This window comes from Castanea sativa, chromosome 11 (genome assembly GCF_040712315.1).
Source record: "Castanea sativa cultivar Marrone di Chiusa Pesio chromosome 11, ASM4071231v1".
Lineage (NCBI taxonomy): Eukaryota > Viridiplantae > Streptophyta > Magnoliopsida > Fagales > Fagaceae > Castanea > Castanea sativa.
In genome coordinates, this window is record NC_134023.1 from 41768708 (window position 1) to 41829655 (window position 60948).

Sequence of the window (60948 nt, forward strand, 5' to 3'; positions counted from 1 at the left end):
TAATCCTGGATGTCTCTGTTGGAAATACCAAAAGATGTCAGTTGAGTTACAAGGCTCTTGGCCTATTGCCAAAGTTTCAAAAAAAAATTTAAAAAATACTAAAAAATAATATTCAACTACCAATTGCTTTTAAAAATCTAATATAAGTTTCAAAATTTATATTATTTTAATAATTTGCTTTAATTTTTTGTTTTAATAATAAAATTTGGGTTGTACACTTGTGCTTGCATTATGTGACTCATTATAAGTATATTAAAATTATTAACATAGTTTGCTTTAAGTGAAACTCTATTATCAATTTTTTAAAACTAAAAAAATAAAAAAGCAAAGAAAAAAAACTACTTTGATTAAAAATAAATTATCAAAAAGTTTCAATATGTCATGTAACTTAAAACCATTTTTTTATATTTGATTTTAATTATATTATAGAAATATTTTCTTTAGTTTGCATATGATTCTTGATTAAGCTGTGCATCATGAGATTGGTTAGAAATATTTACTTAATTAGATAGCCCCATCCCCTCCCCACCCCAGGAGCACTTGAACCTGGGTCTTCAAACCCCCCCAAGCCTTATGGCTTAGGGAAGTAGCAACTCACCCAACATGCTAGTGCATCATGTGTGCTAACAGTAGTGTTACATATAAAAAATAACTAGACATAATTACGATTCATAAAAATCAATCACTTGCATAACATATTTTGGTAATTCAACAAAATCCCCTCTAGCAAAATATTATAATAGAAAAATGAATGTAATCTATAGAGGAAATGATATTGCATACAACATTCTGTAAATGCTCCAAACAAAAGATATGTTTGAGACAAACCGATGTATCATCAAGAAGATTTTGTCATACAAGAATCAAATTAACGATTTGGATGTTTAGAAATTATCCAAGTGAAAATCTGAAAAGAAAAAAAGGTATCGTTTATCAAACAACAACTAAATGACTCAATATTTTTTAAGTATTTCAAAGTAAACCAGTACCTTCTGGGACCAACCACCACAGATTACCAAAGTTTGATTTGCCATCAAACCCACCAATTAATAGATGACGTGAACCAATGGATGTCATAGTCTAATAGAGTGGTATGCCCAAGCAGCAGGGGGCTCGTTGCCAGTCAGTAGGCGCTTCCATTGTGCAGACACTTATTTGCCAAAAATAAACACAAATTTTTCAATAAACAACTATATATGAAACAGTAATTTCCATAGCTTGTTTCACCCCTGCTAGCAAAATTTCACTGATGAAATGCTGAAATTGGTTTTACAGGTGTTGTTGTTATTGTTATTATTACCATTTCTTTATAGAAAAAAAAGAAGTAAAAATCATCATGTGAAAGTTGCAAGCATATCATATATCCGATATTATCCATCATTGTATCCACTTTTCAGTTCCACTGGTAACAAAAGGACCATAAAAAATAGTCATACACGTTGTGTGTTGCTTATTTCTAAAACAAGTTTTGAGATATCTATGTTACAACATAGGGGCTTCTCCATGAAACCAAACAATGCATGCATTATTGTCAGATAATCAACCATTTTTGGCTACAACATGTTTGAACAGCACCCACTAGGTATCTTGTGAGACGCATGTCCATGGAGACAACAAGTAGAAAAAAGGAAAAATGTTGTCACTGATGTCCTTTAATCTATGGTTCTGAAAACAACCTCTCTCACACCACTATTTTTTATTTTTGAATTTAAAGGGTAAAATGTAATTTCACATGTAAATGTCACACTTCAAAGAAAAATGTTTAAAAAATAAAACAAACAACTTTATACAGGTAATAGTCAGAATATCTATAGCATGAACAATATAGAATGTTCATTAACATCATGATGACACATCCAGCACATATCTGCTAGGAATCCAACCAGCAAAGTTGTTAAGCACTCACCCTGATCTAAAACAATGCAGTCATTGTAATAAATGTCATAACGACTCAACCAACCACTAGTCCCATGCCCTCCAAATAACAGAAGCTGCAAAGAAAAAAAATTTAGCAGTAACGTTTAAGGAACTGTAAGGAAAAAAGTTTCAGCACTGACACAACAACACATGAACAGAAATCAACAAGGAGAATATAAAGGCTGCTGAAGATGTCATTACATAGTGCCCTCCAGAGGTCACAGTATGACCACAGCGAGAAGAAGGAGCTTGACCTGGAAGCTTCAACCGGGTCAATCCAGGTGTTTCATTCTCTTCCTTCCACAACAAAGAAATGACATAAATTCAACTTAGTTTACAAAAGAACTTCTAATAGAACTATTTTTATTATTCTCTAACACTCAAGAACTGATTGAGAAATATCACTTCAAAAAAAGCATATGCAGGCAAGGATTTCTTATAAGTACTTATTAGAAGACAGAAATACACCTCATTGTCAAATAATCATGGACTTCTCCACAAATTAAATTCAGAGAATAGTTTCTTAATAGTATTTATCATAAACAAATTTACATGATACATCCATTAATCTATAGAAGAGATTCATTCATTTTACGCATGTTTTGGCAGATGGCTTTGTACACTGAGATTCAACCACTGCTTTAAACATATATTTTTTTTTTGATAGGTATGAAAATTTTGTATTATTCATTTCAGGTTGTAAGAAATTATTACCCAATTTCTCCCTCTCTTCTTAACTTACCCTCCACCCCATTTTCCTTAATCTATTTGGCTTGTGAGAAAATGGGTAAAAAATGAGAGAAAATATCAGATTCCTTACAACCTGAGATTCAACTGATAACCAACCATCCTATTAACACTTGTTCACAGGTGGTTACACTCATCTTGTCAGTCAAACAACAGGTGGAGGCATCCTTCACATGAATGGATTCAGTAGACCGGTGATTTGACAACCCCCCCCCCCCCCCTCTACCTCCCTCTCAACCCAAGCCCAAACAACCTGCGATCTCCCTTAACTCACATACACACCAAATAGAAAAAGGACAATCTTAACATTTTTCTGGCTTGGGTAATCCATTTAGGAGCATCATATGAGAGATTTTTTTTATTGGTATGCACCCGGTGGGTCTTGAACCCACAATCTTATCCTCCACCTAGCTCTTTCAAGGGGAGGAGGTGCCAATTGAGCTAAAGCTGCCTACTTACCCCCCACCCAAAAGTTTCCAAAGCAGTAATATTAGAAATACCCAGAAAGCTAAATCCAAAGAATTTGAAAGAATGATAAGGAAAACACAGATTAAGAACAAAGCCAAGATCAGAAAAAGAAAAGAAAAAAAAGTACCAACATCGTAGACCACGATATCACTGAGAAACTTCTTGTCAACAAGTCCACCAAACACGACCACCTTCGATTTGCCGATGTTGACCGCGGTGTGACCACTGAGAATATCCCAAAAAAGTCATTCAAGAAGCAATCTTGGAAAATAATACAAAAATGTCAAAAACAGTGACCTGACTCATATGTCATATACTAGGAATATCATGTAGACCACGATATCCCAATATTGATCATATGCCAAACCGGATTTAATAACCATGTTACCAATATCATGTAGACCACGATAGCGCTAAACCGGCAGTTTCTAAAACTATCGGAATAACCCCGCACAAGCTATCCTAGCGGTTTGAAATAGCAGCTATAGGTCTTCTTTTTTTTCTTTTTTTCTTTTTTTTTGAATATAGGCTTTAGCGGCAAAGTGCCACCGAAATAAGAAGAAGAAGCTTGAACCCAATAATGCATTTTTGTCCTCTCTCTCTCTCTCTAGCTTTTTGGTGTCACACTGTCGCTTACTGGGAGGGAATTTGCAAATTAACAGTGTGAGAGGGTTCTATATAGTAAGGTAACCCACGTATGTAAGGATTAAGTAAAATAGTATCTCGAGATTTAGAAACTCGACATCTATATAAAACTCGAGTTTTAGAAACTCGTTTTGCACTTGCTGACTTGGATTAAAATGCCACATAGATCTCGAGTTTTAAGGACTCGATTTCTACAAATAAAAAACCGAGTCTTTAAGACTCGATTTGCTACGGGAAAAACATTTTTATACTCATAGATATCAAGTATTAGAAACTCAATATCTAATTAAAATTTGCATAGAACTCAAGTCCTATAGACTCGAGTTTTGCTAGGAAAATTTTTATAAACATAGATACATGCATCAGTCTACAAAATTTAATAAACACAGATAAAAGAGAACTCGGCCCTCACTCTCTCAACCATACACTCAGCCTCACTAACTCACTGCCTCACTCACCCATAACTCTCACACCACATTGCCTCTCACTCTAACTCACCGCATTGCCTCTCTCACTACTCTTCCCTCTCAACAAATTCATATCTCAAGTAAGGGTTTTTTATTTGATTGTCATTGTAGTTGGGTATTAATTGTTGTTGGGTATGGGTTAAAGAGTTTGACTATTTATTTTGTAGATAGTTAACATAACTTAGTTAAGATACCAATATTGTGAATTATAGAACTTTGTTTTGTTAGTGTTAATTTTTTAAGTATTTATTTGCATGGTTTTTGTGATCAAAATTTTATTCATCATTTCTAGGCTCTTATTTTTATCATAATCTTACAAGTTTTTTGACTTTTATTTTTTATAGGTGTTTTTGACTTTATTCATCATTTTTTTGGGTACAAAATGGGTAGTGAATGAATTGTAATGAATGGGTATGTAATCATGCCCTTTGAATGGGTATGAAATGGGTATGTAATGAAATGAGTGACTTACTCATGCCCTTCGAATGAATTGTAATGAAATGTGTATGTAATTTATGCCATTTGAATGTGTAATGAAATGGCTTTTTTTGTATTGGGTATGAAATGGGTAAGTAAATATGATTAGATAATTTTGTCTTTTTTTGTTGTTGTATTGGGTATAAAATGGGTAGTCTTAGCATGACGGAAAAATGATTTGGCTATAAAATGTGTAACGAATGTGTAATGAAATTCATGCCCTTTGAATGAATTAGAATTTGTACTTTGTGTAGTTTGACTAGATAAAATGTTTTTTAACTAAAATAGTAACTTGACTCGAACAGATTCATAATAACTGTAATTGATATAATCCTATACCACGGTGGTCGGCTTAAGAATGCCAATGCGGACAAGGGATTGCCATTTGAAGGGCCTATAAACATGGAGTTCACCCAAATTGATTGTAGGTTGAAGACCCTTGATGAATTGAAGATGACAGTTATGGAAGAATTGTGTGTGAATCATGTTGCGCACAACATACAAATTACTTATCATATGCCACATGAAGTCTTAAAGAACAAGATTAATTACAAGTATATGTCGATAAAAGCAGACAAACATGTAAAGATGATGTTTGACAAGTTGGAGAGAATACTCGAAGTAAATGATATTGAGTTGTATAGGCATGGATATCTGCCTCACATGCTTTCTTCTCTTGTGAGAAGCATAATAACATAAATTACATAATTTCATATACATAAAAATATGTGAAATTAAGTTTCTGTAATGGTTCTTACAAAGAATTATATGGTTGTCCTAACTTCATATGATCCATACAGAAAGGGAAGAAAATTTATGAAGTAAAACATAAATATAAAGAGTAGAATGTATAGAATATTAAGATCATTCTAACCTGAGTTCCCCAGTAGGTGTTTGCTGTCCTAACAAAAACCTCTGCATGTTTACAAGTAATATTTGAGAAGAAAACTCATCGGAAATCCGATGCTCCACTATCCCAGCTATAATCTACATTACAATTTATCCTGACATTATTATTAAACTAAAACAAATAAAGAATTAAGATGCAAATATTTATATATTTTTAAGTGTCAGTTGTGTAAAGAGAGAGAGCTGTCTGCGAGTAAGTACTTTTTGATAACTTGGGAGCTTCATATTTGTTTCACAAACAGGCTAATGTGAAGCTGATACCAATAAAATACGTTGAAGCATAAAAAATGACATCACTCAAATGTCACCTGAAATACCACTGAACAAACTAATAGTTTAAAGATGCATATATAATATATGTAAGCCAGGTGTGTAAATTGTTGTTTACACAATTAACTAACTCAGTTGTTCAGATTGTCATTCTTTTTTTCGTTTCATATTCTCATATTGGCATACATGCTATGCTTCTCTTCAAGTTTCATGATAGCTAATTATTCATTTCATATTAAAAATAAATACTACCTTGTGCATCCATGTATCTCAACAAGGTGACACCACTAAACAAGATAATTGTGGGAGGCTATTAGATCCTATTACCATGCCATAAACAAGATAGTTAACAAACCTCTTTTTCAAGGTTCAACAATTTTGCGTTTTTTAACCCTCGTGTAATGTTTGGGCGCGCAGGGGGGGGGGGAGGAGGCTAAGGGGCGTCATCCTTAGGCTCATCATCCTGCTGAAAAGACATTAGATGCATACAAGCAATATTCGATGTAATGATAAGAATAAAGTGAACTACAAAATATATCATTACATTGTAAGCAATGTTATTATACCATAGAGCTGCCTTTGTGTCCTATTTTCTATCCACGAGTCCCACAAGTGGGTGCTCTTCTAGCACGCTGCAATCTACCTCATGGGGGTGAGGGCTGATGAGGGGGATGCTTGTCCGGTACATCAGAATCTAGTTGTAGAGTATGAATCCCAACCGGAGGTCCTAGAGGGTCGAATGAGGATGAGGTAGGTAGGTAATGATGCTCTGTATAGCCAGGAGTGGGGATTATTGTCATGGGCAAAGTGAGCGCACTGGAGCTGGTGGGTGGGTATGAGGGTGTCTCGGGGTGCGTAGGAGGTGTCATATGAAAATCAATACCAAGATCAAAACTAGGCTGCGATGGTGGGGTGGGTGAAGGGACCTCGAGCTGAGGAGATGCATCTACCATGGGTGGAGGGACCTTAGGCTGAGGAGATGCATGCAGGATGGGTGTAGGTACCTTAGGACTAGTTACAACCCGAGGGGTTGTTGCACGTTGACCACGGCCCCTAGCTGCACTTGTGCTTGGGCTTGCAGTAGCAAGCCGACCACGACTCAATGTACTTAGGGGTGCTACACTTGTGCTTGGGGTTGTAGCAGCTACTGATTCAATCTCATGCCCATTGTTTGCCTCCCCATTTGCTGTAGGACCACCACCAAGCCCAGCCACAGCATTTAGGACGCGCCGGACGTGGTCATGTCTTGGGCTGCCTACAGGAAGCATCTTCAACAGCTTCAAATGGCTTTCAATCTGAAACAGAGAAAGAACCAGTATAATCAGATTTGAGACATTTAGGTATCAATTACAAAATGGATAATATAGTAATTATTAATTGCTAATATTGTCTACCTTTACTATGCTAGTCCTTAAATATACTAAACAACTTCTATAAAGAATGAACTTTAGTTACTGAGAGTTGCGGAACAAGGACAAAACACCACTTAAAAATACATGCACAAAAAAAGGAGAACCCATATCTTCAAAAGTAACATGCAACATATTTTTTAATCCACTTGCATAGGCATGGTAAAATTTTGTTGAGTACATTACATTTTAAAGCCTATACTTATAATAAGGATGATTTAATATTGTTATAAATTAAATCTTATATTATCATTACTTTTAAATCAAATTATGAACTTTTAAAAGTGTATCAATTGATACTTATGTTAGTTTGAAGTTGACTCTGGACTTCTAGAGTCACATCATCTACTGAGAGTATCCTAAACTTGTCACAGTTAACAATTGTTGGTTGCGGTAATTTTGTAACTGTAATAAATCTATGAAAATAGCTTTACTGATTTAAGAAAATGAATAAAAATAAAAGAATAAACAGGGTATACTACAGAAAAATTCCATATTCAAATACTCAACCGAAGATTAGAAGTTTGAGATTAATATCTACTCAAATACTCAACTAAGAACTAAAAGTTTTATTAGAATACTATATGAAACATAAACTCTTTTTAATTGGATGTCAATCAGATCAAACCAGATTTGCTGAAGAAAGAAATCAATTGATTCTACATTCATACATGTATTGAAGAAAAAACAGAGCAGGCGATAAAATCTAATTAGAACACGTTACCATTATATCTAATTTAGCGTTGTTGCGGTCGACATACTTTCGAGTAACCGGACGGTACTAGCGGTAATAGGCATGATTGCAGGGCATCTCATCAATTTGAGAAGGTGCATGGAAAAGTCGTTGTTGTCTCATACCCTATGTAAGGATATACAGTGCATGCTTCTCCCTCCAATTTATTTCCACCTTCCCACGCAAGTCTATTTTATGCAGTCTATCATTGTACATAACATGGTCGGGCTGCTCCTGGGCCAACCCAAACTGTTGAAGGACACGGTCTGGGTGGTGTGTCTCTACTATGCAAAAACACAAAAATGGCACCCTTGTCGTCCACATGTCCCTCCCTGCAACGCAGAAGGCAGGAAGGTGGCCTAAGTCTGCCTCATATGGCTGCCACATAATCTACAATAGAAACAAAAAATAATTATTATAACACCTTAAAATGTGAAACAAGGGAGAATACATAGAAAAAGGGAGAACTAAAAATTAAAATAGAAGATATGTTAAAGCAATGATTTTAACATATTCTTAAGGAAAATTATACATACGGATCAAATATTTAGGCAAGAAAAAAACAAAGAAATGAAACATTAGTGAAGTCAATTAAATAAATATAATGAAACAAAGATACCGCAAAACTTTGGGACTAAGGTTTGGTTGTTGTTGCATGATGCAACAAAGATACGGCTTGGTTACCACTTGAAATGGCAGTGTTAAAGCAACAAGATATATGCTGATAATGGTGTGATAGTGGTCATAGCACAACTCCACTACCATCAAACCCTTTTGGCTTCATTTTCTCTATTGCTGCTACCAACAAAAAACTTCAAAAACTATCATCACCATGATCAATATTCCAACCTCTTTTTTAAGACTTCCAAAACCTCAAAAACCCTTCCACACTTGCCTCCCCTATGACCCAATTTTTTAAATGTCCAACATCTCAAATGCTACTCATCATTTAACCCATTAATGTACCTCAGTGCATCAGGTTACTTTTGTACCTCAATGCAACCAAAGTTGCTTATCTTCTAGTCAATGAACAAAGAAGCAACTTCATTAAGTTGATTGCTATTCAAACTACACTCATTGGATCTAATTCCCAAGTTAAGCGTGCATACAGTTCAAGGAACATTTATTAGTGTTAATTCCACTAGCTAATGGGCAAATAATCATTCCAAAAAGGCCAGATTTTAGAACAACAATATTTCGCATTAACTTTACATCAAACATATTTGAAATAACTATCCATAAAAATAGGTTCAAAGCAACAACATGAGTGAGCAACGAAAGTCTTGCACACAATAATGGAAAGAACTACTATCTTGTACAAAGAATAAAATTTACTCAAAGCAAATGCATGTCTCATACATATTAACTTCTAATGGGTAAACCTATGAAAGTTGTCCTTGATCTTGACAAACTATAAAGCCTTCAAACAAACTCTAGAAGAAATTCTTGAATTTTCTTATCTACTTGATTTGATAATATACTTGGTCTGGCTGTATTCTAACTAAGCTCGCGATAGCGGACCAACGCCATGCCAGACGGCCTACTCTTCAAGCTTGGCACCAGCACTAACCTACAGTTGTGAGCAAATAACATAAGATTGGGTAATACCACTTAGTTACTAAGAAGAGTACACTACATAACACATTGTATATCATGAAATACTTACTTAAATGCATGTATAGCTTTTGGCCATGGGCCATAATCACATCCAGGTGGGGGCTCTATCTTTGGGCACAAGAATGGAAACCTCGCCCATGCCTAATATTGGACTAATTGCAACGGCCCACCAATCTACGATGTCTCTTTATGGCTTGCCTGGCACAGCTCTCTGTACAACCATGCCAGGCAACCACTACCCCAACTATATTGTGGTGGATCATGAAGGTTCCGCAGGAACTCCAAGTGCATCAGATGCACCCTATCTCCCAACTTGTCTATGAAAATCTTATCCCCTAGTAGAGCTAAAATATAGCACCGGGCATACTGATATATCTGAATCTCCATTGCATCATGAGGCAATGGCTTTGCAATGTGCTCAACAAGGCGGCTAATGAGAATTCGTTGCCTGACCAAAGTTTTTTTTGTCATTCGCCGGAACTCCAAAACCAAGCAACTCCACGCACAGTTGGTTCCAATCTCCCACAACAATTGGCCTAACCAAGACCTCACCATCTACAGGAAGTCCCAAATGACCTCCACATCTTGTAGGGTGATTGTTATCTTACCATGTGGAAGATGGAACATATGAGTCTCCTATTGCCATCGCTCAACTAGGGTCAATATTAGGCCATGATCTATCTCTCTGGAAGGGGCTGTAAACAATCCTTCTAGCCCCAACAACTTGATAATGTCTATCACCTGATTATCTTACATTGTTATGTTTACCATCTCCTTAAAGTGACCACGGCACAGAAGTGGGCCCGGGTCCTACAAAATCGATACAATTATAGCAATTGTTAGAACTAGATATACAACTTTGAAAGAACTTGCTAAAAGTCAAAGAGAATGTAAAAATTAAAATGGTTCTTAGAACTAGATATTTCACCTCATCATTCCAAATGTGCTCTGATCAATGATTTTATTGTTGCGTCAGCAATGAAGTAATTTCTGGACCAGGGCGCACAACCTCTAGCTCCTCATTGATCTGAGGCTCCATATTACAAAGAGTACCTACGAAATGCAGGCTTCTAAGTTCTAGCAAGAGGAAAAATAATAATAACAACAACAACAATAAATTCCAAAATAGAGGAAATTTAGGGATCAAGACAAGTCAAATTCATTACATACAAGGAAAAAAAAAAGGAGGATAGTATATAAGGTATCAAAATTTCCATAGAACAAAATAAGGTATCAAAACTCAAAAGCCTCAATTTTTTAAATTTTTTTTGTAATTATAACCCAAGAACAAAAATAAGAGCACAAACAAAATAAAAACACAAATTTCTCTAATTTTGAGCCCAATGAAGAAATTTGCATCATTTCTACGCAAACAATAAGTAAAGACACATTACACTGCTCCAAAGAGTTCTGCAACATTTGCAACCACCTCATAACAAAGATTTTACTAACATAATTCCCAACAAGTAAACACATATCAAGCATTATTACCCACAAACCAACAAAAAACAGAGACAAAAATAGAACATGCCAGCAACCCAAATATACAGCAAGTAACAAAACAAATCCGTCTAACTTAAATCTTACACTAACAAGAAAAACTAAAGCACTAACAACGGAAATTATCAAACACAAACATTTGGGCTAAACCCCGATGGAATAATTATTTAAAAAGCTCAAATTTTTATAAGAAAAACATACCTTCAAACTTAAAAAAATCTGAACTTCCGTCGGTAGGGACAAAAGGGATTTTGAAGGTATGGGTCAGGGGATCGTCTAAAGCTGATTGTGAGAAAAGAGGAGAGCGTTTGAGGGTGAGGGTGATTTTTGTTGCACGCCGAGGGGTTAAGGGTGACTGATTTGGGTGTTTGAGTGAGTATTTGAACTTTGAGAAAGTGTTTGAGAGAGTGTTTGACAGAGTGCTTGAGAGAGTGCTCGAGAGACTGAGAGTGTTTGAGAGTGAGGCGTTTGAAAGTGGATGAGATTGTATAGTGTGCAGATTTCGGGTCTAATAAACTTGATTTCTACATGGCTAAATTTTCTCCAAGTGGAAAATTTGTCCATGTAAGGGAATTGACAAACACCACAACTCGAGTTTTAAAAGCTCAAGTTCTAAAAGGATCTCGAGTTTTAAAAGCTCGAGATGTTAGTTTCCAAAATTCTTTTAAACAGTGACAACTAATGAAAACGTTAGATATTTAAGGGTAAATGGAAACAAATTCCACTTATTGGTCTAAGGTTTCAATGAAGAAGCAACTATGAATCTAATTTTTTCACAAATTTCGCAATTTGCTGTGATTAAACTTCAGTGGTGGTCATCACCCCTCTATTGCACCAATTCAAATTTAACAGTTGAGCTGTGAAAATAAATAAAGACATAAATAAATAAAATGTACTAATATACATCCTCAATTATGCTTTATGAGTACATGCATTTAGTCCAAAGAATTAGTAATTATTATATCCATTGGAAGGACCACTAAAAGTGGTCCTCCCAACTTTGGGCGCAACAGGTTTCGAGGGAGTACACCTTTGCCTAGATTAGGCCTAAAAACCATAAATACAGCACCCTTCATGGAAGGACTGATCTACTACCAGAGCACGTGTCTTGAGTTTAGGTATGAGGATAGGAAGGTGTTAAGCAGCCATCCCCACCCGACTCGTGGGTTAGCTTCCATTCATTATGTCTTGTGTCTTAATCTCATTAAAGGCACATTAAATATTCATCATTCTAGACACACACACACACACACACACACACACACACACACACACACACACACACATACTAGTATACATCTAATCATACAACATAGTATTTTCACCCCAAAATCCTAACATACATCTATCATGCATCTCATCACATCTCAAACCCTAGCATACATGTATTACACATGGCATCATATCATATTCAAGGCAGAAACATAGACATGGCAGCAATCAAACATGTTATAGGCATCTAAACATCAAGAACACATCATTCAACCAAGCATGTTCATTCTCATCAACAAAAGGAAATGCATGTTCATATGAATGCATGACTTGACTCACTGCATCACAACACCTATGTGTCAATGTATGGTCATATCATATGCATGTTCATGGCAAAACAACAAAATTGGAAGATAAAACTCTAATCTAGCATGTGAAGAACAATAAAAGCAAACAAAATGGAAGCAGAAACTCAAAAGCATAAAATAAGACAAGGTAGGGGCATATTATATAAGCGAAACAAATAAGCAAAATCAAAAAGGTTTGGATTAGGGTTTCTGGGCATGACTATGCATATGGATACATAAGGTCTACGTGCGCAGCCCAGTTATATGCGTACGCATATTTTGAGTATGCGTGCGCATGCAGAAAGCATGCATACACATACACGCCCTAAAACCCTAACCCATAAATATAATGTAGATATCGTATTTTTTCGCCCTTGATTTGCGTGTCAAACCCCAAAAATTCTAAATATATTAACTTTCTTCCATGGGGCCATAAAAACATCTAAATTAACATGGCGTAACCCACTCGGGCATCGAAGCACTCAAAATGCCATTTCAAGTCAAATTTACCAAAATGCCCCTAGTCAACCCTAAGTTGACCAAAAGTCAAAGTCGGCCAAAATCATCCCAAAACAACATTTTTCATGTTTCTACATCAAACCTGAGCTACTCGGTGATTTTCATTTACTTTGACCAAGTTTGACCCGAGATTGACTCTTGAGGGCTCCAAAAACCCTAATTTTGATCTAACCATTAGAACGGGTTAAGACTAGTGTCATTGTAAAAATTATAAAATTCCTTTTCCAATAGGTCGAAATTAGAGTTAAAATGGTTGAGATATCCCGAAAACCGTACAAATTGCGTCAGCTCACTGCCTAAGGCCATAACTTTTGATCCGATTATCAGAATTTCAATTTCTTTAGTGTTTTGGAAACTAGACATCCAAATCTTTCCAGAGACACCAAGATAAGCTTAATTAGAGTTTGAGAAGATCTTCAAATATTCATTTGAAACCAAACTAGGGAAGGAATCGGGATTACTAATGTCAGCATTAGACCGGGCGACCACTAAAGGGCCGCTAGTGGGCGCTAGAAGCTGAATAGTCACAAAACGTTTATAAATACCCCTAGACCCCTAAATTTCAACAACAAAAAAACAGTGATTTTGGGCATTTTGGAGCACTTTTCTGGGTAGATTCTTTCTCTTTTTCTTTTAAATTCTCTCCCAAACACATCAAAAAACCTTTGATTCCTCTATTTTCTCAACAATCAAGAGGTAGTGTTCTTACTCTCTTTTTCCTCTCTTTGGTCTTAGGACCTTGGATTTGAGATTCTAAGCGTGTAGATGTAGCTTTTTAGTTACAATTGTCCCATTTCAGATCACAATCCAATTCTTTTGGAGGTGGGGGGAATGGCGAGAGGGAAGAGTCCTTTTAGGTTTGAAAACATATGGTTGAAGATAGATGGGTTTGTGGATAGAGTTCAATCCTGGTGGAATTGGCATTCATTTGTAGGTACACCTAGTTTTGTGCTTGCCAAGAAACTAAAGGCATTGAAGGAGGACATTATTCAATGGAATCGTTGAGAGTTTGGTAATGTAGATCGTCAAAAGAAACAATTGTTGGAGGAGTTGAAGATTTTAGATGCTAAGGAAGAGGACCTTGGACTCACTAATGAGGAGAAATGTTATGGGTAGATTTGAGCTCCAAGGTGGAGCATCTTCTTTCTTTGGAAGAAATTTCTTGGAGACAAAAATCTAGGATGTTATGTATTAAGGAAGGGGATAACAACACCAAGTTCTTATACAAGATGACAAACTCCCATAGAAGGCATAATAATTTGAGGATTTAGGAGGTGGATGGGGTGGTTTTTGAGGAGGAATTCGAGGAAACTGCTCAGGTAGTACAGTTTTATAAAAACCTGTATAAGGAGTTTGAGGGGTGGAGGCCTTTTGTGGAAGGCTTGGAGTTTGATTGTATTAGTGATATGGAGAAGGTTTGGCTTGAAAGAAAGTTTGAGAGAGAGGAGATTTTTCAAGTTGTAAGAGACTTGGAAGGGGACAAAGCTCCAGGTCCGGATGGGTTTAATATGACTTTTTATCATCATTGTTGGAGAGTAGTGGAAAAAGATGTCTTAGCGGTCTTTGATGAGTTTTTTTTAAATATTGTAAGTTTGAAAAATCTCTTAATGCTACTTTCATTTATTTAATTCCAAAAAAGAATGATGCCTCTAATATTAGAGATTTCTGGCCTATTAGCTTGGTGGGGAGTGTGTATACAATTTTGGCTAAGGTTTTGGCAAATCGTATAAGAATGGTTTTAGATTAGTTGATCTTTGAAACTCATAATAGCTTTATGGGTAGAGACAAATCCTTGATTCGGTTCTTATTGCAAATAAATGTGTTAATAGCCGAGTGAAGAGTCAGGTTCTTGCGGTCATATGTAAACTTGATGTTGAGAAAGCCAACGATCATGTGAATTGGGAGGCTCTTTTAGATTTTTTGAATAGGATGGGCTTTAGGGGGAAGTGGTGCAAGTGGATTCGTATTTGTAAATCCATAGTTCGGTTCTTTGTCTTGATTAATGTGTCTCTAGCTGATTTTTTTGGTAGCTCAAGAGGCTTAAGATAAGGGGATCCGCTATCTCCTATGTTGTTTTTGATTATGATGGAGGTTTTCAATAGGATGTTGAGAAGAGTGGAGGGAGTTGGCTTAATCCGTGGTTTTAAAGCTGAGGGTAAGAGGGGTGGTAGGGAATGTGTTTCACATCTATTGTTTGCAGATGATACTATTCTTTTTTGTAATGCAGATGTGGAGCAAATTTTTCGCATTTGGCTGTTGTTACTTTGTTTTCAGGCTGTGATAGGTTTGAAGGTTAATGTACAGAAGAGTGAAATGGTTCCAATAGGGGAGGTAGATGATGTGCACACCTTAGCTGAAATTTTGGGTTGTTTAGTTGGAACTTTACACATGTCTTATCTTGGCATGCCATTGGGGGCTTCACATAACTCTCCTTCAATTTGGAATCCTATCTTGGAAAAAATTGAGTGCAAGTTGGCCGGGTGGAAGAAGTTGTATTTGTTTAAGGGGCATAGATTGACGTTACTTAAGAGTAAGTTATCTAGTCTTCCTACCTATTTTTTATTACTATTCACCATTCCTACTAATGTGGTTAATAGAATTGAAAAATTGCAAAGGGATTTTCTATGGAGTGATAGCAAGACTCATATGGTAGGATGTGATAAAGTTTGTGCGCCCATAGCCAACGGTGGTTTAGGTATAAGGAAACTTACTACTTTCAATAAGGTATTATTGGGGAAATGGTTGTGGCGGTTTAGGAAGGAGGAGAATTGGCTGTGGAGAAAGGTGGTAGCTTTGAAGTTTGGGGAAGAGTGGGGGGGGATGGACATCTAAGTTAGGTAGGGGAGTTTATGGGTGTGGTTTGTAGAGAGGTATTCGTATGGGCTGGGAGGATTTTAACAAAAATGCTCAGTTTGTTGTTAGGTTGGATTGGGTTAGGGAATAGAGTGAGATTTTGGCAGGATGGGTGGTATGGAGATCAACCTTTCCAAGTGGCTTTCCTTAGGCTGTATGGTATTGCTATTGACAGGGAGGCCTCTGTAAAAGCTTCTTTATCATGGCAAGGGGTGGAGGATAGAAGAATTTTGGATGTTTGTTTTATTCGGGAATTTAATGATTAGGAGATGGATGAATGGCTGAATTTTCTTCATATCTTCAGAGCCAATATTCTTTCAATGGATGTTGGAGACCCATTGAGATGGAAGTTGAAGCCTAATGGGGATTTTGACATCCGGTCATATTATAACAATTTGCGGGATTCTCCCTCAGTTGTCTTTCCTTGGAAAGGTATATGGAGAGTTATGGTCCCTAGACGTGTTTCTTTCTTTGTTTGGTGTGTACCTTGGAATAAGATCCTAATTGGTGATAACCTAAGATTGAGAGGCTTGGATTTTGTGGACTAGTGCATTATGTGTTGATATTGTGGGGAGACGGTGGGCCACTTACTTCTTCATTGCGAGATAGCTTATCAGTAATGGTGCTTTGTTTTTATAACTTTTGGAGTGTCGTGGGTCATACCTAGATCGATTCCAAATTTGCTTTTTGGCTAGTGGAATTGGTTGGGGAAGCAATCATCTCAGATATGGAATTTAGTTTTGTTGTGCATACTGTGGTGTCTTTGGAAGGAATGGAATCAAAGAACTTTTGAGAATTTGGATAGTTCCGGTAATCAGATGCTTGCTTCTTTTAGTAGAACTCTTTTTAATTGGTCTCGGGCTTGAGGACTCACAACTAGTGATTCTCTCCCTTCTTTTCTTAGCTCTCTTTCTCTTTTGTAATTAATCTGTTGTTTGGTTTTCTTTTATATATTTTCTCTATTTTCTTTTTTCCTTCTTGTAATTTTTTGGTTTGCTCTGTGCTTTTCTTGCATAGAGTAGCCTTTCATATATATATCATTCTTACTTATCAAAAAAAAAAAAATGTACAAGAAGAAATTGAATCTAAAAAAAGCAGAATGGATTTTGAAGAAGTAAATCTCCACGCACGAGACCAATCAAACCAAAAACATGGTTGCAAACAAAGCTAAGAGCTTATCCTTAAAAAGCACCGAATCTTCAAATATGTGATTATTTCTCTCCCTCCAAATAATCCACATCACACAATGTGGTACCAAATTCCAAACATGTGAAGAATGCTTCCCCAAACAATTTGTCCAATTGGCTAGTAAGTCGATAACCCTCACAGGTAGAAACCAAGAAACACCAAAAGATCTAAGGGCAAAGCTCCATAATCGAGATACCTCACCACAATGTAGGAGTTGATGATCCACTTTCTCCCAATTACATCTACAAAGGCAACACCAATCCATAATAGTAAAGCATCTTTTCCTCAAGTGGTCCATTGTGAGAACCTTCCCCCAGGCAACTTTCCAAACAAAAAAAGACACATGATATGGAGCCTTCGCACCCCAAATACTCTTCCAAGGAAAATTAATAGAGCTAGATCCACTCAATGCACCATAAAAGGATTTTATATCAAAATCCCCATTCAACCCCAAACACCACCTCATCTTATATTCACCCTCAGTAGGAGGACTCAGTGATGGATTGGAATGGGGATCCAAGAACCACCTTCGATCTAATGTACACATGCCCAAGGTATTTAATTAATGGACTCATTGTTTAACATGTGGCATTGTTTATTTTCTATGATATTCTTAAGCACATAATAATTTTTGGAAATCTATGGAGAGTAGGTAGTTTGAATGATACACTAGAGTAGTATTTTACTATTATTAGATGGGATACCACTAATTGGCAGAAGTTAATTTGGTCAATCATGTTTCTCTAGAAACTGTTATAATTAACAATGCACATTTTTCAGCCATTCAAAGGAGTTCATGATACTCAACGCTTGGTAACACATGCCTTCATGTCTCACAAGGTTGGGCGAAGATCACAGCACTTGGGTCTTCACAAAGCAATATGTGTTTTGTTAGGATGGAATACTATTGTCCCACATGACCCAATAACATGGTCTCTTGAGGTCTTGCCAAATGCAGAAGCCTTGGCTCAGCAAGAGGATTTGGTACTCTGGCCTCCTCTCATTGTCATCCACAACATTTCTATGTCAGACAGTAATCCGCAAAAATGGAAGATTGTTAAAGTTGAAGAGGTTAAGGCTTTTCTAAGAGGTAAGTCACTTTGAATGACCTGTTCTGTATAACACAATTGGTTGAAAATTAAATTTGAGTAGGCATAAAGCTATACTTGTTAGGAGTTTCTTCTAATCTTGATCACCACAACATAATAAGGACAAAGTTTATTTTGTATTAATTGCTTATGTTCATGATATGCAGTATTTGAATTAGTCATAATATTCAGCTTGCCTGTTGTGAGAGACCGCCAAAATTGGGTGCCTCTCAAAAAAGAGAAATTTTTGAGTGCTTTTTAGGGCACCTCTCTTTTTGGGTAAGTAATGTGGAGTCACCACTTATTTTTTATACAAAAAAAAAAAAAAATAAAAACTTTACATGGCTGAATCGTTTCATCTCATTGATTGACAAAAAAAATACATAATTGAAAATTTGAAAATTACATGACTTTGGGTTCTAGTTATAATCTACCAATATAATTACATGGCTTTTTGTCCTAGTTATATTCTACCCAAAATAAAAATAAAAATAAAGACAAGGCTTAGATCTACTTATGCAATTATCTTTGAAACCTAAAAACCCTAACCTCAACAGAAAATATCAGAGAGGAGATCAGAAATATCAGCAATTTGAGAGTGAGAGTAATGCCTCCTAAGAGCATAAAAGAATGTGCTGAATTATGAGATAGAGTCTCTATTTATAGAGGCTAGAAAACTCTAAAAAATAGCTCAAACAATTAGAATACGAATCGGGACGCGTCCTTTTGCGAAAAGATCGAAAAGGATGTGCCTTATCGTCACCCCAAGGGAGTTGGGCCTTAGCCCTTAAGGGTGCCATTCGGTACTTTTGGGCACCAAATGTACTTCGGTGCTTAGGTGCTTTTTGGACTCCCTTTTTGGGTACATGGATGATCATTCTAGCAATCTTCCTTAATTAAATTATGGGTGCAAAATCGAGTGTCTACAAAATGCCCCTCATTGACAAAGCTTGGAAAGCGAATTTCAATGTAAAACAAAGACACTGATTTTGTCAACCATGATTTAATTGATGTTGAATTTTCAAAGATTACCTAGCCCTCGAACCTAAAACTTAGTAGCATAGAACTAGTGCCTTTCCTTTTGACAAAAATGAGAATACTTGACCCAGCTGATAACTGATGAACTTTGAAATGATTCTTGATAATTAAGGTGACTAAGAGACTTTTTCATTGTGATCTTTGATAATGGAGTTGTCTGTGACCAAGGACTTGATCTTGACAAAGGTAGTGTTTACAACCAAAGGACTTGATCTTGACGAAAGTAGTGTCTGCGACCATGATCTTGATCTTGTATACGTAGGTCCCTGTGACCAAAGAATCTGATCTTGACTGAGGTGATGTTTGTGACCACGATATTGATCTTGGATACGTAGGTTCCTGCGACCAATAAATCTAATCTTGACTGAAGTGATGTTTGCGACCACGATCTTGATCTTTGATACGTAGGTTCCTGTAACCAATGAATCTGATCTTGACTGAGGTATAAATCTGATCTTGACTAAAGTGATGTCTGCGACCACGATATTGATCTTGGATACGTAGGTTCTTGCGACCAATAAATCTGATCTTGACTAAAGTGATGTTTGCGACCACGATCTTGATCTTGGATATGTAGGTTCTTGCAACCAATGAATCTGATCTTGATTGAGGTATAAATTTGATCTTGACTAAAGTGATGTCTATGACCACGATATTGATCTTGGATACGTAGGTTCCTGCAACCAATAAATCTGATCTTGACTGAAGTGATGTCTATGACCACTATATTGATCTTGGATACGTAGGTTCCTGTGACTAATAAATCTGATCTTGATTGAAGTGATGTTTGCTCTACGACCAATGAATCTAATCTTGACTGAGGTAATGTCTGCGACCACGATATTGATCTTGGATACGTAGGTTCCTACGACCAATGAATCTGATCTTGACTGAGGTAATGTCTACAACCATGATATTGATCTTGGATACGTAGGTTCCTACGACCAATGAATCTAATCTTGATTGAGGTGATGTCTGCAACCACAATCTTGATCTTGGATATGTAGGTTCTTGCGACCAATGAATCTGATCTTGATTGAGGTAATCAAAGGCTTTTCACCCTCGAAACCAAGTTGTTGCCTGTAAAAGTAAAAATTTGGAATCAGTCTCTAATTGATGAGTGTTTTGTTGTCCTTTGCTTTTTGAGATGTGTGATCTTCATTCACCCCCTTCTTGATTTGAACATTATCAAGAAAAGTTTAATTGACAAAAGATTTTATTTTTGAGAAACATTTGATTTTTGAAGCTTGGAAGTTTTGAAATTGAAATTTAAAATTTTGAAACTTGAAACTCTGAGATTTGAAAAATTGAACTTGAGATTTTGAAACTTAAGGCTTGGGCTTTGAAACTTGAGATTTTGAAAGATTTGAAACTTGAAATTTTGAAAAATTGAAACTTGGGATTTTGAAAATTAAAGCTTGAAATTTTAATCATGAAATCTGAGGTTTGAATTTTTTTTTCTTGAAAATTTTAAAACTGAAGGTTTGGATTTAAAAATTGGGCATTGAGAATGTGGAGTTTTTTAACTTGGGAATGCAAATTCTAAATTGAAAATTTGGGGTTTGAAAGAAACTTGAAACTTGAAAATTTGAATTTGAATTTGAAGTTTCTTCTTTAATCCATTTCAAAATTTTTCATCCATTCTTTTATTTTTTGAAAATTTGATTTTTGATTTTTCTCTTCTTCTTTTTTTTTTTTTATGTAAATTGTTTTTTTTTTTTTTGAGTGAGGAAATGAAATAAAAAGGAAAGAGAAAGAAAACTTTTTTTTTTGGAGTTGACTCAGCAACTCAGTTGAATTTAAGTGTGGGGGCCGAATTTTTGGTCCCCCCCACCTTTCCTTGTCTCACTCTTTTTCTTCCTCCCCCATCTTTTCTTCCACCATTAACTTTATTCACCTTCTTCTTCCACTTGATTTTTCTTTTCCATCTCGCCATTTCTTCTATAAAAAAAAAAAAAACACTTTTCTAAGCTTCTCAACCTTCCCTCATCCATCTCTCTCAATATTTCTTTAGATCCTTGTGTTCTTGAACATTTTCACTGCACACCCATTTTTGGTGAAACCCTTCTTTTAAACCAATTTTAATTTGCATCAACATGGCTTCTTCTTCCAATGGATCCTCTTTTCATGGTAAGAAATATGATCCAACATTTGATTGGCATGATGAGGAAGGGCTTCTTCAAGACCTTAGGACTCATTCTCCATATTGTCATGTAGACACCAAGGTAGGTTTTTCTTTAATTTCTTTGCTTGGAAAAATGTTATTGCATGTGATAGGGTACTGATTTTGCCTATCTCCAAGTCGTCCATACAGGTCGTCTGTAGGCTGGAATTGTAAACACCCTCAGAAACCTACCTGCAGCTACCTTGTCCAAGGAAGAAGAGCTCTGGACGAGATAAGCACCACCAGAGAATGAGGCGCTTGTCCAGAGTGCTGACAACCTCGTCTTGAAGGAATTTGTCTGTTGGACGAGACAGCCCCTGCGCATGTGCCAAAGTACACTCAACTAAGGAATTCCAGGACGAGGGTATCATACTTAGGAAAATCTCCGAATATAATGTGATAATTCCTTATCCCACGCATAACTGCCAGGTATCCGTTGTGAAATAGAAGCCTAACTCCTAAACTGTTATGGAAGTTACGTTTAATCCCTGCGCCTCTTTGAATCCAGGGGAGGTTCCAATTTTGATAACCGTCTATGAGAACACTATATAAAGACTGATTCAGACAAGGCAAAGGTACGTTGATTTGACTCCCAAAAAGTTGGAACTCCAAAAATATAGAGAGAAAAACTAATTTTGCCATTGGAGGGTTTTTGGCCGGCAGCCCCCGTCACCTTTGATTTGCTTTTCTTTTTTCTTCAGACCGTAGAGAGAGCAAGTGGTCCTTTCAAGTCCGAAGCATCCAGCCTACTGATCTTCTTTGCATCATCAGTTGGCGCCATCTGTGGGAAGCATAAGACTAACAAGAGCAGAGCATACAAACACTAACCACTGTCCTTTTTGGTTCAATCGTGTTTTTGTTGTCGAAGGTTACTCTATCCCAGACAAAAGGCTGAATGGTTCAAACAAGATCAAGGGCTACCAGCCCAGGCCACCAGGAGAGTAGGGATGCATCTAGTAATCCCCTTCGCGATCGCAGATCAGCACCTGTAATGCAACCGCCTTCTATTCAACACATACAATCCATGGCTGCCGCTATGGCAGAACTGACACGTCAGAACCAGGAGTTGAATAGGGATATTAACCTCAAGAGGCAGCGCCAAGAAGGGCACATGGAGGGACGGGTCCCGAGTCAGGAAGAAGGAGGGGAAAATGTCGAGTCCGAGAATCAGACAAGGGGTATCACTTCAAGAAGGATGCCGCACTTGGAGAGAGAGATGGACCAGATGAGGAAGGCCATGGATGAGATGAGGGAGAATATGAGGAAGGCAAACTCAGTAGACGATATGGTCCACCGAACGGACTCCCCTTTCACAGCTTCCATCAACAGTCATCCTCTACCCCCGAAATTCAAAATGCCTTCTTTAGACTCGTACAATGGAAATCGCGACCCTTGCGATCACATTGCAACTTTCAAGACGACCATGCACCTGCAGGGGGTCCCGAACGAGATCATGTGTAGAGCTTTTCCCACCACACTCAAGGGACCAGCGCAAGTGTGGTTTAGTAAGATTCTCCCAAACTCGGTGGGATCATTTGAAGAGTTGAGTAAGCTGTTTGTCAACAATTTCATTGGAGGATAGCATCACAAACGTTCCTCCTCTAGTCTACTGACTATAGAGCAAAGGGAAAATGAGAGTTTGCGATCTTTTATCACCCGGTTTAACAGAGAAGCCTTGACGGTGGACGAGATGGATGACAAGTTATTACTGGCCGCTTTCCACAATGGGGTCAATTCTAACTTGTTCATTCATAAGCTCTACGAGCAGGAACCACAGACTATGGCCGAGCTCGTCCATTCGGCCCAGAATTTTATGAATGCTGAAGACGCTATCATAGCCAAGAAAAGAAAAAGGGCAGAACGCTCGGAAGTGGGTCACCATCGTTATCCGGATCAGGGACCTCGCCCAAAGAAAGTTCGGGTAGACGAGAGGAAAGATAAGGATATTAAAAGGCGAGTTCCTCCACGAGGAATCAGCAGTACACCCCCCTGACTATGCCATTAGAGCAGGTTCTTATGCAGATCAAGGACGATCTGTCCTTGAAGTGGCCGGATAAAATGAAAGGAGACCCCAACAAGCGTAATAGGAGTAAGGACTGTCGCTTTCACAGAGACCACGGGCATGACACGGACGAGTGCTTTGACTTGAAGCAGCAGATAGAAAATCTCATTAGACTAGGAAAACTGAGGAACTTCCTTGGACGAGACCAAAGAGATGAGAAAATGAAAGCTAAGGTGGAAGAATCATCACGTCCCCCACTAGGAGAAATAAGGCTAATTATAGGAAGAAACTCGACGGCGCAGTCATCCAAGTCAAGGAAGACATATCTGAAGGTGGTGCAGAACATCCAGCTGTTTGGACAACCTTCTAGGACGAGGGAAGTAGACCAGTAGGCCGTTACGTTCACGAATGAGGAAGCAGGACGACTTCATCACCCACATGATGACGCGATAGTCATCACCCTACTCATCTCTGACTACATGACCAGAAGGGTGTTGATAGACAATGTCAGCTCTGCGGACATCCTCTACTACCCCGCATTCCAACAAATGAGGCTAGGACGAGATCAGCTTCGACCAGTGAACTCACCGTTGGTAGGATTCGGAGGAATGAAGGTGCAACCGGTGGGCACCATCACATTACCGGTGGTCGTTGGAACATATCCACAGCAGATAACCAAGGAGGTAAATTTTCTTGTTGTCGATTGTGCGTCGTCATATAATGCAATTATTGGGAGACCAACTTTGAATAGCTAGAAGGCGGTAACCTCTACTTACCACCTGTCCATCAAATTTCCAACTGAGCACGGGGTAGGCCACGTACAAGGAGATCAGTTGGCTGCCAGAGAATGCTATTTAGCTATGCTGGCAATGGACGAGCACATGCAGGCAATGAGTATAGACGGGCGAAGAATCGCGGCGGAACCCACTGAAGTACTAGAGGACATCCCTTTGGACGATAACCAGCCTGAGAAGTGTACTAGAGTTGGGGCGAGCATGGAAGAGGGGGTAAAGCGCGCTTTGGTCCAGTTTTTGAAGAAAAACCTCGATGTCTTTGCATGGAGTCATGGGGACATGCCTGGCATTGATCCGAGTGTCATTACCCATAGCCTGAGCATATGTCCCTATTTGAAACCAGTGCGTCAGAAGAAAAGAGTTTTCGCTCCCGAGCGAGACAATGCCATTAAGGAAGAGGTGCAGAAGTTGGTCGCCGTGAAGTTCATCCGAGAAGTTCATTACCCAGATTGGTTGGCGAACGTGGTCATGGTCAAGAAAGCTAGTGGCAAGTGGCGAATGTACGTGGACTTCACTGATCTAAACAAAGCTTGCCCCAAGGATAGCTACCCATTGCCACGCATTGACCAGTTAGTGGACTCAACGATAGGTCACAAGATACTTAGCTTCATGGACGCTTTCTCAGGTTATAACCAGATACAGATGGATGAAGCGGATCAGGAGAAGACCTCATTCAGCACGAGCCAAGGGTTGTATTGCTACAAGGTAATGCCCTTCGGTTTGAAGAACGCAGGGGCGACTACCAAAGACTGGTTAACCATATGTTCCGTCCTCAAATCGGGCGAAATGTGGAGGTTTATGTAGACGACATACTGGTGAAGAGCCAGGACGAGGGTAGACATCTGGACGACCTTCAAGAGACTTTTGATACGTTGCGGCGGTACAACATGAAATTAAATCCAAGCAAGTGTGCTTTTGGAGTTTCATCGGGGAAATTCTTAGGGTTTATGGTGTCGCACAGGGGAATTGAGGCGAATCCAGATAAGATCCAGGTAATACTGAACATGGAGCCACCGAAAAATATCAAGGAAATCCAGTCTCTTATTAGACGGGTCGCCGCCCTCAACAGGTTTGTCTCTAAAGCTACTGATAAGTGTTTGCCTTTCTTTAAAGTTCTGAGGAAGGCATTTGAATGGACGAACGAGTGTCAAAAGGCCTTCCAAGATTTGAAGACGTATCTCATGATAGCACCACTGTTGAGTCCATCTGTGCCTGGAGAAGAGTTGTATTTGTATTTGGCAGTGTCCCCGCACGCAGTAAGCTCAGTGTTGGTCAGAGAAGATGGGAGAGTCCAGAAACCTGTCTATTACACAAGCCACGCGATGAAGGGGCAGAAGGACGATACCCGATGATGGAGAAACTAGCCTTCGCATTAATCACGGCTTCCAGGAAGCTGAGACATTATTTCCAGGCACACGTCATCAACGTCCTAACAGACCATCCCATAAAAAAGGCAATGACCAAGTTGGAAGCCGCTGGACGGCTAGTACAGTGGGCCGTTGAGCTCAGTGAATTCGATGTCAGATACCTCCCAAGGAGTATGATAAAGGTGCAGGCGTTGGTAGATTTCACGCAGAATTCACCCCCAGCCAGAACGACCTGGACAAGGACGAAGGAAGTGAAATATGGGTGATTAATGTAGACGGATCATCCACACTGTATGCAGGAGGAATCAGAATTGTACTGAAGTCCCCTGAGGGTGACAGGCTAGAGTATGCGGCCCGTCTGTAGTATCAAACTACCAACAACGAGGCCGAGTACGAAGCTCTACTCAAGGGATTGGAATTAGCCAAGTCCTTAGGGGCAGAATCATTAACAATCAAAGGAGATTCTCAACTGGTCATTAGCCAAGCAAATGGGATGTGCGATACTAAGGAAGATCGAATGAAGAAATACCTCAACAAAGTGAAACGCCTTGCACGAAAATTTTCAGCCGTAAGTTTTGTTCAACTTCGTAGGGAGGAAAATGCGGAAGCAGATGCCTTGGCAAAAGCCGCTTCGGCAGGGGTCACAGACGAGTGCGACAACATCCAATATATGCCGAGCATAGATATCCCTAACATACAGCACATAAGAGGAGGAGAAAATTGGATGAGTCCGATCATGATTTATCTCAGAGATGGAAGGCTTCCAGAAGACAAGGATGAAGCGAGAAAGTTAAGGGTCAGGTCAGCCAAGTACATCCTCATAAATGAAGTGTTGTACAAGCGAGGTTTTTCCAAACCTTACTTAAGGTGCTTGGCTCCTGATGAGTTAAACTATGTTCTAAGGGAAGTTCATGAAGGATCGTATGGAAATCATTCAGGAGCAAGGTCGCTAGTCCATAAGATCGTCTGTGCCGGCTACTATTGGCCTACAATGCAGGCAGATGCTAAAGCCTATGTCAAGGTATGTGACCAATGCCAACGTTATAGCAATGTGCCTAGACAGCCGTCAGAGTACCAGACCCCAATGATGGCCTCATGGCCCTTCGCACAATGGGGACTGGATATCCTAGGCCCTTTCCCCATGGGAATCCGGCAGATGAAGTTTTTGGTGATAGGAATCGATTACTTTACCAAGTGGGTAGAAGCCGAGCCTCTTGCAGCAATCACTCAGCAGAACGTGAAACATTTTGTATGGAAGAATATACTATGTAGGTTCGGAGTACCCAGGGTATTAGTATCTGACAACGGACGTCAATTTGACAATGCACCCTTCAGGGACTTTTGCAATCATTTTGGGATCAAGAATCACTATTCTTCACCCTCCCATCCACAGGAAAATGGACAAGCAGAAGTAGCGAACCGATCCCTGCTGAAAATCATCAAGACTTGGCTCGAGAGGGCAAAAGGGATATGGCCAGACGAGCTACCAAGTGTTCTTTGGGCCTATAGGACGACCGCACGAACTCCGACAGGAGATATCCCTTTTAAACTAGCCTATGGGAGTGAAGCTGTCATACCAGCGGAGGTTCATATGGCAAGTCACTGAGTGATGGAGTACCAGGAGAAAGACAATGGGGAACAACTTCGCCTTAACCTCGATCTTATTGACGAGGTAAGAATGGATGTGGAGCAAAGGACGGTAAGGTACAAAAATCTTATGGCCAAACAGCATGATGCCATGGTAAAACCCAGGCGGTTCGGTGTGGGGGACCTTGTCCTCAAAAGGGTCTCCTTGGTGACCAGGAACCCAGCTCATGGAAAACTGGGACCAATTGGGAAGGACCCTACAGGGTAATCAACTGCAAGAGGCAGGGGTCCTACTACCTGGAAGCCCTGGACAGGCGGAAGTTAGAGCATCCCTGGAACGTGGAACATCTGAGGAGGTACTATCAGTGATGAGCAGGGACGAGGGAAGTCAGTGGCAAAATTACAGCTATGATTTGCGTGTTTGCTTATATTTACTGTTGCTTTTACTACTATTATGGTGTGTTATGAATAAAAGTGCATTAGTTCTTAAACTTTTGCACTACTTACAGACCAGATTATGAAAGACAAGGCTATGTACTTAAGTATCTTAATAAGGCACTAGCTTATAAGCATGTGCCGCGTTTGTGAACAATGTTCATGTAATAATATGGTTTGAACTTCTTATGTATTTGAATCATAAATCCAGTTTCCATAATAATGCCCACGGACGAGGCAAAAGCCTAAGACGAATAAAATCTTTGGACGAAGGCAAACTCGTCCAAGTTTTCCTTTAAATGAGGATAAAGCAAAGAGAAAAATGCTAAGGCATGCTCGTCCAAGCTTTCCTTTAAAAGAGGATAAAGCAAAGAGAAAAATGCTAAGGCATGCTCGTCCAAGATTTCCTTTAAATGAATAAAAAAAAAAAAAGAGCCGAGGCCCACTTGTCTAAGAAAGAAAGTAGGCATTAAGGCGTGGCATTCCAAAGACGAGCATATAGTCAAGACGTTGTGAACTCCTTGCGAAAATACGAGTAATAATTGCCTAAAGGGCAAGCAAAATGATCATCATCGTCCTAAGCGAGTCATCCATAAGGGAATCGTGTAAACGATCATTCAACACTTTGGAACATTGCTTAAAAGGCAATTGAATAAAAAATAAAAATACGTAAACTCGTCCATGGAACAACAATGATAAGTGAAAATAAACATTCATTAGGCATTAAAGGGTAGACGACCACCGTCCAAAAACCCTTAAGAAATAAGCCTTGAAAGGAAATTGTTCATAAACTCGTCGAAAGTACTCTAGACGAGGTAAGTGTACTCTTATACATTTTAAAAGAAAGAAAAGAAACAAAGAAGAAAAGAAAACACTTGAACAAAGAAAATGATAAAATCTTCAGATAACAAAGGCATCAGGCATCAGGGTCGTCTTGGGCAGGCTTGGTTGAGGCATCGTCTTCAATATTGACATCTTCAGAGCTAGTCTAAAGAAAAGAACTAGCAGCACCCCCTAATTGAAGGACGATAGGGCTGAAATCAACTTCTGGAAACTTTTCTTTCGCCTCCATGCGAAAGTCTTCAAATCCAGCCGCATAGTTGGCGTCCAGAAGGTCAGTTAATTGCTTCGAGGCCTTGAATTCCTCCACAGCATCGTCCTTAGCCCTCACAAGAGAGTTGCTTAGCTCGTCGATCTTCCTCTGAAAGTGGTCAAGACGAGAATATTTTTCCACTATGTCAGCCTTTAGTACCTCGACGAGGTTCAGCAAACCCTTGGCCTCGTCCTTAGCCTTAGCCGCCGTCTCAGCCCAGCCCTTGCAATCGTCCCTGACTTCTTGGATCCTCCTCTCCAATAACAGCCTCGTCCTGTCCAGCTCTGTAGCCTGCCTGGACGCAGCTATGAACTTGGACATGGCCTGCACAAGCGATTAAGAATTTTCGTATTAAACAAAGTAAACAAGCGTAAAAAAAAAAAAAAAAAAAATAATGACGAGAATAAGTTCATATCAATTACCTTGAAAAGATCATGGACACCTGAGTGTTCAAAATCTTTCAAGGACATGTTATAGCATGCAGCCACGTCCTCGTCAGACACTACTTTTTGAAACCTCTCCCAGGCGCAATGTCAACAGGAGGCTGGGACGAGGTAGGAACACTAGTCTTGGACGGAGGAGGGTGAATAGGCTCAGACGACTCCACGTCGAGGATCTGGTCGGACGGCGATTGAGGAGGAGGAACAGGGACAGCAGGAGAGACGACCCCAGGCTTGGACAACCTCCTATGCTTCGCTCTCCGGCTGGGAAGGTTTTCAAGATTAATGGCCTTTGACAAGCTCCTCTTGTCGCCAGTAGCAGGACGAGCCCTAGTCTCGGCGTCCTGCCTAGTATGCTCGTCCGTGACTCCCTTGCCTTTGTTCTCCTTCAGGTAGCCATCCCTAAAATAAAAAATAAAATAAAATAAAATAAATAAATATAGATGAATAAATCAACAAATGTGTCTAAGACGACATGATTAAAAAAAAAAAAAGGGAAAATGCAAGACGAGAACTTACGTCGACGAACTGTAATCTCGTGGGCTAAGGCTTCTGGAGAGGGCTCTGGGCCAAGTCCCCAAGTCGCAAGACGTTGAAGGGTGACCAAAGAATGGAAGTCCCTCTCTAGGTGAAGACGAGCCTTCTGAACGCGTCCCAGATAAAACTTGTTCAACGATGGCCTTCCAACACCTGCAATAAAGACAAGGAGTTTAACATAGAAAGATATGTAATAAAGGTAATGTTACGGTAGTGGTAAGCATACCTTCCGGACGAAGGTTCCCTAACTCTCCTGTATATGGGGGAAACGAATCCCTGCTCAACTCAATAGGGCGTCCTGCCCAAAAACCGGAGACGAAGAAGAACTCCGTCTTCCAACTCCTATCTGAGGTAATCAAAGATTTTATAATCCTACAATCTTTTCTCCTGGCCGTAAACTGATAGAAGCCACGAGATTGACTAATTTCAGAGGGTTTATAGCAAAAAAGGAATTCGTCCACGGTAAGAGGACAATCCCCTTCAAAAACCTCTCTCCATAAAATTTGCATAGAAACAACTAATCTCCATGCATTAGGATTTAGCTGACACAAACCTAAACCTAATCTAGTAGGCAACTCCCTAGCAAAAGCGTTGAGAGGCAGCCTAAGACCCCCTAGAAGATACGCTTCATAAACCCCGATGCCAAAGTGAGGTTGGCAACACCACTCATCACGGACGGCCAATCTAGGATTTAGCTCGTCTGGAATTTGGTACCAGCTTCTAAGGGACACTAATTTTCTCTCGTCTGTCTTGGCTGGAACCCCTACAGCACAGCTGTATACAGTCTCAACCTCGTCCTTTTGAGTGGACGAGGGCGCACTAGAGGGACCAGCCCTAGACCCAGATGTCACTCTCGTCCTAAATTCTTCCTAGAAAACTTCTAAGGGAACCCCAGGAACCCCAGAAACATACTCGTCTATGGTATTACCACCGCTACTACTGCTATCACTACTAGAACCACTATAGCTAGTTGTGTTGCAATATTCGTCTATCTCCCTGTCAACACTATTGCTAGACGAAGAAAAAACTTCGGACATTGTGGAAAAGTAAGGGAAGCCTAAAGACGAGCGTAGAGAAAATACTTGGCTCTAGACGAAGGAAACTAGGGACGCTAGAATACTCCTAGACGAGGCGATGGACGAGAGATGTCAAACGAGGAAATTTGAAAAATGGAGAGGGTATGGGAGGAAATCCACTATTTATAGGCGTTGAAAAGTGAAACCCGAAACGAAATGTTCAATCAGGAAGAACCACGTGGCAACTTCCTCAAAAACTCAAATCGACACGACGGTTAACCCAAATAAGTGATGACACGTGGCACAATTTGGGGCCGTTGGAGCCCCACCCTCTACCTTGAGACACGTGGGATGATATGTTGAAGCGTGTCCAAAAACCGAAGAGCTTTGGACGACCCTTGAACAGGGGGCAACTGATAGGGTACTGATTTTGCCTATCTCCAAGTCGTCCATACAGGTCGTCCGTAACCCGGTTGGAATTATAAACACCTTCGGAAACCTACTTGCAGCTACCTCGTCCAAGGAAGAAGAGCTCTGGACGAGATAAGCACCACCAGAGAATGAGGCGCTTGTCCAGAGTGCTGACAACCTCGTCTTGAAGGAATTTGTCTGTTGGACGAGACAGCCCCTGCGCATGTGCCAAAGTACACTCAACTAAGGAATTCCAGGACGAGGGTATCATACTTAGGAAAATCTTCGAATATAATGTGATAATTCCTTATCCCACGCATAACTGCCAGGTATCCGTTATGAAATAGAAGCATAACTCCTAAACGGTTATGGAAGTTACGTTTAATCCCTGCGCCTCCTTGAATCCAGGGGAGGTTCCAATTTTGATAACCGTCTATGAGAACACTATATAAAGACTGATTCAGACAAGGCAAAGGTACGTTGATTTGACTCCCAAAAAGTTGGAACTCCAAAAATATAGAGAGAAAAACTAACTTTGCCATCGGAGGGTTTTTGGCCGGTAGCCCCGGTCACCTTTGATTCGCTTTTCTTTTTTCTTCAGGCCGTAGAGAGAGCAAGTGGTCCTTTCAAGTCCAAAGCATCCAGCCTTCTGATCCTCTTTGCATCATCAAATTCTTTATCCTAGGAATCACCTTGGATCATGTAGAAACTTTAGATGAGACAAGTTTAGAATTCACCTAATGAAGTCTTGTAGTATCATTTTAAACTTATCTTGATTAGCTCTATTGGAATCTGCACTTGCTTGAATGAGGCGGAGCTAAATGCCTCTAGTTTAAAAATGAATGCATGATTTTTTTTGAAATCTCAAAGATGATTTTTTTTTTTGAAAAGATGATGATGGTGGTCTCTCTTTTTTTAAACATGAATGAGGCATGGGCGAATGCCCCTAGTTTGGAACATGAATTCATGAGTCTTAAAAACTTGATTTGGTCAATTTTTGAAAACAATGATGTAAGTGATGATTTTTGAAAATAAGGGAGTTAGGCACGTCAGAATTCCCCTGTTTGACCAAAAAAAATTCCTTTTGAGCGTTATTGATCCTTAAAAAAAATGTTCGAGAACATGAAATTGCATGGATGTTCGATGGAGGGGCTGCGAGCCACTTGACGCATGAGGAGTGCCGAATGGCATTTGGCCACGCCACGACGCTCATGCCATGGTGGGCTAACTCCTTATGCTTTTCCAATGTGTGTTTCACATTTTTGCTTTTTTTGAAAAATATTTTCTTCGTTTGTGATCATGAAACACTCTCCTACTAAGTTACAAACTCTCTGAAACCGATTTCAAACCTGCCTTAGGAGTTGATGTAGCTAATATTGATGATTTCTCCTGCAATAAATCCCTGCATCAAGGTTAGCAAAAAAAATAATCATAAGCAAAAGTCATCCATGGCTAGCAATCACAACTTTTCTCATTCAACAATTCATGATATCAACAGATGGGTTCGTAGCTTTGATTTCAGTACCAAGACTAATTTTACAGCCTACAAATTAGAAGAAATTAAGGCTCTGAGGAATGTCAACATCAAGTGGGATTTTCTTTATACTACTGTGAAATTCTAGGATCTCGAAGATCAAGTGTTCCGGTTTAAAAATGCTGAAATATGTCCAACAATTGAAGAATTTTCAGCTATCCTAAGCTATGATCTAAGCAGAAAATCTGTAGCGGTTTCTTGTGATCCCAGGCATAAGGAATCTTTGTCTGATGCTCTCGGTCTTCCTACTTCCATTACAAGTAGTATCATTGAAGGACATATGGTGAATCTTCGTGTAATTGTTTTCAAGCTGATTAACAAATGCACCTATGGAATGACCAACAATATGCAGAAAAACTTTGGCTTGGCCCTATGCTTCATGGGAAAACTTTTGCTTTGCTCTAGAAGAAGTGGTTTTGTGGATGCTCGAGCCATAAATGTTGTGAATCAAATTAAGGATGGTGATAACCCTATATCTTTGATCTTGGTAGAAACTCTTCAAGGACTAGATGCTATATTTCATGGTGGAGAATCTCAAAACTTTTTAGGGAGTCCTTTGACTTTGTAGATATGGCTGATGGAGTGACTGGATATGATTGCCAAGCCTACAACCGGTAATTATGGGCCTAGCAATTTTCTTAGCAAGATTGTAATTAGAACTGAGTGCCAAACTGAAAGTGATTGGGGCAAGAAATCCAGTACCTCAATCCAATGGAACTGTTATTGATGGAAGTGCCCACCCCCTCTACTGCAGTCTCCAGGATTAGATCACATCTTCCTTATTAGGTTGTAGAGGGCAACTTTCTACAAGGGAGATAGACTCTTGAGGCAATTCAAATATGAGCAAGGAATGCCTGGTGGCAAAAGAAGAAGACCTATCACTCTTGTGGACACAAATCCTACTTCTGTAAAGAACATGCTGTTGAATTGGAGATGGCTGACAGAGTGGACCAATCTTTTATCAAGGTTCACTTTCAAAGGATGACTATAGAATACTCTAATTGGTTGATAAACAAAATTGTTGACAAGGAAGTTGAGATGGTTGCTATGAGAGAACAGTTTCTCAGAGACAACTGGGAAAGACACGATGAAGACAACTATGAATTCAAAAGAAGGGACAAGAATGACGAAACACCTAACACAGAAGAAATCAGTGATCAATCAAAAGGGAAAAGACTGAAGACAAAGTGATCTTTTTTTTTTTTTTTTTCTTTTTTGGCTTTGAACATATTTATTTAGAAGTTGATGTAAAAACTCTTATGTTTAGGAATCATTCAAGGTTTACAGGTTAAGGGTTTTGTTTAGGGTGCAGGCTTTTGGGGTTTGGTTTTTTGTTTTATTTTATTTATTATATGGTTTGATTTAGGGTTTTGGTTCTTGGATTTTGTGTAATGAAATGGTTTAATGAAATGGTTGAATTTTTGAAAATTTTGGTTAATGGGCAAATGGTGGTTTTGGGAAATTGTGACTAGACTAATGTATGGTTGCCTATGTACCCCTTAGTAGAAGGACCAGGTCATCACGTAGTTCATTGATTTTTATTTGCCTTAATTTTTGCCTAGGTTGCCCTTTCGGGTTTTCAACCTAGCAAACTCTCTCACTTTCTCTTTTTTTTACTCTCCTTATGTGGAGATTGCCCTTTCAGGTTTTCAGCCTAGCGAGCTTTTTTTTTTTTTTTTTCCTCAAGCCTAGGAAAGAAAATAACATAATTTGCAACCACTTCAGACGTGGTACTTTCAGACTACCACCTTAGATGTGGTACTTCTTCAGTTGATCTACGTTGGTTGGCTCAGTGAAAGAGTTCACATCTAAATCCATCAGTCTTACTGTTCCTCCAAAGTATATCTGTTTAATAATGTATGAGCCTGCCAAATTTTGTTTGAACTTCTCGTTTGCATCATGAACTGGGGCTTAAATTTCCTTCAACACTAAATCTCCCAACTTCAAATCTCTGGTTCTCACTTTCTTGTCAAAAGCTTTCCTAAGCCTCCTTTGGTAACCCTGAATATGATACAAGGCCTTAAGTCTTTTCTCATCTAGCATGCACAGCTGATTATATCTACTTTGCAACCAATCTGTTTTAAGGATTTCACTTTCCAATATTGTCCTTAATGAATGAACACCCATCTCAATGGGAAGTATTGCTTCCATCCCGTACACCAATGAATAAAGAGTGGCTCTTGTGGAAAATCAAATTGATGTTCTGTACTCTTAGAGTGCATAGGGTAACTGCAGGTGTCAGTCCTTGTAGTTCTTTGTATTCTTCTTCAAGATTCGCCCTATATTTTTATTAGCAGCCTCAACTGCTCCATTGGTTTTAGGACAGTAAGGTGAAGACTTGTGGTGTTGAATATTGAACTGTCGTAGTAGCTTCTCTGTTTCTCCTTTGAAATGTTACACATTGTCAGAGATAATTTCATGTGGTACCCCATATCTACAGATGATATTGGTCTACAGGAGCAACTTTCTTTGAATTCAGAACCTTGTATAAGGCAACCTCTACCCATTTAGTAAAGTAATCAATGGCTACGAGTATGAATTCATGGCCATTGGATGCTATTGGGTGAATCTTTCAAATAATGTCTATTCCCCATGTAGAGAATAGCTAGGGTGATGTAATAGTATGTAGTGGCATGGGTGGCATGTGTTTCAGATCTCTATGGACTTGACATTGATGACACTTTTGAACATGAGCTGCACAATTGGCTTCCATAGTAGTCCAGTAGTAGCCTTGTCTCATTATCTTCCTTGGCGGCATGTGTGCATTCATATATGGCCCATAACTTGACTCATAAACCTCTTCAATTATTTGCTGTACTTCCTTGGTGATTACACAAAGGAGATGAATTCTATCATATGATCTTCTGTAAAGCCTTTCACCACAAATAATGTAATTGATAAATAGCCTCTAGATGGTTAATTGATCATTCTTTTCTGCAAACTTCGGGTATGTTCCATCCTTGAGGTATTGTAGGATGTTTGAATACCATTCGCCTTCCCCATTCTTTCCCTCATCCTCTTCTATTGTCATGCAGTAGGCAAATTCTTCTTTTTGTTCCGACACTATTGGTCTACTTCATCTTCTTTTGGCCCATCCATCATGGATGCCATGGTTGCTAAAGCATCTGCAATTTGATTTTGCATCCTTGACACATATTGATATTGAATCTTGCTGAATTTTGATGCCCACTTTTGAAGACATTCATGATAAGGTATCATCCTTTCTTCTTTGATCTTCCACTTATTATGAATCTGAGAGATTATCAAAACTAAGTCTCCGTATACCTCCAACTCTTTCACCCCTAGGCCTAAGGTTGATTGTAGGCCCATAATGCAAGCTTCATATTCAGTAACATTATTAGTGGTTGGAAAGTTGAGTTTGCCAGAAAATGGAATATGTGCCCCTTTTAGAGAAATTAAGAGAACTCCAATTCCACTTCCATTTTGATTTGTGGTCCCGTCAAAGTACATCTTCCAGGATTCTACCTCAATCCCCATGATGTCTTTATCTGGAAAGTCTCCTTGAATTTCTTCAACTTCTTCTAGTGAACAATGAGCTAAATGATCAGCAATTGCTCTCCCTTTCACAAATTTTTGAGTCATATACTTATTATTAAATTCTGATAGAAGTAAGACCCGTTTAGCTGTCTTCCCATCTTGTAAAGGCTTTTCCATTAAGTACTTCAAAGGATCCATTCTTGCAATCAACAAAACCTTGTAAGCAAGCATATAGTGTCTGAGTTTGCGAGTTGCCCATACAATTGCTACACATGTCTTCTCTAATGGTGAATACTTCTCTTCATAAGACAACATCTTCTTGCTGATGTAGTAGATTGCATTCTTCTTTCTAGTCTCCTCTAGGTATTTAGCAAGTAGAGCCCCCATAACTGTATCTATAGTGGTGAGATACAACAACAATGGCTTTTCAAGTACCAGTGGGACAAGTATTGGTGGTTTCATCAGATAATTCTTGATCTTCTCAAAGGCTTCTTGGCATTGTTCATTCCATATAATAGGGACCTCCTTCTTAAGCTATCTGAAGATTGGTTCACATGTCATGGTGAGTTGAGCTATGAACCTGCTGATATACTGTATCCTCTTTAGAAATCCTCAGATCTCCTTTTCAGTTCTTAGGGGCTTCATCTCTACTATTGCTTTGATTTTGTCAGGATCAACTTTTATTTCCCTCTAGCTTACCATAAACCCTAACAGTTTTCCGGATGTAACTCCAAAAGTGCATTTCTTCCGTAACTTGTAGAACCGAATTCTTTCAAAGAACTTCCTTTAAGCCGTATGTGCCCTTCATCGTCTTTGGACTTCACTATCATATCATCAACATAAACTTCTACTTCTTTATGAATCAAGTCATGTAGCAAAGTAGTGGCTACACGTTAATAAGTAGCACTAGCATTTTTAAGGCCAAATGGCATGACCTTGTAGTAGTATGTCCTCCATGGTGTAATGAAGGAGGTCTTCTCCATATCTTCTAGAGCCAACTTCATTTGATTGTACCCTGAAAATCCATCCATAAACGATAGCAATGCATGACCTACTATGTTGTCCACAAGGATGTCAATGTGAGGCAAAGGAGAATCATCTTTTGGGCTGGCCTTATTCAAATCTCGAAAATGTACACACATTCTAACCTTCCCATCATTCTTTGGTACCAGAACCACATTAGCTAACCATTCTGGATAGTTGATCACCCTCAAGAATCCTACATTGTACTATTTCTCCATTTCTTCCTTGATCTTGAGAGTCCATTCGAGCTTCATTCTTCTCAACTTCTGCTTGACCGGCTTTATGGTTGGATCTATTGGAATGCAATGTTGTACTATATCTATATCAATCCCAGGCATGTCTTCGTAGGACCAGGCAAAGAACTCCTTGAACTCTATCAGCAGTTCCACTAATGCATCTTTCTTAGAAGTGGTTAAGGTATTGCCCACTTGTATTATTTTGGGTTCATCATCAGTTCCCAGGTTAATGGGTTGGGTTTCTTCTTTTATGGGTTCTAGGTGTCCATGTTTTAATTCCTTATTATTAAGAGTTTCTTTACCAATTTCAGAAACATTTAAAGCCAACAAATAAGCAAAATCAGAAATCATATTAAAAGGAAAAGAGTTCTCAACAGACTCAATAGACTTAACTTAATCAAACTCAACTGGAAAACTATCACAAACAGACTTAACAGGATAGAAATACTAGCAGAAATAGACTCAATAGGGTCAGAAACAATGTTCTTGGCAAGGGTGACGGGCTCGGTAGTCTTAATCTTCTTGGCAAGAGTGACTGACTTGACGGTCTTGATCTTCCTCACAGAGTCCTCTATGGGGTGGGCGACTCCCTCTCATGCCCAGTTCTTTAACTCGATTATAGCTTCCACAATGGCAGGTGGCTCCCAGTAAGTTCCTTTTTCTCTCGGCATCAGTACCGCAGGATCTTCATCCATATACTCCATGGCTTCTTTGTCAATCTCCATGTCTGTAGGTTTGTCAGTCACAAAATGCGGGGGTTTGAAGTGTCTCCCCCCTTGTGATGTGGACAATTTTTATCGGGTCATTTGGATCGATATCTTGGGGTTCGAGATGTAACCCGCTGTTTGTGGGTATTAGGTTGTTTGATTGGGGTTTGAAGTGTCTTTAGCCATATATTGGTGCTTGGTAGTTTGATTGGGGTTTGCAGTATCTCTCCCCCCCCCCCCCCACTTGTGGATGTTTGGTTATTTACTTGGGGTTTGAAGTGTCTTCCCCTATTTGTGGGTTTTGGGTGATTTGGTTGGGGTTTAAAGTATCTTGTAGGTCGGATATGGGATTATGATGTTGTAGCAGTGGAGTTTCTTCTATGCTTAAGGGCTTTAGTACTGTAATGAGAGTGATGGGCTTGGAACTGGAGCTACTGGCTTGAATGTTAGGCTTAGGTTCTCTTTGCAGCCTTTCTTCAGATCTTGACCAAATTCTCCCCTAATGATAGGCTTGGTTGGGTTAATCAAAACTAAGACCCCATCCACATCAATCAATCAACCAAAACAAACACACATAGCATGCAATGAAATTTTAATCGAGACAGACCTAAGGGCAGGTTCTAAGTCATTATGTTGTAAGGTGAGTTTGTTGTTTCATTGTTTCCCATAGCTAGGATGTTACACCTCCCAACTTGTAATGTAATGAACATTGCGTTGGTCCGAGCGACATGGTTTGTCCTTTACAATCAACAAGAAATGATCTAGTGACTTTAGGCTATGAGTTGGTGAGTTCGCCATTGGGTACCCGAATCTAATAAAGACCGGTGATCCATGGCTAATACCACCACAAGTTGTTGAAAGTGGTGCATACATATTGTTTAAATGACACACACTATGATAGTTAGGGAAAGATTTTAACAAACAATACAAACAACAAATATACAACAAAGTATCATACAACATCTCATTAAACATAAATATACAAACAAACAACAATATCATGCAAGACCATGCAAAATAGGGGTACATATTTGGTCACTTAAGTCTAATACAAAACTTAGCCCTCGACATCCCCAGCGGAGTCGCCACTGTGAGAGACCGCAAAAGTTGGGTGCCTCTCAAAAAAGAGGGATTTTTGAGTGCTTTTTAGGGTACCTCTCTTTTTGGGTAAGTGGTGTGGAGTCGTCACTTATTTTTTATACAAAAAAATAAGAAAAACTAAATAAAAACTTTACATGGCTGAATCGTTTCATCTCATTGATTGACAAAAAAAAAAAAAACATAATTGAAAAATTGCATGGCTTTGAGTCCTAGCTACAATCTACCAAAATAATTAAATGGCTTTTTGTTCTAATTACATTCTACCCAAAATAAAAATAAGGACAAGGCTTAGATCTACTTATCTAAAGACCTAAATTCGGAGGATAGGTTACAGAATGGGAAGGTGTTAGGCACCCATTCCGCTAAGACAGAGTCTTGTCTTCTAGACTCTTGTGACCTATGTACCCATTTTATGCATGCTATGAATGATATGTTGAACATGTGAAATAAAAAAATTCAAATTTGTTGTTGTGATAAAAAAAAAAATTTAATTTTGGTTTATAAAAACTAGATCTGTTTTTTGAAAATTTTTTAAAAATGGTTTTAGCTTTGTAAAAGACCAGATTTGTTTTGTGATGATTAAAAAAATGGTTTTTTGATGACAGAAAAATCAAATCTTGTTTTTATTTGTTCAAAATTATGATAAAGATTTTTTATGGAGAGGATTTCATTCATAAAATAATTTATGCTACATGGACTAAAGAAAACAAACAACAAACACAATCATGTATGATCTTTTCTTTCTTTCAAAACTCCGCATATGTAAAAAATCGGATCCGTATCTAAGGAAGATACAAATAAGTTTTTGTAGTAAAAAAATTCAGATTTGCATCTAATGAAGATGCAAACCAGTTTTTTGAGAAAAACTCAGATCTGCATCTAAGGAAGATGCAAATCCATTTTATTTTAAAGAAAAATTCAAATCTACATCTAATGAAGATGTAGATCCGTTTTATTTGAAGAAAAATTTAGATCTACATCTAATGAAGATGTAGATCCATTTTATATTAAGAAAAAAAATCAGATTTACATCTAAGGAAGATGCAGATCCGTTTTTAATTGGAGAAAAATGAAGATGTAGATTTGTTTTGTTTTAAGAAAAATTCAGATCTACATATAAGGAAAATGAAGACTTGTTTTATTTTGAAAAAAGAATTGGTTATATGCAGATCTTTAAAATTAAGAAAAAGATCACAATTACAATAAAAGATTCAAGATCATGCTTTAACAAAACAATCATTAACAATTCATATTGTAGATATTTGACACAACTAAACTAAAGAAACATGCATGCATTATCATAAGAGAAAGGCATAAAGAAAAGAAAAGGATAGTTGAAAACAACCTCTTGCATGGAGCACTTCTTCTTCTTGAGAGGATGTTTTAGGGTTCAAATAAATTTATACAATTATCTTTGAAACCTAAAAACCCTAACCTCAACAGAAAACATTAGAGAGGAGATCAGAAAATATCAGAGATTTGAGGGTGTGAGTAATGCCTCTTGAGAGCATTAAAGACTGTGTTGAATTATGAGATCCAGTCTCTATTTATAGAGGTTAGAAAACTCTAAAAAATAGTTTAGATGGTTAGAATACGAATCAGGACTCGTCCTTCTGCAAAAAGATAGAAAAGGATGTGCCTTATCGTCACCTGAAGGAAGTTGGGCCTTAGCCCTTAAGGGTGCCATTCGACACTTTTAAAGTGCCGAATGGTACTTTTGGGCAGCAAACGTACTTCCTTGCTTAGGTGCATTTTGGACTCCATTTTTAGGTATTTTTTAGCTGGTCCTTGCACCTAGACGTGTTTTCAATCCGTATTCTAAGTCTATTCTAGATAATTTAGGTCTTTTCAAGAAAAATTTTCTTGTAGATAAATATCCTAAAATAAATCTTGATAAAATTCAAATTATACACAATTTTATCGCTATCCAATCATCCATTTTATTCTTATGCAAGCAATTCTATCTTAGACACTAATTATCAACCAATCACAAAATTATTTAAATAATTTTGATTGTTTTACCAATCAGAATTAATTTAAATCAATCATGCATGATCGACTCTACCTAGACACTAACCGCGTAAACTTGATCATGCGATATCTTTCGATCCGATGGTTCGATTTGAAAACCGGACACACCGTTGCGACCATTAGAACCTTAAGATCATTTTTATGATATGAAATGAATGAGTTAATGTATGTAATGCAATCATGATTTTTGGGGTACATGGATGGTAATTCCACTCATCTTCCTTGATTAAATCAGGGGTGCAAAATCGAGTGTCTACACCTGTGAATAGTGAAAATTGAGCAAAAAATTAAACAATTAATTACAATGCCATATACTACATTATAATGGTTTGCCTTGTTATGGCAGAGAAAGGTTTTATAAGGGGAAGAATCAAAGTGTGCTTGGGGAGATCCTTAGATAAAAGTGTTATGGTCATAAAGTTCTTGGGTACTTTCACTGGCCTAAGAGATGCAGAGAAGCTTCATAAGCATTTTGATGAAAATAAGTGAGGTAGAGTAGATTTTGACAGAATAACATCCAACAATGGTAAAAGCAGCAAAAGCTAGGATGCAGGAAACCAAGGAGAAAAGCTGGAGGAACATATTTTGTATGGGCACATGGGTATCGCAAAGGACTTGGACAAAGTAGATTTTAACACTAGAAAGTCATGTTTGATCAAGAGTAAGATGGAGATACAGGATCTAGCAAATGCTCCTCTTAGGCCTGATGAGAGGTAGCTGTCCATGAAACACTTTATTATGGATGGTGCTATAATTTTGCGAATCATAGTAGGCTTTTTTTTTTTTTTTTTTTGGTATAAAAAAGTCTGTGGCAAATTTCATGGCGCTATAATTTTGCAAATCATAACAGGCTTTTTTTTTTTTTGGGTAAAAAAAAGTTTGTGGCAAATTTCACTAACCAACCATGAGATTTGGGCTAATGTCAAATAGGTCCAAGATATTCAAAATAGACCAAATTAGTCCCTAAACCCAAGTTAGCCCCTAACCATCGTTTGACCCGTTAGTTTGTGCTCTATTCTCCCTCTCCTCTCTCTAATTCGCTCCTTTGTTAGTCATCCCTCTCTTCTTTTTCTCTCATCTCAATTATTCATATACAGAGATTCAAGACAGCTAAAACAAAAGACTATTCTCTTGTACAAAACCACATGAAACCAACGCAAAAATCCTAAGGTTTAGTTTTGAATCCATGAACATCCTATGCCAAAAATAAAAAGCTTGAGTGAGGGAAAGTGTCAATTTCACAAAAAAAATTAAGATCTAAAATTATGTCATACCCATATATCTCAAGCAGCCTACTGATATGAACAGGCTAGAATGTGGGGCTGGAATGTGTTCAATGGTGGTGGAGGCGCAAATTTCCGATCATCTTCTAGTAGAAATAGAAGCTTATTTTTTACAAAATCACTATGTCACCACAAAATTGTTTCAAAGCCCACTACCACAAACAAATCTTACACACACTCACTGACTTAGGGCCCGTTTAGATAAGCTGTTTGAAAAAAGGCGTTTTTAAATAATAGTGGTTTCAAAAAGTGTGTTTTTAAAACACAAATTTTAAAATCACAATTAAGCATTTGGTAAAATATGTAGAAAAGTGTTGTTTCTATTCATTGAACATTTAGATAATAGGTGCGATTACTATAATGGGCTTATCATAAATTGCAGCCTATTAGCCTCTCTATGGTTGTAGCAGAAGTCTCACTGTTTCAATGTAATGGTTGTTGATCTTTAATTGAAAGTTTGGCAGACTATTCATAAAATAATAAAAATGAGCCCTTAACATTTACCATTATTCCTGCATGTTATCCATATGCCAACTCCAATTCCGGCATAACATAGATTTGTTTACTAGGCGTTAAATTAGAGTGCCACCTCATTGAACCAAAACCAAAACGAAAATGATAGAAAAGAAAAACTAAAAATATGAACCTTGCCCCATAAAAAGTGGGATAGATGCGTGACTCAAATCATCTATATAGGTGCACGGTTAAACAGGCAGAGGTGATAGAGAATAGAGGAGATTAATGAGAAGGGAGGGTATTTTTTTGAGGGTATATTCGGTATTTTGAACCCAAAACAAGTGAAATTGGAAAACATGATATTAGTTTAAATTTGCGTTTTGAAAAAAGTTGACCGATACTGTGAATTGATAACGCACTTTTTGGCGTTTTGTAAAAACGCATTTATTTATTAATTGCCTAGCCAAACAACTTATAATTAGCGTTTTCATTAAAAAAAAGCGTGTTTACCCAACCAAACTGCCCAACCAAACGGGCTCTTAGACACATATACACGCATTCATGTACATGGAGCATGCATTACATTTATATGAGCTGTACATCCAAAGCCATTTCAAAATCAACCCCAAAGTCTCTTTTTCCAATCCCTAAAACACCCAGTACTCCAGTTTACAAACCCAAATCAAAATCACTAAATCCCTAAAGCCAATAGAAAACCCAATCCCTAAATTAACCAATCACAAAACCAAAGACAAAAGGAGATTTTGGCCATAAATGACCAGAGGAAATAAAGAAGAGGAGAAGAAAGATAGAGAGGAGATGGCAGCAATCAGTGGTTGTGGTGGCATCGTTGAGCTCAGCTACCATCTGTGGTGGTGTGGGCTTCATGGAGCTATGGCTAAGCTTGAGAGAGAGATAACCATCGTAGTGATAGTTCGTGGCGACTATGGCCTGCTGGAAATAACCATGATATTTTGAGGGATTTGATCGGAGTTTAGGGTTAAGGAGGGGATGAGAAAAGTTGAGATGAGAGGAGAGAGGGACGAGAGAGATGAGAGAATCTGAGAGAGGGGAGAGAGAGGAGAGGCTTAAATTACTAATGGGGCTTAAACGGTGGTTTGGACCAAGTTGGGTTTAGGATGAACCTGGTTAGTTTTGAAATGTTTTGGACCTCCTTGGCATTAGCCTAAACCTCAGGGTAAATTAGTGAAATTTACCTAGAAGTTTATTTTAGTGGTTCAGTACTCCTTATGTAAATAATTATTGCCTCTCTTTTTCTTTTTTTATGAATGTGAACAAATATTGACTTGAAACTTTGTTTCCTTTTTATAAATATGTTTTGCTTTTAATGATTAGGCTACATTGGACAAAGAAGAGCTTCATATGATACCATAAATTCAAATCGTTTTTACATAGATACAACCCTATAACATAAATTCAAATCGCACGGTCCAGACCTTAATATACATGATTGTCATGAGGAGAAGTTATTCAACATTTTCCCATCTATTGTGAACCACTAAAACTTGGGTGTTGTCTTCTCTCTCTCTCTCTCTCTCTCTTTAAAACCTGGATATGTTTATTGTTTATATATTGAAATTAAGCTAAAATCTTGTAACTTAACTAATACATTTTGGTGTTTTCAATAGAGATGCTTATTGTTCAAATCCCCCCTTCCTTTTTAATTATTGAATTATAAAAAATAAAAAATAAAAAATAAATAAAATTAAAATTTTTTGGTTAGGTTCAACATACCCCCCTCTCCTCTCCAAATAAAATCAACTTCTCTATAAGGAATCACAATGTTGCGGGAGGAGGGGGTACCTAAAGAGGTGATAGAGATATGTGATTAAAAATGTCTTCATAAGAAATGGTGTGACAAAGCCTTAGTTAAATTATCGATTCAGCTTTTGGAATACGGTAAATTTAATCATTTAGCCAATACTTCTAACACTCCCACTTATGTGTGGGCCAAAACTACCTTTTAATAGGTGAGGACTAACACGTGAGAATTTAAATGAGAGGTAGAGTGGAGGAGATAGAGATCGTGAGCATTTAAATGAGACGTAGAGTGGAAGAGACAAAGATCGAACTCAGGATCTCATGCTCGGATACCATGTTAAATTATTGATTGTCCCAAAACTTTTGGAATATGGTAAATTTAATTATTTAACCAATAATTCTAACAACCTTCAAGCTTGAGTTGAGGGCTTTTAAAGATGGGTACTACTTACCTAGAAATTGAACTTGACTCTCTGACCACTATTGATATTATTCAACCAAGCAAGATCATTAATACTTTTTTGAGACTTATTATAGATGAGTGTATGTGTCTAATGGGAATGTGAATAAAGCAGACTTAATCATTTCTAAGGAGAGGCTAATGGATGCACGAATGTCCTTTCTAATGTTGTGTGTACAAGCGTTAGTAAAGTTCCACATTGAATAATGATGAGAAGAATGAGTGGATAATAATAATATAACATAGTTGAGCTCATTTACATTGGGCTTAGGCCTTTTAGGTTAAAGTGTATCTCAATATTTTATATTAACTACCCAAGGAGTCTCCCTAAGTTATTTATCTTATATTGCGCACACAAGGCTAATGTAGTGTATTTTGAAAAGCAAGTACGTAAAATAGAAAGGAAAAAAAAAAGAAAGAAAGAAATTAATTTTATGCTAAAATGTACATGAATTTTTGGTCCACAACAACAGCTACAAGCAAATCAAAGCCCAAATGGGCCTTTAGGTATTTCAATAAGAATGGTCTTGTCGCCCACTTGGGAGGTCACAAGCCTATAGAGTGTCCAAGATATTGAAAAACCCCTATTTAATGTGACAGGCTGCTACATAGAGGGTAACATAGCTATTTAATAATTTAATTGTCATATGGTCATATGATATTGAAAATTTTCATTATTGTGTTTAAAAAACTAAAATAAAGCCGATCAACTAAACAAGATAGATTTAACACTAACAAGACTTAATTACGTAAACCTTCCGTCCAAATTTGTGTTCTTCTTTTGATTTGTTTCAGATGTTATTGTGTTGATGGTTTATTGAATATTGTAATGTGATATGACTTTAAAAAAAAAAAAAATTTAATTGCCAGTGGTTATTAACACATAAACTAGCACATCATTTTGTTAAAAACTTGCAATAGAAGGAGATAGTATCCCTGGCAGTAATCTTTGAAAACACTAATTCATTCTTATGATCCAATATGAACAATGACAATGAGGAGTCCATCAGAAAGGTAGATCAAATAGGTCATTGTTCTAAAATTATTGCTGATAATGTTAATAACTATTCATGCATAACAAAAATTCATATATTACAACTCATAATTAAAACTGTTAACCACAACAAAACATGTATACTTTGGGTTCAACATACTGCCTTACTGTAGATCCAAAAGACTAAATCATTACCCAATATTGTTCTAAATCACGGCTTACAGTTGAACAAGGTAAAGACTTTGAAATACATAGACTTTCCAAGTCAAACACATAAAGAAGTCTCTGGCCGTTCATCGTAAAGTAGATTGAGTTTGTTTTAATTCCCAAATCTGTTGCCAAAGAATACATGCAACCAGTGCCGTTATGCTGACTTAAGAAAATAGTTCGATCTCCTATACTTTTCACTTTAACCCACCTCTTCTCTTCAAAATCCATTCGGAAGACAAAGAATCCATAGACCTCTTCCATGCGAAATCCAAAAAACATCATGTGAACTAGAAAGAGTTCACCACAAGATTCAACGATAAAAGCATCAAATTTTGGAAGGTCCAATGGTGATGGCCTAGGAAGTTTCTCCATTATAATTCGTGTAAACTGGACTGTTCGACCCACAAATTCAGCTGTATACAGAGTATTTCCTAATGTCAAACAATAGATTGTTTTTCCAACCATTGCAAAGTTCCATAGTTCAACATCTTCAGCAAATATACCAACTTGTTTGTTAAATTCAAGGTCACCCTTTTGGCAAACCAAAAGAGAGTTTTCCAATCTATTGAAAAACAAGATATGACATTCAGGATCACTTGGAGACGACGATAGAATGCAGCCTTGGTAATCAATGGATTCCAATGATGGAAGCTGAGCCCTTTCTAAAGAGATGGGATTCCAAAGATAACAATCCATTGAATCAGGATCAGGATCAGGATCAACCAAAACCAACCATCCATGAGAACAAGCGTATATTAGTTTGTTACACATCTCAGGAATATTTTTTGTCTGATAATGATTTTTTGATACGTCAAAGAAAATTTGCCTCTGTCCTTGCTTACAATCAAGGATTACAAGCCAAGGATACAATCGAGAAGCTGTGACAGGATAGGAATGCGTATTTTGTTTCTCTACTTTTGCTACTTCCATTTTGTTTGTGCTGTTAGCAATTAAAATCACATTTAGCATATGAGATACAAAATATAATAAACCACATTAATTTAGTATATGGGATACAAAATATAAATCAAATAAGCCACTACGGTCACATTACAAAAAACAACTAAAGTTTGGTATCTCGTAATTTCTAATGACTTATTTTTTAAATGTGAGACAAAAAGATAAAATTTAAAATAACACACAAAAAAAAAAAAAAAAAACTAGAACTTCGGCCACCAATGTCAATCAAACCCAAAAATCAAGAGAATAAGGACCCCAAATAATTGCAAATATGAAAAGGGAATATGTTAAAGTTAATGGAGAAAAAATAATGTAAAGAGAACAAAAGCAAGAAAAAGATAACACAAAAAATACATAAGACCCAACAACCTAGGACAGTGTAAAACCCTAAATGGTTATATTGTTTATATAATGAAGTACAAAAAATACATAAAAACCTAACGGTGTTTAAATGGAACGAAGGTTTATTAAAAGCACCGAGTATGGAGGCAGAAAGTATTGGAGAGTAAGATTTGTTCTAGCAAGAACACAAATTAAATTAGTGCACTAGTTATCAATCTAAGGCATGATTAGAATCAGGTATCATAAATCAAATATAAGCAAAAAGAGATTGAAAGTGTTAAAGAACATAAATTCATTAGAGTTCAAAGAAAATACAAAAATAGATCAAAACCTGGATCCGAGAGAAGTCCTTGAATGAGCAAGAGCAAACTCAGGCAGATGCATTACTACTTGAGAGGCAGAATATTTGATTGGCGTTTTTAAATTGAAGAAACTTTGTATATATAATAAACTTTGTATTCCTAGTCCAAGTGCAATTCGTATTACTATTATTCAAAGGAAAGCCACCGCCTGTTCTAACTTCTAAGTGCATTAGGAATCTAAACAGAGAACTAATAAGTTTAAGTGCATTAGTAGGAGTCTTATTATTATTCCTTGTCCCACAAGGACAAAGAAAGCCACCGCCTGAATAGAACTAAGTTCCAAGTGCATTAGGAGTCTAAATAAATAGCTTATAAAAGCCGAATAGTGCATTAGAAGTCTCAGGTTGACGACAGAAACAATTCCTTTGATAAGGAAAAGCAATCGATTTTTGGTGGTGATGATGATTCTGAGCCAAGAAGCTTGAAAGCAATCAAGGTATCATCGACTTTTTATCTGTTTTTTTTTTTTAAACGAAATCAAGGTATCATGTACAACTTTTACTATCCAGTTTCTATTGAAATTTCAATTCGTAATATTGAAGTAAAGCTTTTGTATTTTGAGAATTCTAATTGATGTACCTCACTCTAGGACCACACTTTTAATAGGAGGACTTGTTTTTAAATTTGCCTTTGCCTTCTTTTTCTTTTTTTCTTTTTTTTTTTTGGTCAAAATATTTTGTGTTCAATTTATTTTTATCTGAGAAACTCTTTACTTTGTGATAGTATATGAATTCGTTTTGTATAATTGTACTTTCAATATTGAGAAACCTTTACAAGGGTGATATTGTTTCTCTTTCCAATATATAGCCTTTACGTAAAGAAGGAAGAAATCGGCGGGAGTGGAACTACACATGGCCAAACAAATTGTAAGATATTCTACCGAAGATCAAGAAAATCAAGAAAATAAAAAGGGATTACACAGATCCTGGTCTCATCTTCCACCTGAGCTTCTATGTTTAGTTTCCTCATATGTTTTAGCTGGGGACTTTACAACCTTTCGTGTTATATGCAAATCATGGCGATCAAGCACTTCTTTTCCTCGACCAGCGGTCTCAACCTTAACTGATTCTCCATGGTCTCTATCTCCATGTTTAATGTCTGTTGGCTCTCATAAATGCACATTCTTTCACCCTGCGTACCAAAAGCACGATGCATGTGAGATCGACATTCCAGAATTATTGGATGCACGTATTCGCTTCTCAAAGTATGGTTGGTTGCTCTTGACTGGATTTGGTTATGACAATTTTAGTGTCTTTTTCTTCAATCCTTTCACAAAGGAAAAAGTAGAACTCCCTAATTACACAGATAGAGAATCATTCATTACCATGAGTTTTTCTTCTCCGCCTACTTCTTCCGACTGTTTTGTTATTGGAATTTGTAGGTGGGATGATTTTGGCTTCATTAAACGTGGAGAAAAACGTTGGACTTCCCATTCAATTATTAAAAGGCCAGACTTTACGCCATCAACATATTGCAATCCAATCTTACACAAAGGATTGTGCTATTGTTTGGGTGAGAATGGAGAATTAGGAGTATTTGATCCAAACGACAACCCAAGTAACTGGATTATTTATCATAATGATAAAATTCCCATTATTCAAGATAAGCTTGATTCAGTTCATCGAAGTTACTTGGTGGAGAGTGATGAAGGGAAGCTTTTAGCAATATTCATGGTTGAGGAGGGTGACACTAAGACACCAATTCATGTTTTTGAACTACCTAAGTTACAAGTAAATAAAACCATGATGAAACCACGCAAGATTGTCTGTCGTATTGTGAGAAGTTTGGGAAATAGAATCCTATATATCAGTTTTGGAGGGTCTTTCTTAGAACCTGTTGCGCCAAGAGGATTGGGTAACAAGATTTACTTGCCAATTATCAAAGACAAGAAAAACATATACTACTCTCTCAGAACTGGCAAGTATCATTCCATATTTGATGATTATTCTACCAAAAACATTCATGATGTAGAGGAACCGAGAAATTGCTGTTGGATTCAGGGCGGGCCAAAACTGACTTTAAACAAAGACTTTGAATGGTGATTAAGAGAATGCCTCCCTCTCTTGTGAGAGATTTATAATTGATTATAGAAGAATTAATAGACTGAGATGTACTAGTGTTGCTTTTCTTTTTTTCCTTCCCTGTTGTTTTAATCCAAGTTCTTTTAGTTACCGAAATGATTTCTCTTATTTGGAGCTTTGGATAAAATCTATAGTGGTTACTGTTAAGGTGTTAACTTTTGATTTTATCAATATATTCTTAAAGTGATATTTCTTGCCCGGATAAAATTGTGTTTTGTACTGACTCTGTACAGATTATTAGACTTTACAGAAAATTCATCACCGAAAAAAAATAACATTTGACAGATTAGATTTTGATAACAAAACCAAACTTTTGAATGTTAATTTTAAATAACTGTGCAATAAACAATGAATTCTTACTTCTTATGACCACAACTCAATTTAACACACACAAACTTCCGTATACAAGGACTAGAATTTGTGAAAAAATTATTGAAAATGACGATTAAAATAATGAGTCGTTTGTTGGGTGTTGATCTACAAAGTTGGTAAAAATAAAATACAATGCCAATCATATCTTTCAGCTAGATCGGTTGGTCAGGCAAAATCTTATCATTGTTGAAGCTTGAGTCCTTTTTTATCTCCTTTGGAAGTTGAGGAAGTTGATGCCATAGACAAAGACAAAGAAGAAAAGGAGGAAAAAGCCAAAATGGACCACAACAACAGCTCCAAGGAAGTCATATTCAAAGCCATAACGGGACTTTAGGTAATATTTCACTGTCAGATAACCTTGTCCAGGTACCTCAATTGGAGTAGTCCGTTTACCCACTTGAGCGGTCACAAGCCCATAGAGTGTCCAAGACACTGGAGAACACCAGTAATACCACCTCCACCATATTGGAATTATCTGCACAAGTCAACCATTAGAATTTAGAAATTCAATTTTATTTTGATATAATGGACTTGAAAATTGTATCATAATCTACTTTCTTTTATGCAAATTTGTATTATAATCTTGAATGGCGAATTTTGTATCGAGAGAACATCTCTTTCATTTAAATCCTCTCATTCCCTCTAATTTTGTAGTCAGATTTGTGACACAATATTTATCTGATTTGTATGGTTTTTTTGGGGATTTACATGGGATAGGATCCTTTCCTATATTGGTAGCACAATCACATAAATATTACTAAACCATACTATTTCCTACCACGTGGAATGTATGCATAAGACATGATTTCCCATTGCTTTTGAATAAGCTGCTTTTGTTTATATAAATGTTCAATGCTAAAAATGATTCATAGAAGTATTAAGATCCTCTCCATTTGAAAATACTTTAGGCAATTTCAATGAATGCTTTATCTTGATCAATTATGTATTGTTGAAGCTATTGGAATAATTAAAAAAATGTATTCATTTGACTCCCACAAGGTTTCCCAACTCCCCATCAATATGTGCAAATCATCATTCAGCCCCTGATGGAAACTTAAGTTCATTAAGGTCTTCTACACTCTATTAATTGTGACATAAGTGAAGCCAGGATTTGACCACCACGAGGGCAAAATTTATCTGACCAACACTCATATGCATGTTTAATATTAGAATTTAAATCACTTTAGAAAATGCTTCTGTGTACTATACTCCTTAGGAGGATATATCATACTATATTCTGTGTTATTGTTTAGATATTACTTACTGGCCTTGGGATGAGAAAACCAGAGAAGAGGTTCCAGAAGCTTAGGAAGAAGGACATTACAATGGCAGCAATTTGGGGGCCAGGAGTCAGAGCTACAACCATCATCCCATACAATGTGAAGTACATAAAGCACATCAAGATAAATATGTAAAACCACAAGAACTTTTCAAGTCGCCAATGGAATCCAATCATTGAGTAAAGGATAAGAGTGTAGGCAAAAGTTTGGATAGCAACATAGATTATCTCTACAGCCACCTGCAGGGCATAAGATATAAATGCAAATTATTTTTGCTTCAAGTCAAGAGTATTATTATTTTTTTCTCTCAATTATTTTCTTTACCTGAGCAAGTGCATAAGGCAAGGCTGAATACATTCCCGTTGCTCTTTCGCGGTAGAAAACTGTCCTTTCAATTGCCACAACAGACTGCACTGCAGCAGTGTTGGTGCTTCCAAGGAAAAGGAGAGCAGCATACATAGCCCCCAGCAGATTCAGCAGGTCTTGTTCCTTCTGCCTGTTGACATGATAATTTCACCATTAAACAAGCGCAGAAATAGTATACTTAATTATAGGTCAATTATATGATTTTCCAACTAAAAAGAAGTGTACATATATATATAAATTGAAAGATAAAATAGCATAAGCTCCTATAGAAATGACTTGGTTGGAAAATTAAATCAGATTTTGGACAAAAAAACATGCCTTTCGAGTTTCCTGCTTAACTTCCTTAGCAAGACGCATCCAGGCAGAGTACACAAGAGATTCATAGACAGTAACATTGGGTGAATGGATATCATTCTGTTCACAATAACCGCTAACCTGAGCAAAAGTTGCTTGGTTCTTCAGGTAACCAGATATGCTGATACTTCCTTCAATGTACCAGATGTGTTATTAACACATCTTGAATTCTATTAGGTTTTCCGCCAATTATTGGCATTCTTCAGCGTCCATCAGATGAGGAAACCCATTTACATAGCTCATAGAAGGAAAATAAGTGACATAACAAGAAAATATATGTGCATGAAGTTTATTCATCTCTATGAAAGAACATAAGTGTAGGCACATACCTACTAGGAGCAGGAGCAAACCCAATAGTGTAATATGTTAGGCAGGTCCATATTCCTGACTCCATCAGCGAGAGGGGAATCCTAAGGAGCCAAATTGGTAAGCCAAAAGCCCATGCTGGATGGAACAAGAAATCCCGCTGCTTAAAAAATACAGGAAGCCTAAACATAGTCAATGAAAGTTCTGCCATTCCATTGAACATGACATTAATGAGACTAAAGAACAATGCGCCATAATATTTCCCTCCATCTTCTAATCGACCATGCTTCATTTTGGTTCTTAAGAACACTGTCATGGCAATAATTGACATTATGGTAATCTGGGTTGTCTTGAATATATATATAAAAGAGTTGCGCTTCATCAATAGCCACTCTCTTGCAAAGCATGCCTTGAAGAGTTCCCAATTAGAAATTCCATACTTCTCTTTTACTAATGCAGCAGGATGGGCTTTAGATCTATCATATGGAATTCCAAGCTCTTCAGAAAGTTTCTGGCCAATGTGAAAATTATGAAAGTGATCTACAAATTCAGGAACACTGGTATATCGGTAAGGTTCATTCTTTTTGCACCAATACTGCTCCTGATCCTTTTGGGAAGTAACCTCTTGCAAAAAGTCTGCAGCTCCTTTCCTTTCAGGGCACTTGAAGCCCACATTTTCAAAAAATTCTAGTACATTCTCACGTGGACCTTGGTAGACAATCTGACCTCTGAAAGTAAAATAATGTCATAAAAAAGATCAAAGGTTTCAGGCGCAGGTTGCAGAAGAGAAATCATCATTATCACATCCATTATATGAACCATCTGCCTCATGAACTTGACTATCTGGAAAGTGGTTGAACTGTCTAGACCAGTTGATATTTCATCCATGAAAAGAGCTTTTGCAGGTCCAACCAGCATCTCTCCTGGATTTAGTATAATCATTCTTGTTAGACTTCTCTAAAGTCCAAAAATTATTCAAGAAAAAACACCACCACTTAACTTTTATATGTAGTCCTTTTTTCCTATTTTTACATACCTGTAGCAACATGCTTCTTTTGTCCACCGGATATGCCTCTTCTCATCTCATCACCCACCATAATGTCAGCACAAATATCCAATCCAAGAATCTGTTATGCATACTTTGAAAAGTTAGACAAGAAAATTTGCCTAATAAATACAAGGTATCAAGACATAATGTCAACATACCTTGAGAACATAGTCCGTAACAAGACTTGTTTCTTGGCCTGCCATTGCTGTGGCTTTCATGAATGCATCTATTTCAGGATCTGGTTTTACTCCTGCTTCTTTTTCTCGTCTTGACAATTCTGCCAACAGCTCATAAGCTGCTCCAACTCCCAAACAACGTCTTGACAATTCATGTATGCACAAGTTCTCTAAGGAACAAATTCTGATAATTCATGACCACAGTAACTGACTCTCCCTGATTCCTATTCGTAGAAGTTGTTAATGCAAAAGTTAGAACAGCACAACATAAGATTGGTCATCATACTAGAAGTACCAAGAATTCAGCAATTATTTTTGGAAGTCAATGTGAAATAGCTGGCAAATCTATCACATTTCATATTAAGAAAAATTTCAGGAATATGTCAAAGAAAGCAGACATAAAGGACAAGCAAACAAGACTTCATGAACATTTTATAAACTAAAATTTCCAGCATTACCAGCTCATTGCGCTATTCAAACAGAATTTAGCAAAACCATAGAAGTTTTATTTTATTATTTTTTCTTACATACAACAAAGCCATAGACATTGTCCTAGTGAGAGAGAGCAGGAAATGACACACACCCTGAGATCCTTGTCCCTCTTCCCAGCAAGTGTCTGCAGCAATGTTGTTTTCCCTGATCCCGGAGGTCCCAAAAGCAGTGTCATTCTGGAGAAAAGCCACCAAATTAATCAACAAAACATATACAAGAATTTCAAAAGGTAAATAATGTATATAAAATAGCCCTGGCACTGTACATGAGCAGCAAAACTAAATAGTTAATTCTAAGTCTCAAAAAAAAATAAAAATAAAGGTCTTTCTGCTACAAATTGTTTCATCAAATAGGTCAGGGAGACAAACTACATCATAAGTTTTACAACAATCCAATAACTTGATGGCTTCACTATTCCACTCATGTCACATAGAATCTTGACAGCCCTTTTCTTCGATGGCAAAAGCTTGATTAACCCAAGAACCGCCTAAAGATCACAACAAAACATTTATCAATACATATACCAATCTGTAAAACAAATAGAAGTAACATTTCTACTATGATGCTTCGATAAAAAAAAAAAAATTTACTTTCTCAGTGATGCATTAACAACTTAATTGAATTTGTATCTCACAGTCTCAGACTATCACTGTCAATATGTACATAAAAAATCTAAAATTAAAATCTACTCTGAATTTTCATTTTGACATACTTGAAAAAAAAAAGAAAAAGAGTGGGATTATCTTTTGTCATTTTGCAAACCAGGCTATGAAATCAGTCTTAGAAACCAATTAACATGAGAGAGAGAGAGAGAGGTACTATTTTTTTCTTAAAATTCAAGAAACTATTATAAGCCTTTGAAACTTTGACTACCCTACCACAAACCAAAATCCTCTCTATGGATCTGCACTAGATTTCCAAGCTAAATTATAAAGAGATGACAGAAGCAGTAAAATTGGACTATGAAAAAAATATAAAACTCTGTTGTGGTAGAAAGCATACATATAATTGGGGGGAAAAAAAAACCCAATATATGGAGAGAAATATACCTCAATTGAATTCAAAGATGAATTCAGCAGAGTTGGGAGTGCCCTGGTGCCAACATATGCATCTCCTTCAATTGATATATGCTCAAACCGGACTTCAATCTTCGGAATGTCAATTCCCACCCTGAAAGTAAACAATGATATAAAATCAAAATTAATAATAGAACTTGGATACAACCAATTAAGAAAGGCACATACTAACACAATAACATAAACATTAAAAAGAATCTTTACCTATCAGTCCTGCCCCTTATCCTACGAAGGAGCTTCTCATTATCTTCTTCAGCAACCTTGAGTACACTCTCAATGAGATGTTTCTTGTCCTGCACTCCAAGATTGGTAACATCAATCTCTTTATAACCAATTCTCCCATTATCCAAAACCTGCTTCAGCATTCCTTTCCTCAACCTATCATACGTTGGAAGCCGCTCTAATGCCGCCCACATCAGCTCCTCTTCATCATCTTCCCTCCCACTCTTCTGAAACACATCACCTTGTCCTGTCCAAGCCTCACGCAAGCTTGATGAGTCCCAGATTCTCTTGCTGCTGGATGACCGGAAACTCATCCTCTTGCTGCTCATGGACCTTACAAGTTCATCTCCAGCATACGGCAGCCGCCATAATGGAATACTATATTTATTTTTAGCTCTTTAAGCACCTGACTATTCCTCGAGAATATATGTGTAATACTATACTTAGTACTTCCTTAATGCACTACAAAGCTTATGTTGCCATAAAAATTCAAAATAGAACTAAAAAATAGTGTATGAAGAGTTCAAACAAGTTTGAATGAGCTTATGGACATGTAAATCTTGAATAACAACATGGAAAGTTTTGAGCTAAATTTGGAGAGATGGATGTGAAAGAATGTGAGGATTGGTGAATTTGGAAGTGGTTTGGACACGGTTTATGTAGAAGAAGATGGTGAGTTGGAAAAGCATAGTACTGACAGAAATGGGTATTAAAGAGTTTGCATGACATTATCCCAAGTTTTGTCAGGTTTTAGGGGGTCTGAGGCTGAGTATTTAACTTTTCCAAGACCAAAGAGAAGTAAGACAAGAGTCCGAATACTACCGCGCATCCCAAATGTAATTTTGAAAATAGCTAAAATTGGACACCAGTGACCAAACAACTTTTAATATATATATATATATATATAGAAAGAGGTATTTAATATCAAATTATACATCACCTTTTTCACAATATACATCTCCTCCAATGTTATAATCATGTAATTTGAGAAGGCATGTTGGTGCAATTGTTACTTCATAAGTATAAGTGTGGAGGTAAGAGCCAAAGTTCAAGGGCTTGTTTGGAAGGTTAGTTTGAGTAATTAGGGCCGTAAATGAACTAAGCCGTTCATAAATAGCTTGGGCTTGGTTCGATAAAAAGCTCGTTCATATTTGTTTATTTATAAACAAGCCAAGCTTGAGCTTTAGTTTTAGGCTTGTTTAATAAACAAGCCGAACCTGAATAAAAAATATTGTTCATGAACAAGCTCGTAAACATTAAGGCTCAATACAAAAGTAACAAAACAAATTGAGCCTAAGCTTATTTAAGAGTTTGGTAATAAAATTGATATGAGTTTGTCAAGTAAACTCATATTCTTTTAAGACTTTAATTAATTATAAGCTAAGACCACTCATTCAAACCAAATAGGCTAAATAATAAACTTAATAGAGACTTGATAATATACTTGTGTTGGATCTTAAGCTCAAAAACATGATATAGAGCTTGAGTTTGGGCTTGATATAGAGCTTGAACTTGGCTTGACTAATGAATTGAGCCAAGTCAAGCCGAACTCAAACTTTTATATTTTATAATCAGCTCAAACTTGAACATTATTTGTAGGCTTGTATCAAGCTCAAGCCCAGCTCGAACATTCTGCTTTCATTGTCGAGTCGAGTTTGAACATTCACTACTCGACAAAGCTTAGCTCATTTACAGCTCTATAAATAATATTGTTTGAGTGTTTTTGATATACCTGTGGGTGAAAAAATATATTGAAATATGTGTAAAATTGCTTAAAATGTGAAAATATTGGTTAAAACTAACCAACCAAACAAGCCCCAAGTCTCCAAAGAAAGTTTCACAATTTACACTCATATATAAGCTTAAATTAATTACAAGCTGAGACCACTTATTTAAATCAAATAGGTTAGATAATAAATTTAATATAAACTTGATAATATACTTGTGTTGGATCTTAAACTCAAAAACATGATATAGAGCTTGAACTTGGCTTGACTAATGAACTGAGCCAAGTCAAGCTGAGCTCAAACTTTTATACTTTATAATAAGCTCAAATTTGAACATTATTTGTAGGCTTGTATCAAGCTCAAGCCAAGCTCGAACATTCTGCTTTCATTGTCGAGTCGAGCCTAATATTTACTACTCGACAAAGCTTGGCTCGTTTACAGCCCTATGGGTAATGTTGTTTGAGTATTTTTGATATACATGTGGGTGAAAAAATATGTTGAAATGTGTGTAAGATTGTTTAAAATGTGAAAATATTGGTTAAAACTAACCAACCAAACAAGCCCCAAGTCTCCAAAGGAAGTTTCACAATTCACACTCATATATAAGCTTAAATTAAATTACAGTAGAACTAATAAATAAATATATATATATATATATAATATTTAAAAAAAAAAAAGAAAAGAAAAAAAAGACAAGAGTTCGAATATTTCCAATTTGAGTCGTCGTTTCCTAGGAATCGTTGCCGGATTAAATAGTACAGAACATATAGAGATTCTATTAGGAAAATATCCCCTAATAATCATTTTGCCGCCACTATATTATACATCAATTGATGGCTTTTTTTCTTTTTTTTTTGATGGGCATCAATTGATGGCTTGATATACACTTTTTAAAAGGTCAAAATGAAATCTCTATATAAAAAAAAATAAAAAAAAAAGTGAAAGTGAAATTATTATTACCCATAATTAAAGAATGAAAAATTAAAAGGATAAAAAAAATGTAGTATTTGTGTTTTTTACAATGTATTGGGTTGAAATGACAAAAAAGTAGATTATTATGTCCTTAATTTTAATAAATTGAGTTTCAATCTGTGATGTCCACTTTTGATGGTGGTATTATTTACATAAAACTAAGACAATAATCGGTTTTTGGTGTAGGTTTCAATTGTTAAAGACTCTACCAGTTAAACTAACTAGAACTCACAAAGTAAAAAATTAAAAAATTTGGATTAATTTTGTACTTATAATTATTATTTTTTTTAGAGATAATTTCAACGGAAAGATTTTACTTGGCACACTATACCGTCAAATTTAAAGGAAGGCAAGCAGAAAATCTTAAGTGTGAAATGGGTTTTTTTTACTTGGCACACTATACTGAAATGTATTTCTAGAATATTTCAGGCAAAATAAAATACCTATTTGGCATGAGCAATAAACTATTGTCTAAAGAATATTAGGTCTTATCAGCTCCATTCTAAGCATCGGGTTTGCATAGCAATTGCTATTTACCATCTAAAAAGTTAGATTATCTATTATACCAATGTTACAAACTCATGGGTAAAACTCACTCTTGAAAACTGACTTACACAAGTAGGATGTCCAAGAGCTTATAAACACATAGTTAAGCTTATACTTAATCTATGTGGGACACTAGGATTATAACATACCACCACGCTTCGCAACCGACGTCCACAATAGCTCACTCTAGCAACACGTGCCCAATGGTAGCCCTCTCTCTTTTTGGTGGCTCCACTCATCTATTAGTAATTTTATTCTAGCATTACTTAACGTGGTGGTTAACTCTGATACCAAATGTTACAAACTCATGGGAAGAACTCACCTTTAGAAACTGGCTTGCAAGCGGAGGGTGCCCAAAAACTTATAAATACATGGTTAAGCTTTTACTTAATCTATGTGGGACACTAGGATCATAACAACCAGCCCACATTACAATATAATCAACATCTCAATCTCTAATCTTTTACCATTTCATTTAAAATTTTGGGATAATTACACTTTGCCCACATGTGGTTTGCCTCTAATTCGATGTGCCTACCCGTGGTTTAAAATTTGACACTTTGCCCACCTGTGATTTATTCTGTTTATGCTCTATAACCCACCTCTAATTTTTCCGTTACTCTAACAACTTTCAACAAAAAATCAAACAAGAAAGCAAATCAAACCAAGTGAAGCATAGCAATTTGAACTTTATCAGTTTAACTACTCTAAAACCAATTGAAGCAGTAAATAAATCAAATTAGCCTCAGATTCAAATGAAGAAAAAAAACCCATTGATCCTGAAACTTCACAACAATACAAAAAAAAAAAATCATCAACAATCTATAACTAAAAAAAAAAAATCTAAACTTTGAAAAGAAGGAGGGAGGGAGGGAGAGAGTGATCTGAGCAAGAAAGCCCATCTGACCCACGCACAGACGACGAAGAGACACAACTCCACCCCACACTCCGTCGAAGGTCTAATGTCCACCCACACTCCGACCCCAAACCGGTGAGTTTTCTCCATTTTCTTCTCTTTTCTCACCTCCACCCACTTTGAGCTCTGCATGTACCCGATCCACCGATCCACCAAGGCAAAAATCTCTCTTACACCGGCAAAGCCATACTTACCTCCAACATCTCTGATCCGTCGCCGACGAAGCCAATCTATGGGTTTGGGTTTTGATTTGTGGAGGAGGAGCATGACTGATTTGGGTCTGGGGTTTGAGGAGCGTGACGGTGGTGCTATGGGTGGGGTCACGGTGGAGGAGGAGCATGACTGATTTTGGGTTGTCACGGTGGACATCAGCGTGGGGTCGTGGTGCTGTGGGTGGACCTGGGTTCGTGGGGCCGTGGGTAGCAACTCGCCATGGGTCTTGGGATTCATTTGTGCAAATATATGCCTGGGTTGAATTCATTTGTTCTTGAGAGTCCCCTGAGGATATGGTTGGTTTGGTTGAGACTGATCTTACTGGGGAAAGTGTGGCTAGACGCTGTACTGAGATGAGTGTTTTTTCTTAGTTTTTCTTTTTCTGTATTCCTTTTGACCAAAAAAAAAATTCATTTGTTCTTAAGTTTCATTTGTTCTTGAATTCATCTGTAAAAATTTGGATCTAAATCTGAATAGCTTCATTTGTTCTTGAATTCATTTGTTCTTAAGTTTCAAATAAATCTAAATTCATCTGTAAAAATTCATTTGTGCTTGTGGTTGGATCTAAATTT

General features: G+C 37.4%; 4 protein-coding genes and 2 pseudogenes across 4 annotated transcripts; 2 read left to right on the forward strand and 4 right to left on the reverse strand.

The window, feature by feature from the left end:
* LOC142617584 (protein GLUTELIN PRECURSOR ACCUMULATION 3-like) overlaps nt 1-3487 on the reverse strand; it is a 7425-nt pseudogene extending 3938 nt beyond the window's left edge.
* An 11835-nt stretch (nt 3488-15322) lies between these two features.
* LOC142616518 (uncharacterized) lies at nt 15323-19699 on the forward strand. The gene is made up of 6 exons (XM_075789355.1): nt 15323-15767; nt 16160-16275; nt 16357-16539; nt 18059-18368; nt 18534-18589; nt 19667-19699. Exons 1-6 carry the CDS (start codon nt 15323-15325, stop codon nt 19697-19699), a joined length of 1143 nt encoding a protein of 380 aa, XP_075645470.1.
* A 16148-nt stretch (nt 19700-35847) lies between these two features.
* Nucleotides 35848-36669, reverse strand: LOC142616519 (uncharacterized). Its single transcript, XM_075789356.1, has one exon. It carries the CDS (start codon nt 36667-36669, stop codon nt 35848-35850), a length of 822 nt encoding a protein of 273 aa, XP_075645471.1.
* A 9869-nt stretch (nt 36670-46538) lies between these two features.
* Nucleotides 46539-47495, reverse strand: LOC142616520 (F-box protein At2g26160-like). Its single transcript, XM_075789357.1, has one exon. The coding sequence runs from the start codon at nt 47493-47495 to the stop codon at nt 46539-46541; it is 957 nt and encodes a 318-aa protein (XP_075645472.1).
* Nucleotides 47496-49080: 1585 nt separating this feature from the next.
* Nucleotides 49081-50271, forward strand: LOC142616522 (F-box/kelch-repeat protein At1g57790-like). Its single transcript, XM_075789358.1, has one exon. The coding sequence runs from the start codon at nt 49081-49083 to the stop codon at nt 50269-50271; it is 1191 nt and encodes a 396-aa protein (XP_075645473.1).
* Nucleotides 50272-50781: 510 nt separating this feature from the next.
* On the reverse strand, nt 50782-60644 carry LOC142616523 (pleiotropic drug resistance protein 2-like; annotated as a pseudogene).
* Nucleotides 60645-60948: the final 304 nt, after the last annotated feature.

Bases quoted from the DNA above. Each gene is read 5' to 3' on its own strand.
- LOC142616520 (XM_075789357.1), bottom strand. From the start codon at position 47,495: ATGGAAGTAGCAAAAGTAGAGAAACAAAATACGCATTCCTATCCTGTC.
- LOC142616522 (XM_075789358.1), top strand. From the start codon at position 49,081: ATGGCCAAACAAATTGTAAGATATTCTACCGAAGATCAAGAAAATCAA.
- LOC142616519 (XM_075789356.1), bottom strand. From the start codon at position 36,669: ATGGGGGCTCTACTTGCTAAATACCTAGAGGAGACTAGAAAGAAGAAT.
- LOC142616518 (XM_075789355.1), top strand. From the start codon at position 15,323: ATGGAGGTTTTCAATAGGATGTTGAGAAGAGTGGAGGGAGTTGGCTTA. The intron at 16,276-16,356 runs GTAAAAGCTTCT...TTTAATGATTAG, and splicing joins CTATTGACAGGGAGGCCTCT to GAGATGGATGAATGGCTGAA. The intron at 16,540-18,058 runs GTCCCTAGACGT...CACATTTTTCAG, and splicing joins AAGGTATATGGAGAGTTATG to CCATTCAAAGGAGTTCATGA.